Raw genomic sequence first — 72,089 nt, forward strand, 5'->3', positions numbered from 1 at the left:
TTTTTGAGAATTAAAGTAATAAAGATAACTGTAGTGAAATGGATCTAATAAGTGAAATGTTTTCCCACAATGATGAATAATAAAAGGAAAACAACTGAATGAGAAAGATACTTTTTAAAAAATTTATTATTTTTTTTTAAGATTTTATCCATTTATCAGAGGGGTGGGAGAGAGCAAGCACAGGCAGACAGAATGGCAGGCAGAGGCAGAGGGAGAAGCAGGCTCCCGGCCGAGCAAGGAGCCGGATGTGGGACTCGATCCCAGGACGCTGGGATCATGACCTGAGCCGAAGGCAGCTGCTCAACCAAGTGAGCCACCCAGGCGTCCCTAAAAAATTTATTTATCTGAAAGAGAGAGCTAGAGAGCACAGGAGAGAGAGCACCAGCAGGGGAATAGGCAGAGGGAGAAGCAGACTCCCTGCCAAGCAGGGAGTCTGATGTGGGACATGATCCCAGGACTCGATCCCAGGACTCTGGGATCACGATCCAAACCAAAGGCAGACACTTAACTAACTGAGCCACCCAGGCACCCCAAGAAAGATACTTGTAACTGATGTGTAGGAATGGAAATTTTAACACCAAATTATGTAAGCAAGGGAGATACTGGTTTATAAAGGCAGTAACTATTTTCTCATGGAAGCGTGGTCAAAGAATATGAACATACAGTTACGTAAGAAGAAATATATCAAATGTTATTGAAAAGTTAAACTTCCGGGGGTTCCTGGGTGACTCAGTCATTAAGTGTCTGCCTTCTGCTCAGGTCATGGTGCCAGGGTCCTGGGATCGAACCCCGCATGGGTTCAGTGGGGAGTCTGCTTCTCCCTCTACCACTCCCTCAGCGTGTGTTCCCTCTCTCTCTGTGTCTCTCTCTGTCAAATAAATAAATAAATCTTTAATTTAAAAACAAAACAAACAAACAAAAAATACCCACAAAAGTTAAGCTTCTAGAAGAATTTCAAATTGTGTGAATCAGAGCAATTATGTGGTGTCATCTTAACTATAATTAGTAAAAATAAATCAGTTGTTGACAGAGTTGTGTGAAAAAAAGCTATTTTTATACTTTGTTAATAGAATTCTAGTTGAAATTGGAAGGCATCTGAAAAACTACCATGGAGAAATTTCTAGGCAAATGGCTATCTGTTTGAGCAATAAATTAATATTCCCAATAGAAATGACACCTTAGCACCATATAGATATGTGGAAGTAAATACATAAAATAATGATACCTAAAACAAACAATTAATACAATTGAACAACATTGGTACCAGTCTTATAAAACTAATGAGTCGTTGAACACTACATCAAAAACTAATGATGTGCTACATGTTGACTAATTTAACATAATAAAAAGAAATAAAAATAAATTCATAGTATAAGCCACAGAGTTGGAAAGGACCCTGCTGCTAAATAAGAAATAATTTTTAAACAAGGGTTTCTCCTCTCATTTAAACATTTTGGTTTGGCTCTATACCATTTAACTAAAAAGTTAAAACAAAAAAATATGAAAATACATTTAAAAAGTTAAGAATGAATAAGACTCTCCCCTGGGGTTGTGCATTATTATTCTCAATTTTTAAAAAACATCTATACGGGACGCCTGGGTGGCTCAGTTGGTTAAGCAGCTGCCTTCGGCTCAGGTCATGATCCCAGCGTCCTGGGATCGAGTCCCACATTGGGCTCCTTGCTCCGCAGGGAGCCTGCTTCTCCCTCTGACTCTGCCTGCCACTCTGTCTGCCTGTGCTCGCTCTCGCTCTCTCTCTCTCTGACAAATAAATAAATAAAATCTAAAAAAAAAAAAAAATAAAAAACATCTATACATTGTGGCTTATTTATTGCTACTGACTGGATGTTTCTGCCCCACACCTCCAAATTAATATATTGAAACCTAATCCCCAATGTGATGGTGTTTGGAGGTAGGGCCTTTGGGAGGCGATTGGGTCATAAGGGCGGAGCCCACATAAATAGGACTAGGGTCCTTATAAAAGTCCCCAGAGAGGTCCTTTGTCCCTCATGCCATGTGAAGTTTTATTGAGAAGAGATATGAACCAGGAATCTGTCTCTTACCAGACAATGAATTTTGGTGCTTTGATCTTGAACTTCCCAGCTTTTAGAAGTGTGAGAAATAATTTTTTTTAATAAACTCCGTCTATGGTATTTCATTATAGCAGCCCAAATGGACTCAGACATTAACTGTTTGTAATTGTGATATCTTTGATCCTTTTATCTTTTTAAAAAATTTTATTATTATTTATTAAGAAATCTCTACACCCAACCTGAGGGTCAAACTCACAGCCCTGAGATGAAGAGTTGCACGTACTACCACTGATCCAGCCAGGTGCCCCTGATCCTTGTTTCTTGTGTCAACTCAAGTTGTAGACTTGGAATTAGATGTGTTCTTAGAGATTATCTAGTACAACCTAATTGTGAGAATGAGAACATTGAGGCACAGGGAGATTTGCTCAAAGTCACAGAACTTGTCAGTTGTGAATTAATTTTTAGATTATATACAAACATTACTTATTTTGTTATAATCAGATTTGTCATTCCTCCAAATGAACATGTGAATCATCAAACAAAGCAACTAAATGTCAGAAGTATTATTACCTCAATCCTGTTCATAATTAAAGAAATGAAAATCAAAATAATGAAATGCTGTGTATCACTTAAAAGGTTAGTAATAAATTAAAAATATATTATGGTGGAGCGCCTGGGTGGCTCAGTGGGTTAAAGCCTCTGCCTTCAGCTTAGGTCATGATCCCAGGGTCCTGGGATTGAGCCCCGCATCAGGCTCTCTGCTCGCCGGGGAGTCTGCTTCCACGTCTCTCTCTCTGCCTGCCTCTCTGCCTACTTGTGATCTCTGCCTGTTCAAATAAATAAATAAAATCTTTAAAAAAAAGAAATATATATATATACCTATATATACATATATATATAGGTATCTAGTGATGATGAGAGTTTGGGGAAATGGACATTGCCATATGGTGATGGAGGGAGTGTGAAATGATACAGTGATTTCTGGAGGATAGTTTGGCAATAGCCAAAAATCATTTAAATGCACTTTGCATCCAGTAATGCCACTGCTAGAAACATACCCTAGATGTATGCTTGCAAAAGTTCTTCAAATTGTGTTCAAAAAGATGTTCATTACAACATTATTATAGAGGAAAAAAAGAAATCATGAACACATTCATTAATTGGAAATTGGTCAAATAAATTGGGAATAGCCTTCAGATAGAATACTATACAGCCACTAAAAGTGAGATTGTGTATGTCACATTGGCAAAGATCTATAACATAAGTTAGAGGAAAAAAATCAAGGTATACAATCATGAATGGTCTCCTATATGTGTGGGATAGACACATACACAAACACACATGTATATATATATATATATATATATATATATATATATATATATACAAACACACACACACACACACACACACACACATATATATATATACACACACAAATTCTAAAATAAACCCACAAGAAGCCTTGAAGAGTAGTTACCTTTGGAGAGAGGAATATGGAGGAAGGAAAAGAGGGAAAGCTTTTACTTACTATCTTTTACTAATATGTACAGTATGGACTTACTACCTATTTACATCCATTAATGATATTTTAAAATTATCAGCAGACTTTACACAGATTGTAGAGTCATGGGTTAATATTTGTTTATGTATCTTGTCTCAACTTAGTCCTTTTCTATATATTTTCTTTAATTGCTTTGATAAAAAGAATAAACATTTAACTTTTATATGGAGTTACATCTGAACTAACCTGAAAAAACATCCCTAGAATTTAAAGGGAAAGAGGAAAGTTGCAAAGTGAAATTTTTCATTAAAAAAAAAAACCTGGGGAAGAATACATATCACATTATAACATTAGATGGGCAGAATTGGTGAAGCAGGACAAAAAACCTCTTTTTTAAAGTAAAAAAATCCTATAAGGTAAAAAAATTAAACAAAAAATATTGCCAAGGAGCCATAGGGGGCCTGTTTTACTTCCCTATGGCTGCTGTAACAAATTACCACAAACTTGGTGGCTTAAAGCAACACATGTTTATTACCTTAAAGCTCTGAGGCCAGAAGTACAAAATGGGTCTCACTGAGCTTAAATCAAGGTGCTGTCAAGGCTGTACTCGTCTTGGGCACTCCAGGAAAGAATCTGTGTTCTTGCTCTTTCTAGCTTCCAGAGGCTGCTTGCATTCCTGGACCCAGGCCATTTTCAGAGTGAACAATGCCAGTCCCATCGTTCTCACTTGGTATCATTCTGACACTCTTTTTTCCCATTTTTAATGACCTTTGTGATTACACTGGGCCCACCAAATAATCCAGGAAAATCTCCCTATCTTGGTGTCAACCCCCAACCTCAATTCCCATTTGCCATAGAAGGATACTTTTGTGAAGACTCCAGAGGTTAGGACACGGAACTTTGGGAACAACCATTATTCTGCCTAAGAATGTCAGGACACCAGCCACTTCCAGGACTACACAAGGATGGTCCCAACATGAGCCACAGAAGCTGGAAGGCTAGTAATTTATCTGGAGAGGCTGAATGTGGCTTTATAATCTCAGTCTAACCATACGTCTAGCAGAGCCTAAAGGAAAACCTGTTAAGACAGTTTCGTGCCTACATTGAACCTGGAAGCAAAGTCCTCTTTCGTCTTTTTCTTCTCTCCCCCAGTTAAAAATCTGCCAGCCCTATGTTCACACTGGCACTTCTGCTCTTTTGGGGAATCCATCTACCAAAACAACCACATCCCTAGGGTGAAAACAGGTCCATCTTCAGCACGTTTCCTGAGAAAGTTCTACCACTCACGAGAACCCCTGCTGAAATACCTTCCATCACTCTTCACAGACAGATGGTGTGAGTGAGGAACGCATACACAAAATCTTCTCTGGAGGTTTAGGTAGGAAAAGAAATGGAGAATACAACTTGACTTCAAATAGAAATCCCATGCAAAATTAAGAAGTAAAAGTTAATTTGAAGATAGTAAGAGAAATTACCTCTACAATGAAACAAGACCATACCAGTTAGGAATAACCATCTTTTCTAAGGTCTCAAGGGCATGTTTTTGTGAACAATTATATAATTCCCCCCTAAATTTAATCATTCCTTCTAATTTCATGGCATTAGTAGTATTCAACTCGGAATTTGAAGATGAGGTCAGAAAGAAAATCCCTATCTGAGAGGGAGCCAATGTGAATCAAGATGGGAGAAATTAATCATGAACAGATTCTACTTAGAGAAGTGGTATGGGTTGTGAGGGAAGAAAGTCAGCACTTAAGTACCTACCTTTGGGCTCCCAGCTCCAGAAGTTTTACTCTTTGAAGTGGAGACAAAATACTGATTAGTTGCATTTCAGAGGGATGGGCAAAGCTTCGAGGCTGAGGTGGCTGTCCTAAAGAAGAGAATCCTGGCTTGGCAAAGAACACAAGGAGAGTCTCCTGTTTGGGAAGCCACTTCCTATATTGGATCTACTTGCTATCCGCTAACCGTGGGGGCTCATCACAGTCTCTTAGTAAATATTCACTTGCTGACTGATGTGAGGCTTTTCTCGAGTGTAATGTTCTTTTTAATTTGATTTAAATGTGATATACATGAGAAACCAGGTGACAGCCTGTACAGTAGTTGATTCACAAAGAAATGATGTCAGGAGAGAGGGGATGAAGAGGGACTAGGGTGCACTAAGGTGTGGAAATATTGCATGGCTTTGGGCATGTTAATCTGGTGCCGGGCAACCGAGAAACACAATTCCTATGTCATTTTAAGGCAACATAAAGAGCTCCTTTTGTCTGCATGGGGCTCTTTATGTAATGTGGGTGTGTGTGTTGGGTTGGGGTGATGAACAAGGAACACGTGTGCCTTTCCCCAAGCGGGCCTACTAGAACATTCCTGTCACCCCTGCCTTCCTCTCTCTCATTTCCACCCTCTGTATGCACCATGTGGAAAGAAGGGAAGCAACAAAGCCCAACTCAAACTACACTCAGTAAAAAGCCAAGTATCCTTGTGCAGTTAGCATATGTTACTTAAATATGTTACTGTTGTGCTTGATTCAGCAGCACATAGATTAAAATGGGAAAGATACAGAGATTCGCATGGCCCCTGTGTAAGGATGATAGGCAAATTTGCAAACTGCTCCCTACTTTTGTATGTTAACTAACTAGAATTAAAATTAAAACTAGGGGTGCCTGGGTGGCTCAGTCGGTTAAGCATCTCCCTTCAGCTTCAGTCATGATCCCGGGGCCCTGGGATCGAGCCCCAGGTCGGGCTCCTTGCTCAGCAGGGAGTCTGCTTCTCCCTCTGCCTCTCCGCCTGGCTTGTACTTTTCCTTCTCTCTCTCTCTCAAATAAATAAATAAATCTTAAAAAAATAAAAACTTAAAAAAATGAGTATGTTGCTGGAGCTGATGACATATCCCCAAAAGGTTATGTAATCTGCTTGTGAAATGCACAACAAAGAAAGGTTATATCTTTATTGGCAATTGTAAGCCACACACCTCTGGTTTTTCCCCTGTACTCAGAGCAACTGTGTATCAACTTGTCCATCAACTTTGGAGTCCAGAACAAAGGGCACATGAACTAAAAGAGAGAAGAGTTTTATCCTGTTAAAGAATAAAAGAAGGTCAACTCTAGTGACTTCTCTAAGGCTTTATTTCCTGAGCTAAGGGCAAGGAAATATATTTAGCATTCAAAATTTAATGGTGCCATGCTTTGTTTTCTCTTTGCCAAATAAGGTTTAAGTCAAGACTTATCTTTCTTATCTGTGGATTCTTATTGTTGGAAATTTTGCATGTGTGCTATGCTTATCCTGACTATAGGTCAAAACTAGCTAAATGTCCTTCAGCAAGAAAGAACATGTTGAGAAATCACAAATCATTGCTGTGTCTACATTTCTACTATAAAAGTTAAATATTTTTTCTAAGTCAAAGATTATTATTTTCAATCACTTCTTTTAATGAAAGTCATTTAGTGAAGCTACTCCAAAGCTAGGAAAACATGAAAATTCTGTCTTTTTTTCTTATTCTATTATGCAGAAGCAATTAGAATTCAGTCCCTGCTCTAACTTGCAGAGACCCCTAACTTACTACAGAACTAGATTTTTTGGTGTATTTTGTCTTTGTTGGACAATATCTAATGGGTTTTTTAAAAAAGACCTTTTTCATTTATTTGAGAGAGAGAGAACATGAATTGTGGGCAGAGTCAGAGGGAGAGGGAGAAGCAGACTCCCTCCTCCAAGGAGCCCTGGGACATGGGGCTCACTCCTAGGACCCTGAAATCCTAACTTGAGCCACCCAGGTGCCCCATAGATTTGTTAATTATTCTTTGGAAATCAAGAGGTAGTTAAAGAAGACCAAGTTGGGGGGGGGATAATTACTCAGGTGAGGAAGTCTGTAGACTTAGTTTGAAGGCTGTAATTTATTAACTGCATAACTTTGGGCAATAGATTAATCTGAATCACCTCTCTGATCTGAATGATAGGAGTTACAGATGATTTGAAGGAACGGTAACTGTAAAGCCCTAATATGGAATACTTAGTATACTAGTATACTGATTAGGTCCTAAAAAGGACTCTGGAGTTAGACTGCTTGGGTTCAAATCCCAGCTCAAATGCCTAATGCACCATAAACAGCAGTAAGTTCCGAAACCTCTCTGTGCATCACTTCGCCATCTATAAAATGTAGACGAAAGTAGCACCTACCCACAGAGTTACAATGATTCAATGAGCTAGGATATAAAGAACACACAGAGAAGACTATGTAAAAGCTAGTTTTTATGCTGAGTGGTCTTCATATTGAAATTGGTTAATGATCATCCCATTAACAGAATAATTGGTCACATATCATGCTTGAATGTGACCATCAATAAGAAGAGAAAAACCTTACAGGATAACAACCTAAACTATATATACCCACAGAGCTTACTGTCTACACTCACTAATGTGACTTTCTTACTTCAAACTTTGTTGTTGTCACCTTAACTTGCTGTTTCAGCACACTCTTGCCCAAGAAGGTAATAGTTGCAAATGACTTTATTGCTCATTCTGGGAACTTCCTGAAAGACATATTACTCCCTGCCAGACTCTGAATTCCTTGTCTTAAAACCCTCACCTTGTTGGGGTGACCAGTCCTAAATCAAGACATCACCATCCTTACCTAATCCTAACCAAGACTTCCTCACCAAAAAGGCCTTCCTTAAGCCAGACTCGAATATCTCATAACATCCTGGCTTCACCTCCCCACCCCAAATTCTGTCAAGGTTGCTGTCTTTTACTGCAGTAAGAATAAGCTCAGCTTTGTATTATCAGCAATTCATCTCGGTGATATCTACAGAGAGCCCTGACATTCCACGTGGATTAGCAAACTGAAGTCTGGAACCAGAATGACAAGGGAGGAGTTGAAGTCAGAGCTCTGGCACTTGGACAAGTCACTAATTTTCAGGTGCGTCTTCTGGAAAAAGTATGTGTATAAAATATATATGCAAATGTATAGTGTGTACACAAGGGCTTATGTGGTAAAGAACACTTAATAAATGTTTCTTACGTTGCCCTTCCTTTGCTTTTTTTGGTTGCCTGCTGGGGAGGGGTAAACTGGCTAAATGACTATACTGTCTGCTCAAGCCATCACTTTCGGGTAAACTCTTGTGGGCCCCGAGTCAGCCACCATATGACTTCAGCCTGTGACGTGAAGACCATGGAGGATGGGGGTATTTGTTCCTGCCCGAGACACCATAGTTAGTTTTCTCTCTCTCTCTTCTTTTCTTTTTTTCTTTCTTTCTTTCTTCCTTCTTTCCTTCCTCTTTCCCTCCCTTTCTTCCTTCCTTAAGATTGGTTCATTTAGTTTAGAGAGTGAAAGAGAGCACACACACGAACAGGAGGAATAGAGGGAGAGGAAGAGAGAGAATCTCAAGCAGACTCTGCACTGAGCACAGAGACCAATGCAGGGCTTGGTCTCATGGCCCCAAGGTCGCAACCTAAGAGAAACTGGGAGATGGATGTTCAACCAACTACACCACCCTGATGCCCCATGATAGTTTTCTGAAGGGAAAGCAGGTGGGACCCAGAGCAAGTATTAAACTGGGTGGCTCAGTCTGTTGAGCATCTGCCTTTGGTTCAGGTCAAGATCCCAGAGCCCTGGGACTGAGACCCCGCATTGGGCTCCTAGCTCAGCAAGGAGTCTGCTTCTACCTCTGTTCCTCTCCCTGCCTGTGTGCTCGTGCACACATGCTTGTGCTCTCTCTCTCTCTCTCTCTAATAAATAAATCTTTAAAAAAATAAACTGTTTTTATCTGCAGAGAGATAGTAACTGATCCAAAATCCTGTGGCTGGAGGGCTGAGGAGGACCAGCACTCAGCTCCTTTGTTCCTCAGAACCTTGTGGGCTTGCGTGAGGTGTGCTATCAGGTCATCTCCAGGGTCTTCATCACTCTGTGCACTGCCTCCTTTCCTTCTCCTTTCTCACTTCCTGTGCCAGTTAGTGCTTCCTTGACTCTCAGGTCCAAATTTACCCTCTTCACCTGCGGGTGGGAAAATGGGTCAGGACCCTTGAAATTGTCTTCTACTAGCTGCACAGTGTTCAGTTCCGTAAGAGGTGTTTGAAGAGACACTGCCGGAGGACAGGATTTCCTACCAAGGTCCGATGTGTTTGCCCAGCAGGCTCATTTAGATGCTGGGCTTCACTAATGCTGCTTCTTCAGCATGCAAGTCCCACAGTGCACAGAAGCCGGCCCCATCTATTGTCCAGAAGTTTGCCTGGCACTCATCTTGAATGGTTTTACAGCAGGGTGCCTCTCTGAGGAGAGATTTTCCCCAGCAAGTTACCAGTGGGTTTCCGGCAACTTCTGCTGGCATGACACCACAACGACTTCTCTTTCATCCACTTAGTCATGACCCGGAATTCTCAAAAAGATCTGGATTTCAGCATTCAGGGAGGGGTATTTGAATTCCAGTTAACACACCGTGTTATATTAGTTTCAGGTGTACAACAAAGTGATGCAACACCTCCATACATCACCTGGTGCTCATCACAAGTGCTCTCCTTAATCCCCACCACCTGTTTCACCCATACCCGCCCCCACCTCCCCTCTGGTAACCATCAGTTTGTTCTCTAGAGTTAAGAGTCTGTTTCTTGGTTTGCTTCTTTCTTTTTTTCCCTTCACTCATTTGTTTTGCTTCTTAAAATCCACATATGAGTGAAATCCTGTGGAATTGTCATTACCTGACTTATTTTGCTTAGCATAATATTCTCTAGCTCCATTCACCTTCCTGCAAATGGCAATATTTTATTCTTTTCTACAGCTGGGGGGAATGGGCAAAGGAAGAGGGAGAGAGAGAATCTTAAGGAGGCTCCACACCTAGCCTGGAGCCCATAACAGGGCTCAATCTCAGGACCCTAAGATCACCACCTGAGCTGAAATCAAGAGTCAGACACTTAACTGATTGAACCACCCAGGCGCGTATCTTGCTTTCACATAAACTTATTTTCTTCTAAAGTTCTGTCTATAAGAGACAAAAGGCAAATGTATATAAGAGAAATTCATTTCTCCCTCTAATACATGTTTGACTTTTATTTATTGACAAGTAACACCCTTGTTTCATTACCTTAAAAAAAATTTGCCATCGCTCAGCCCCTATATACATTACAAAGCATGCCAGAGTTTCTGATAGTAACCGGTCACAATGATTGCAATCTCCTTCTTCAATAAAATGTGTATGTTTATTTATCTTTAAAATTTTAAGTTTAAAAAAACTTTAACTTCGAGGAACAAAACAGGTTGTGAACAAAATATACGTAGAAATAATTTATGAAAGGAGGAATAATTAGCATTTATTTCTAAAATTGCTTCCCCATCTGTACTAACCTCTCATTGACTGAAGTTATTTTTGCATTTTTAAAAAGATTTTATTTATTTATTTGACAGAGAAAGAGATCACAAGTAGGCAGGGAGGCAGGCAGAGAGAGAGAGAGAGGGAAGCAGGCTCCCTGCCGAGCAGAGAGCTTGATGCGGGGCTCAATCCCAGGACCCTGAGATCATGACCTGAGCTGAAGGCAGAGGCTTTAACCCACTGAGCCACCCAGGCACCCCTATTTTTGCATTCTTTTAACCCACAAGGCAGCTGCCCTTTGATCATGTTTCTCATTCTTTTTAATACTTCTAAGTCTTTTATACTGATGCCAAAGTATCAGATGTAACAGTGAGAATACAGCAAGATAGTGGCTCCTCTGTGGCTCAGTTGGCTGGGTGTTGGAATCTTGGTTTCACCTGAGGCCATGATCCTGGGGTCCTGGGATTGAGCCCTGGGTAGGGGCTCCCTGCTAGTGGGGAGTCTGCTTGTCTCCCTCTTCCTCTATCCCTCCCCCTGCTCATGCTCTCTCTAAAATAAGTAAGTTTTAAAAAATGGATACAGCAAGCTAATTTACTGTAGGATAAAATGTAATTAGTGAGCATAACTAATATACAATGAATTTCACATACTTGAAGAGTACATTCTGATGGCTTTTGAAAGATGTACACAGATCACCAATCAAGATAAAGAGTATTTCGGCACACCTGGGTGGCTCAGTTGGGTGAGCACCCCCCTTCGGCTTGGGTCATGATCCCGGAGTCCTGGGATAGACCCCAGATCAGACTTCCTGCTTGGCAGGGAGCCTGCTTCTCCCATCTCCCGCTCTTGCATGCGCTCACTCTCTATCTCTCCCTCTCAAATAAATAAAATCTTTTTTTATATAAAAGATTTTATTTATTTATTGGACAGAGAGAGAGAGAGAGAGAGATCACAAGTAGGCAGGTAGAGAGGCAGGCAGAGAGGAGAAGGAAGCAAGCTCCCCGCTGAGCAGAGAGCCCGATGCGGGGCTCGATCCCAGGACCCTGGGATCATGACTTGAGCCGAAGGCAGAGGCTTAACCCACTGAGCCACCCAGGTGCCCCATTAATAAATAAAATCTTAATAAAAAATGATAAAAAATATTCCATTCCCCCAAAGCGTCTTCATATCCCTTTCCCCAGGCAAGCACTGCTGTATTTTTTGTTGCTAGTGATTATTTTGCATATTTCAGAGTTTTATACAAGTGGAATCATGTAGTACATACTCATTTCTGTTTGTTTGTTTTTTAATACAGCAAAGGTATTTTGAAATTAATCCTTATTACTATATGTACCACTAGCCCATTCCTTTTTATTGTTTTTAAAAATATTTTATTTTTATGTCATCTCCACTTCCAATGTAGGGCTCAATCTCACAAGCCCAAGATCAAGAGTTGCATGCTCTACCCACTGAACCTGTCAGGCGCCCCTCCTTTTTATTGTTTAATAATATACCACAACATGATACATCACAATTTTTTAAGTTCATTCATTGATGGACATTTGGGATATTTCTAGTGTTTATAAAGCTGCTATGAACATTTATATCCAAATCTTCATGTAGATGTAGGCTTTTATTTTTCTTTCATTGGACAAGTAACTAAAAGAGGAATAACTGAATCATATGGCTGGCATATGTTTAATTATTTGATAAAGTGTTAACTTTTAAGTGATTGCACTGTTTTACATACACGGGAAGAGTTCCAGTTGCTCCACATCCTTGCCAAAACTTGGTGTGCAGTAGTAGCTTCTGATGATTTTAATTTGCATTTCCTTGAACTAATGATGTTGAACATCACCCATTTATCTTCTTTTATGAAGTATAGATTCAATTTTTTTGCCCATTTTTAAATTGGGTTGTTTTCATATTATTGAGATTTGAGAGATTTTTTAATGAAGATTTTATTCATTTGAGGGAGAGAGAGGGAGAAAGAGAGAGAGAGAGAGCACACACACAAGCTGGGGGGGAGGAGCAGAGGAAAAGGGAGAAGCAGGCTCTCTGCTGAGCAGGGAGCTCAATGTGAGACTCACTCCCAAGACCCTGGGATCATGACCTGAGCCGAAGGCAGATGTTTAACCCACTGAGCCTCTCAGGTGTCCTGAGATTTGAGAGTTCTTTACATATTCTAGATACTAGTCATTTATCAGATATGTGATTTACATCTATTCTCTCCCAATCTGAAGCTTGTCTTTTTATTCTCTTAATAATGTTTTTTTAAAGAACAGAAGTTCTTAATTTAATTGAAGTCCAACTTATCATTTCTTTAATGTATCATAGTTTGGGTCATATCTAAGAAAACAACACCTAATGTCACAGGTATTTTATTTCATGTTTTTCTAGAAGTTTTATAGTATAGGTTTTGCACTTTTGTTCCTGATCCATTTCTAGCTAATTTTTAGTACATGGCATGAGGTATAATGTTTGCTTTTTTGCATAATGATATCCAACTGTTCTAACAAAATTTGTTGAATAAACTAATCTTGCTGTGCTGTATTGCCATGGCACCTATGTAAAAAATCAACTTAGATGTAAAAAATCATCTAAGTAGGTATGGGGGTCTATTTATGGATTTCCTATCTTCATCAATTGATATGTTTATGAATCTTTATACCAATACCAACTGCAACTTTACAAGTCCTGAATTCAAGTAATAAAGGTCTCCAATTTTTCTCCTCTTTTTGCAAGTTGTTTTGAGTATTCTAGGTTATTTGTATTTTATTTTTTTTTTTTGAGAAAGAGAGTAAGCGAGAGAGAGAGAGAGAGAGAGACAGAGCACAAGTGGTGGAGAGAGGGAGAGGAGAGGGAGAAGACTCCCTAGTGAGCAGAGAGCCCTATGTGGGACTCGATCCCAGGACCCAGGATCATGACCTGAGCTGAAGGCAGAAGCTTAACCAATTGAACCACCCAGGTGTCCTGGTTACTTGTATTTTAATATAAATTTTAGAATTCTCTTGTTAAGTTTCACAAATTATAATGCTCGGATTTTAACTGGGTTGCTTTGAATTGATGTCTTTATAATATTAAGTCTTCTAAGCCAGGAATGTGGTATTATTTCTACTTTTATTTAGATCATATTTAATTTCTCTAAGCAGTGTTTGTTACATTTTCAGTCTGCAAGTATCACACATCTTTTGTCAGATTCTTTCATAGTTATTTTATATTTCTTGTGCCCCTGTAAAAGATATTTTTATAACTTCAGTTTCCAATTTTTCATTGCTACTATATAGAAATGTAATTATTTTCCGTACTGTTCTTATACTCTACAACTTACTGAACTCACTTATTAAAGTAACTTTTATGTTATTTCAGAAGATTTTTTTACATAGGAAAGTATATTATTTGTGAATAAAGACAGTTTTATTCTTCCCTTCCAATGTGGATGCCTTTTGCTTCTCTTACCTTCTTGCACTGGCTACAATGTCCAGTATAATTTTGAGCAGAATTGGTAAGGGGAAATATTCTTGCCTTGTTCCTGATGTTAGAGAGAAAGCATTCAGTCTTTCACCATTATGTATAAGGTTAGTTGCATTTTTTCATAGATGCCTTTTATGAGGTTATGAATGCTCCTTTCTATTCCTAGTTTGTTGAGAGTCTTTACTGATTACTTTTTTAAAAAAAGATTTTATTTATTTGAGAGAGAGAAAGCACGTGGCAAGAGTGGGTGGAGGGGCTGAGGGACAGGGAGAAGCAGATTCCCTGCTAAGCAGGTAACCAGATGTGGGGCTCAATCCCAGGACCCTGGGTTCATGACCTAAGCTGACATGAAATGCTTAACCTATTGAGCCACCCAGTTGTCCCTTAACTGATTACTTTTTTTTAAAAGATTTTATTTATTTATTTGACAGAGAGAGATTACAAGTAGGCAGAGAGGCAGGCAGAGAGAGAGAGGAGGAAGCAGGCTCCCTGCTGAGCAGAGAGCCCAATGCGGGACTCGATCCCAGGACCCTGAGATCATGACCTGAGCCGAAGGCAGCAGCTTAACCCACTGAGCCACCCAGGCACCCCAAATGATTACTTTTTAATATTAAACCAGCCTTGTATTCCTGGGTGAACCTAACTTGATCATGATTTATTATCCTTCTTATATATTACTGGATTCAATTTTCTATGGCAATCACAGGGCTTAACTATTACGTTTCCTGTTTTTGGTGATTATTGTCCTTCATTGCTTAATGACCAATGTTTTGAAAACTGTTGTTTCATAACTTTGTTCCTGTAAATCCAGACCCTATTACTCCATCTCAGCTAGAAACAGAAATCCAAATGATGGATTAACATAAACTCTAAAGGAATCATGGCAAAAATGATCTCTTTTAAGTCTGCAAATCAATCAAGGTGTATGTTTCCATACTAAGTCACAGCAGAGACTCAGGAACAGAATAAATGGAAATAAAAATCCAAGGCTCAGGAGACATCTTCAGGTTTGAGGAAGTTAGACTTTGATGGTGTTGTTAACACTTCTATTGGAAAAATAAATATCTAAGGAAAGTAGAAATAGCTTCTCTTCTGTTGGTATTATTTACATTTCTTTTTTTAATGTCATATTAGTCACCATACAGTACATCATTAGTTTTTGGTGTAATGTTCCACGGTTCGTTAGTTGCATATAACACCCAGTGCTCATCCCAACATGTGCCCTCAATATCCACCACCTGGCTACCCTATCCTCCCACCCCATCTCCCCTCTGAAACCCTCAGATTGTTTGTCGGGGTCCATAGTCTCTCATGGTTCATCTCCTTCTGTGATTTTTCCCCCTTCAGTTTTCCCTCCCTTTGCCTATTCTCCTCCGTGTTATTCCTTATGTTCCACTTATAAGTGAAACCACATGATAATTGTCTTTCTCTGCTTGACTTATTTCACTTAGCACAATCCCCTCCAGTCTATCCATGTCAAAGCAAATGGTGAGTACTCATCCTTTCTGATGGCTGAGTGATGTTCCATTGTATATATGGACCACATCTTCCTTATCCATTCATCTGTTGAAGGGCATCTCACCTCCTTCCACAGTTTGGCTATTGTGGACATTGCTGCTGTGAACATTGGGGTACATGTATTTCTTCTTTTCACTACATCTGTATCTTTGGGGTAAATACCCAGCAATGCAATTGCTAGGGTGTAGGGTAGCACCATTTTTAACATCTTGAGGAAGTCAAGGGTGGTATCGTATAGCTTAAAAGGCATTCAATATTCATGGAATTGCTCATTACAGAAATTCAACTTTTAAGATAAGTATACTTGTTACTGGTTTTTACATAAGCTCAAGAATAGTTCAACTTTGAGAATATATTCCAACTACTCCAATCTTTTTTTTTTTTGAAAAGTTAAAAATTCCTTGTTTTTTTATTGCTGGTACCACTACCACAATTTACAAGGCAATATACCTGATGTAATGAAAAGAAAAAGAAAAAGACAAAGCTACAACAGATAAAAGACCTCAGGAATGTACATCTAATTGCCACTACATTGCATTAAACAGTAGCTGCACTTTTTGCAAACTGTGGTTATGATAGCCCTGAACAAGAAGAGTTTCCTGTTTAAGCTGCAGTAACTTTTCTGACTATGGATCATCGTTCCTTTTGTGGCAGATATTTACAGTTCCTCTAATGCATTTGGGATGACTGTCTTAAAGTAACCTGAAGCTTTCCTGACAACTCCTCGCTCTCTCTCCTGCTAAGAACTGTAACCCTTTTCTTATGAAAAATTTTTAGAACCTTCTGCTACCATATGCACCACTTCCACCACCAGATCCATAACCACCACCATAGGGACTGCCTGGGCTTCTTCCACCAAAACTGCCCCCCTTCACAGGTCCGTAATTGAATTGCTGTTGTCCACTATAATTTCCAAAATCATTATAGTTCCCACCACCACCATAGTTACCACCTCCAAAATTTCCTCCTTCATTGTAACCACCATATCCTCCACCACCACCTCCATATCCACATCCTTGGTTTCCATATCCTGGTCCACTACCACCATAGCCTCCTCTACTACTATAACCAGGACCACCACCATAGTTGCCACTATTACCTCCAAATCCATTTTATCCACCAGCACCTCCTCCATAACTACCTCTGCTGCCAACATCTCCACCGCCATAGCCTCCTCTTCCACCAAAGTTTCCACCATGGCCAAAGTTACCACCACCTCCAAAGTTTTCTCCACAACCCATGAAGTTGCCAGATCCACCTCCACAACCTCTTTGTGATCCAGCAGACTGCAATTCTTGTTGAGAAAGCACCTTTTTCACTTCATAATTATGCCATTTTAATAGTGTGGTATTTCTGAACAACTATTTTATCAACTGTATCATGATGATGTATCAAAAGTTACAAAAGCAACTCCTCTCTTTTTTCCACTCTGTCTGTCTTCCATAACATTTATGGTTTCAATCTTGTCATACTTTTCAAAGTAGTCTCTCAAATTATATTCTTCTACATCTTCTTTAATACTACCAACAAAAATTTTCTTCACTGTTAGATGAGCACCGGGCTTTACAGAATCCTTGCTAGAAACAACTCTCTTTGGTTCCACTGCACGCCCATCAACCTTGTGTGGTTGATTGCTGCATCCACCTTTTCAACACAAGAGTAAGTCACAAAACCAAAACCCTTAGAACATTTTGTTTGGGGGTCTCTCATCACCACACAATCTGTAAGTGTACCCCATTTTTCAAAATGTTCTCTTAAACTACCATCTGTATTTTCAAAGCTCAAACCACCAATAAACAGTTTTTTCAACTGCTCTGGTTCCTTTGGATCATGGCCCTCCTCACCCTGGTGGCAGCAGTGATGGCTGGAGTTGGGCCAGGGCGACTGGGCAGTGGCTCTACCACCATTTTGAGACGGGGCTCACCTCTTTGAACTCAAGTTCAATATGGGACTGAGAGCCCAACTACTCCAATCTTTTTAAACTCCAAGGCAAAATTAAACCTCCCCGGCAAAAACTGTGGTTCCAGAAACATCTGATGTTTATAAACAGAAGCTTGTGTGTGAAGACCATCTCTCCCTAATTTGTTAGCAGTTCAATATTGCACTGACAGACTAACTGGAATGATCTATAAGCTAGAACTTAATTGTGTTGGCCAATGTAGCTACAGAATCACTCTCCTCGAGTATTCATTTTCTTTTCCGAAGGATTTGAATTTAATTTCACTTTTTAATGATGTATTCATTAATTCATATAATGGTGCTTTTAAAAAGGTCTTGAGATACGGTCTCAGGATCTACGTGGAAGGCTCAGGTCCAGCAGGAAGAAGACACAGCCACAATAGCTTCCTTTAGATACATTCTTCTTATCTCTGCAGTAACTCACTTTCCCCAAAGTGAACTGAGCTTCCTCTGAGAAGGTTGTATAAACCCTTTTCGCTTTCATCATACTTGACTGTTTTACTAGGCAAAGATCCAAGGGAAAGCTACCATCATAATTTTTTAAATTTACATTTAATCTCCTTTGAATAGAATGAAATCTCAGCCACTGGAGCACATTAATTAATATGGCACTTTATACACATGACAGTTGGAGATCTCCTGCTTCACATTTTCCATCAATGAGCTTTCCATTTTTCCAAAATGTAGTATTTATGAAGCAGCTAAATTTCTCTGCTCAAAAAACCATTAATAGAATGACAGCATACTTTAAAGAGGTATTTACAAGATTGCGTACTTTGAGCTATGGTTTCAGATTGACCTAAATTAAAATCTTGGCTTTATTACTTAACAGCTGTGTAAGTGCTTCAGTTTCCTCATTTGTTCAGTTTATTTTTTCCCTGAAGATTTATTTACCCATTTAAGAGAGAGAGAGAGAGCAAGGTGGTGGAAGGAGAGGGAGGGAGAGACAGAGATTCTCCAACAGACTCCCCACTGAGTGTGGAGTACTATGTAAGGCTTGACCCCACAACCTCAATGTCATGACCTGACCTCAAATCAAGAGTTAGTCACTCAACTGACTGAGCCACCTAGGCGCCATCCCCCCACCCATGCTTTTAGCTTAAATGCATTTTATTTGAAGATACCCTGACAAGCTTTTTTTTTTTCAAGATTTTATTTATTTATTTGACAGAGAGAGATCACAAGTAGGCAGAGAGGCAGGCAGAGAGAGAGGAGGAAGCAGGCTCCCTGCTGAGCTGAGAGCCCAATGCGGGGCTTGATCCCAGGACCCTTGGATCATGACCTGAGTCGAAGGCAGAGGCTTTAACCCACTGAGCCACCCAGGTGCCCCCTGACAAGTTTATTTTTTAATCTTTCTTTCTTTCTTTCTTTCTTTCTTTCTTTCTTTCTTTCTTTCTTTCTTTTATAAATCACTCCACTTGAGATAAATCAAGGTCAAAATAAATGAAGAGATCAAGATGACATCAGTTCCATTTGTCTAAGTCCTGGTGTCATGTGGATGAAGAGCAGCAGTCAGCGATGACAACAGGTGATACATCCAAAGTCATAGCCAAATTCATTAACATTTTTCCATTTCCACACCATTCTTAAAGAATATCCTGTGTGGGGTCCTGCCATCCTCAAAATAGTCCCACAGAGCAACCCTGCCCTCTCGGTCCATGTTTTCATCAGGAAAGAACTGGTAGTTTTTGCAGTTAGCAAGGATGTGCTTGATGTGTTCTGCAGCCCCTGTCATAAAAGGTTTTACTCTTTCTGGCTGCTGTTCTTCAAGTTTGCCTTTGACTGATTTGATGTAATCTTTGATGTGCTTCTTGTAGGCTTCTTTGGTGCAGCTGGTTTCCGTAAGTGATGGTTCAGGACAGTATCACCACCAGCGGTGACTGGGTTTTCTGTACCTTCACCCTCGGGGCCTCATGTGGAGACGTTTCCACCAATGTGCAAGTCATCAGTGTTGCCCTCTGTCCTCCTGACCATCCTCCCCTCCACCTCCAGGCACAGCCCCTGTGTCATCTCCCAGATCTTGTAGATGGTGGACAACATCTCATCCTAGCGGATGAGGTCCCAGGAGATGATCACGATGGTGGTTGGAGATAAAGGGTGATGGTGCTAGCTTAGCAGAGCCGGGAACTCTGAGCAGACGCGGTGCAGCCAGAGCAGTGCTTGCAAGAGGTTGTGGAGGGTGAAAAGAAAGCTCAGTTTCCTCATTCTTAAAAATGGTATATGAAAAAAAAAAAAGAAAAAAAATGGGATATGACTAGTATCTAACTCATGAGACCATAGAAATGAATAAATGGGTGCTCAGTTTTACAAGTTCATTCTATATTTTGAATACTAAACTTTTATTTGATATGTCATTTGCAAATATCTTCTCCCATTCAGTAGTTTGCTGGTTAGTTTTGTTGATTGTTTCCTTTGCCAAGCAAAAGCTTTTTATTTGATATAATCTCAATATTTTTGGGCTTTTGCTTTTGCTTTTGTTTTCCTTGCCTCAGGGGACCTATCTAGAAAAAAGTTGCTATAGCCAATGTCAGAGAAATTACTGTCTGTGTTCCCTTCTAGGATTTTTATAGTTTCAGGTCACACATTTAGGTCTTTAATCCATCTTGAGTTTATTTTGTGTATGGTGTAAGAAAGTGGTTCAGTTTCATTCTTTTGCATGTTGCTCTCCAGTTTTCCCAACACCATTTGTTGAGGATACTTTTTCCTGATACCACATTTTCTTTATCTGTGTCATCCAGTGATGGACATTTAGGTTGTTTCCATGTCTTGGCTATTGTAAATAATGTTACAGTGAACATGAAGGTACATCTATCTTTTCAAATTAGTGATTTTTTATTTTTTTTAATTTTTAAAAGATTTTATTTATTTGCCAGAGAGAGAGATCACAAGTAGACAGAGAGGCAGGTGGTGGTGGGGAGAACAGGCTCCCCGCTGAGCAGAGAGCCCAATGTGGGGCTCGATCCCAGGACCTTGAGATCATGACCTGAGCTGAAGGCAGAGGTTTAACCCACTGAGCCACCCAGGTGCTTTTTCAAAAAATGATTTTATTTATTTTTGTGAGAGAGAGAGGGAGCAGGAATAGTGGGGAGGGGCAGAGGGAGAAGCAGAGCGAGCTGGACACAGGGCTCTATTCCAGGACCCTGAGCCAGAGGCAGATGCTTAACTGAGCCATCCAGGGGCCTCTAAATTAGCACTTTTTAAAAAAAGATTTTATTCATTTATTTAACAGAGATCACAACTAGGCAGAGCAGCAGACAGAGAGAGGGGGAGAACAGGCTCCCTGCTGAGCAGAGAGCCTGATGCGGGGCTTGATCCCAGGACCCTTGGACCATGACCTTAGCTGAAGGCAGAGGCTTAACCCTCTGAGCCAACCAGGTGCCCCTAAATTAGCACTTTTTAAAAAAGATTTATTTATTTATTTTAGGGGGAAGAGACAGAAGGAGAGGGAGAGAGAGTCTTAAGCAGACTCCACACTGAACACAGAGCCTGATATGGGGCATGATCTCACAACTCTGAGATCACGACCTGAGCAGAAATCAAGAGTTGTATCCTTAATCCATTGCCACCGAGGCACCCCTGTTTTGTTTTGTTTTCAGACAAATACCTAGAAGTATAATTGCTGGACCCTGTGGTAGTTCTATTTTTAATTTTCTGGGGAAACTCCATACTGTTTTCCATAGTGGTTGTACCAACTTATATTTCAACCAACTGTGTACAAGGAGTCCCTTTTTCCCACATCATGGTCTATACTTGTTTTTTCATCCTTTTGATAATAGCCAGGTATGAGATGCTGTCTCTTTGTGGTTTAGATTTCCATTTTGAATAACCCTTCTTTACCGTAGAAATCACTTACTTCCTCACTGAGCCTATGAGGAGCCCAGAAAGATCTGTGTCACAAACTAGTATGTGATTGACATCCTTAAATTTTTTAGTGCACCAAAATTTACACAGAATATATTTACTTGAATGTGGCATTTACCCCCACAAGTATATGGGTCCAGAATTCTTCATGGGATTGGTGGCCTTTAAACTGTGTAGTATACTCAACTTTATATGCAGTAAATCTAATTTTATAAGGCCATCATTAACCTCCATACTGGCCATATAAAGAATCTTTCTAAGATTCATGGCAAAGACTGGAGTGTGGCTCTCAGTCCTTGAATAGCACAGTATATCCAAGTGTAAGTGAAATAAGTATAAATTGATATGGCCATCACTTACCCCCACCTTAACATATGACAAGGCCATAAATAACCAGGGACTTTGACTAGTACTTCTTCAGTTGTATAGTGTACCCAAATGTACAAGGATACATTTATTGTCATGCGACCATTATCTATCCCCACACTGAGCATATGAAGAGATTAGAAAGATCCATGGCATAGACTGGGATCACCACTTCTGTTTTGCAGTGTACTTAAAATATATACATTTAAAATACACATCTAATTTCATGTGGCCAACACAAACTTCCACACTGAATATATGATAGATCTAGAAAGATTCATGAGATAGATTATAATATTAATAGAATCCCTTAAACTGTGGAGTATGTTCACATTTACTTTTACGAGACTGTCACTAACTACACATTAACCACAGGAGGAGACCAGAAAGTTTCATGGTATACATAACATAAATGATACCAACTGAGTTGTGCACTGTAATTATCAGTATTTACCTCTATTTTGAGCATGTCAGGAATCAAGAAATAAACCTGGCATAGATTTTGATTTGAATGGCAACTTCTGGGTGTGCAGTACTCACAACTGAAGATGGAATAAGTCTTCGGTTATGGGGCCATTTTTACCTCCACAGTGAAGATATAAAGAGTCCAGAAAGGTCTCTGGATTGCTTCTCAGCCTTTTGGCTAAGATGAAGTGCAGAAAAATCTGTGGAACAGAACAGAATGTGAATGCCCCCCTTAAGTTGTGCAGTGCACCCAGCTATATACAGAATGCCTACTTTCACGTAGCCATCACTTACCTTCATGTTCAGTACATTAAAAATCAAGAATTTTAAATTAACTATAGACTGTACAGGGATTAGTACCCCTGGATCTGTAGTGTTTTCAACTATGTATAGACTAAGCATATTTTTATGTGTCATTCAGTAATTTGCATTCACAGATGAGTAGCTCTGAATCTTTTATGGTGTACACCATGGAAGAAAGAGCATCCCTTCAGTTATTAAGTGTAGTAAACTGTACATGGTATACCTCTTTCCAATATCTATCCATTCTTTCTTCTCTGAATCCCCAAGTTCAGATTCCCAGAGTTTTAGCCAGGTCAATAGACACCAAGATAAAGACAATAGTTCTCAGCCTCCATTGTAACTAAGTGCGGCTAGATAACTAAATTCTGGATCATGTGTTTAAGATATGGGAAACTCCCAGGAAGTGTCTGGCACTTCCTGGCAGAGAGAGAGAGAGGGAAGAAGGCTCCCTGTTGAGCAGAGAGCCTGATGTGGGACTCGATCCCAGGACCCTGAGATCACGACCTGAGCTGAAGGCAGAGGCTCAACCCACTGAGCCACCCAGATGCCCCCAGGAAGTGTCTTTAAAAGGAAGTAGACACTCTTCCTCCTCCCCTTTTCCTGCAAACTTGAATGAGAATGTGACAGTTGAGGCTAAGTCAGTCATTTTGGGACATGAGGCAGAAGCTATGTGTTGAGGATAATGGAGCAACAAACTGGAATGGGTTTGAACACTTAATGATTGTTGAGTCACTATACCAGCTCTGGACTGCTACTTTTGACTGCTGACTTGAAAGCTGACTTTCTTGGGACACCTGGATGGCTCAGTCCATTAAGCATCTGACTTCAGCTCAGGTCATGATCTTGGGGTCCTGCGATCCAGCCCTGAGTTGGGCTCCCTGTTCAATGCGGAATCTGCTTCTCACTTTCCCTCCATCCTTACCCCTACTCATGAGTGTTCTCTCACTTTCTCTCAAATAGATAAGTAAATAAAATCTTAAAAAAACAGAATGCTAACTTGCTTAAGCCATTAATTTAGGATATGAGTTACACAAGCATTCCAAATCCCGAGAGCAATGGTTTATTTTTGTGTCAATTTGGCTAGGCTACGGTGTCTAACTGTTTAACCAAATACTAACGAAGATGCTGCTGAAGGTATTTTTTAGATGAGGTTGACATTTAAATAACTAGACTTTGAGTAAAGTAGATTATTCTCCCTAATGTACGTGGGCCTCATCCAATCAGTTTAAGGTCTTAAGAGAAAAGACCACCTTGAGGAAGGAATGTTGTCTCCAGTTGGCCTTCCAACTTAAGACATTCATTTCTTTGTGGGATTTACAGCTTGTCAGCATGCCCTGCAGATTTAGAACCTTCTAGCTCCTGCAGCCATATGAGGAAACTGTTTGAAATCTCTCTAAGAAAGAAAGAAAGAAAGAAAGATCTATGTATCTATGTCTATGTCTATATATTTCTCTGAAGAAACCTAACTTATACACCAACTAATTCAGTTTCTAATTTATTTCAGTTTAGTATAGCCTGTTTTTACAGGATGATGGCAAATTTATAGACCACCAAATTTTTTTAATTATAATTTTTTATTATGTTAGTCACCATACAGTACATCATTAGTTTTCTTGATGTAGTGTTCCATGATTCTTTGTTTGCGTGTAACACCCAGTGCTCCATGCAATACATGTCCTCCTTAATACCCATCACCAGGTTCACCCATCCCCCCACCCCACCCCTCCGAAACCCTCAGTTTGTTTCCTGGGGTCCATAGACTGTCATGGTTTGTCTATCCCTCTGAATCCCCCTTCATTTTTCCCTTTATTCCCCTATGATCCTCTGCACTATTTCTTATGTTCCACGTATGAGTGAAACCATATAAAATTGTCTTTCTCTGACTTATTTCACTTAGCATAATCCCCTCCAGTTCCATCTATGTCAAAGCAAATGTTTGGTATTCATCCTTTCTGATGGCTGAGTAATATTCCATTATATCTATCGACCACATCTTTATCCATTCATCTGTTGAAGGGCATCTTGTCTCCTTCCATAGTTTGGCTATTGTGGACATTGCTGCTATGAACGTTGTGGTGCATATAGCTCTTCTTTTCACTACATATGCATTTTGGGGTAAATACCCAGTAGTGCAATTGTTGCATCATAAGGTAGCTCTATTTTTAACTTTTTGAGAAACGTCCATATTGTTTTCCAAAGTCGCTGTACCAACTTGCATTCCCACCAATAGTAGAAGAGGGTTCTCCTTTCATCAAAGCCTCTCCAACATTTGTTGTTTCTTGTCTTGTCAATTTTTGCCATTCTAACTGGTGTAGGGTGGTATCTCAATGTGGTTTTGATTTGCATTTCCCTGATGGCTAAGGCTATTGAACATTTTTTCATGTGTCTGTCAGCCATTTGTTTGTCTTCTTTGGAGAAGTGTCTGTTCATGTCTTCTTCCCATTTTTTGACTTCATTTCCTGTTTCTGGGATGTTAAGTTTGAGAAGTTCTTTATAGACCTTGGATGCCAGTCTTTTATCTATAGTGTCATTTGCAAATATCTTTTCCCTTTCTGTGGGTCGTCTCTTTGTTTTGCAACTGTTTCCTTTGTTCTGCAGAAGATTTTTTATCTTTTTTTAAAGGATTTTATTTATTTGTTTGACAAAGAGAGAGACAACAAGAACAGGAACACAAGCAGGGGGAGTAGGAGAGGGAAAGGCAGGCCTCCCATGGAGCAGGGAGCCTGACACAGAGCTCCATCCCAGGACCTGGAGATCAAAACCTGAGCCAAAGGCAGATGCCTAACGATTGAGCCACCCAGGCACCCCAGAAGCTTTTTATCTAGATGAAGTCCCAAAAGTTCATTTTCACTTTTGTTTCCCTTGCTTTTGGAGAAGTGTTTTGAAAGAAGTTGTTGTGGTTGATGTTGAAAAGGTTACTGCCTATGGTCTCCTCTAGGATTTTGTTGGATTCCTGCCTCACATTGAGATCATTGATCAATTTTTAGTTTATCTTTATGTAGAGTGTAAGAGAATGGCCAAGTTCCACTCTTCTGTATATAGCTATCCAATTTTTCCAGCAACACTTATTGAAGAGACTGTCTTTTTTCCCATTGGCTATTTTTTCCTTCTTTGTTGATTAGGTGACTATAAAGTTGAGGGTCCATTTCTGGGCTCTCTATTCTGTTCCATTGATCTATGTGTCTGGTTTTGTGCCAATACCATGCTGTCTTGGTGATCATAGCTTTGTAATAGAGCTTGAAATCAGGCAGCGTAATGCTCCCAGTTTTGTTTCTCTTTTTCAATATTCCCTTGGCTATTCAGGGTCTTTTCTAGTTCCATACAATTGGATTGTATATTCCAGCACTTTGAAAAATGCCACTGGCATTTTGATGAGAATGGCATTGAAAGTATAGAATGCTCTGGGAACACTGAATGTTGTAGAAACCAATAGTGTGACTTTTGAACAAGCCATTTTATAGCTCCAAAATTAGGCACAAATAGGTAATAATTAGGTAGTAATAACCTACATTTATCACAGAAGTGCTTTGAGAAAAAAAACAGTTGTGTTGTTCGGAAAACAAGTAAAGGAATTTATGGAAATCCTTTTAAGGTGAGTGGGTGGCTCAGATGTTTAAACAACCAACTCTTGATTTCAGCTCAGGTCATGATAACAGGGTTGTGAGACTGAACCCTGCATTGGGCTCTGCACTGAGCATAAAGCCTGCTTAAGATTCTCTCTCTCCCCCTCTTTCTCTGCCCCTCCCCGCTGTGCACATGCATAATCTTTCTGTCTTAAAAAAAAAAAGAAAAAGAAAATCCTCTTAAAAATTATAAAGTACTTAATAAATGTAAGACCACTATTTATTATATTATATTATATTATATTATATTATATTATATTATATTATATTTATTTGACAGAGATAGTGAGAGAGGAAACACAAGCAGGGGGAGTAGGTGAGGGAGAAGCAGGCTTCCAGCCGAGCAGGGAGCCCAATGCGGGGCTCAATCTCAGGATCCTGGGATCATTACCTGAACCAAAGGCAGACACCCAACGACTGAGCCACCCAGGTGCCCCAAGACCACTATTTTTGACATTGAAAACAAGTTACTTGTCAACTGTCAGGTAAAACAACTTATTAAGCAGCTACAAAAGCATATTTTGTAGCTTGTAAAGAGCAATTACTCTACTTTTAAGTGCTTCAATCAAATGTGGAAAAGTATGTTTGCAAAATTCCATTCATAACTGGGGTATTTTGTCTTGTTACAGGATCTAAGAGAACAGGGAATTGGTATACTGGGTGCTCATGCCCAGATGCCCACCATCACAATTTTAAGGGATTTGGAGGTCTTGTCAAAATTGTATACCAAGGTGCATGCCTTCTTCACTCTACCTGGATCTCGTCATCCAAAGTTCACTAGCTAGAGAAGCATCCCTTGTCCTTTACTTGAATTGGAGCCTATGTTTCAGGACTGCTCCTATGACTTCCCTTTGTTATAAACAACTACTGTAAAAAAAAAAAAAGAATTCTTCTCTTGTATGATGTATTCCACATACATAATTATCAATATTTGGAGTTTTGCAGGGCACCTGGGTGGCTCAGTCAATTGAGCATCAGCTCAGGTCATGATCTCAGCATTGTGGAATCAAACCCCACATTGGGCTCCATGCTCAGTGAGGAGTCTGCTTCTCTCCTTCTCCCTCTGCTCTTTCCCCATTATCTCTATTTCTTGCTCTAAAATAAATAAACAAATCTTTAAAAACATATTTGGAGTTTTACCTCACTGTCTTTGTTGCATCTCCAAACTCCTTTTATTACAGGGTTTTAATTACCTCTGTCTATTGGGATTCCAACCCTCCCTAACACAAACCATCTCCAAACATCCTTTTTGTTTGCCTTACTTGTTTCTGCTGCATAAATATCTTCATTGTTTTTATTAAGTCTTCCTTGCTGTGCACCCTTCCCACCTTAGAACTTATTATGCCTTCATCACACTAAATCTCTTATTCCCTGGAATATATCACCCTTTGGCAACCCTCTTGGGTCTATGTCTTTTTTCTTGCCTCTACATGTTTTGGATCACTGTAATATATTTCAAGAAGAATCTCTTTTACTGGAGAAATCTGAGTTTCACCTTTCTTAATCTTAGGTGTAATCTTAGGTCACTCTTGCTCTTCAGGCTGTTCTTGCCCTTGGACAAAGGTCAAAGCTACCTCTTGAAAAGCAGTATTCTGAACAAATTGGCAATAATTTTGAAAATTAAGTTTTTAAAAAAATAGGTAACAGACACACATGGTACAAAAGCAGGGAAAGTTCCCTAGGTACCCAATTCCTTTCTCCGCAGGTAATGAAAACAACTAGTTTCATCTGAATTCTTCCAGAGATATTCTTGCATTTAAAACCCACCCCCCCCCCAGTATTCATGATAAGTTGTGTTATACACAACTGATAAATTATTGAATACTACAACTGAGACGAATTATGTACTATAAGTTGGGTAAATAAATTTAAATTTAAAAAAAGAAAACACACACATACATAAGGTTGGAAGAATAAATATTGCTAAAAAGTCTATACTACCTAAAGCAATCTACACATTTAATGCAATCTCTATCAAAATACCAACAGTATTTTACACAGAACTATAACAAGGAAACCTAAAATTTATGTGTAACCACAAAAGTCCCCAATTAGCCAAAGCAATTCTGAAAAAAAAAAAAAACCACGAAGTTGGAGGCATCACAATTCTGGACTTCAAGTTATATTACAAAGCTGTAGTCATCAAAACAGTAGGGTACTGGCACCAACAGACACATAGATCCATGGAATGAAACAGAAAACCCACAAATAAACCCACAATTATGTGGTCAATTTATATTTGACAACATAGGAAAGAACATCCAATAGGGAAAAGACAGTCTCTTCAACAGATGGTGTTGGGAAAACTGGACAGCAACATGCAAAAGAAGGAAATTGGACAACTTTCCAACACCGCACACAAAAATAAACTCAAAGTGGATTAAAAACCTCATTATGAGATGTGAAATCATTAATGTCCTAGAGGAGAGCACATGTAGTAATGTCTCTGACATCACCCATAGCAACATTTCTCTACATATGCCTCTTGAGTCAAGGGAAATAAGAGCCAAAATAAATTATTAGGAAGACATCAAAATAAAAAGCTTCAGCACAGTGAAAGAAACAATCAGCAAAACTAAAAGGAAACCTAAAGAATGGAAGAACATATCTGCAAATGACATATCTAATCAAGGGTTGGTATCCCATAGCTATAAAAACTCAACACCCCAAAACTAAATAATCTAATTAAAAATGGGCAGAAGACCTGAACAGACATTTTTTCCAAATAAGACATCCATATGGTCAACAGACACATGAAAAGATGCTCATCATCACTGACCATCAAGGAGATGCAAATCAAAACTACAATGCTGTATCACTTTATACCTGTCAGAATGACTAAAATCAACAACACAAGAAACAACAGGTGTTGATGAGTATGTGGAGAAAAGGGAACCCTCTTGTGCTGTTGGTAGGAATGCAAACTGGTGCAACCACTCCGGAAAATAGTGTGACATTTCCTCAAGACATTAAAAATAGAATGACCCTACAATCCAGCAATTGCACTGCTAGGTATTTTCCCAAAGAACATAAAAATACTAATCCAAAGGGATACATGCACCCTGGTATTTATAGCAGCATTTTTTATAATAGCCAAATTATGGAAGCAACTCAAGTGTCCATCGACTGATGAATGGATAAAGAAGTTGTATATTTATACAATGGAATATTATTCAGCCACAAAAAAGGGAATAAAATCTTGCCATTTGCAATCACATGGATACAGCTAGAGAGTATAATTTTAAGTGAAGTAAGTCAGTGAAACAAGTATCATGACTTCACTCACATGTGGAATTTAAGAAACAAAAGAAATGAGCAAAGGAAAAAAGGAGAGAGAGAGAGACTGAGAGATAAATCAAGACTCAATATAGAGAACTGATGGTTGCCAGAGAGGAGGGGAAGGAGGGGATGTGTTAAATAGGTGAAAGGGATTAAAGAGTACTCTTATCATGATGAGCACTGGGTAATGTATAGAATTGATGAATCACTATATTATACACCTGAAACTAAGATAATAGTTTATGTTAACTATATTGGAATTAAAATTTAAAAAAAAAAAAACAGAGGGAGGGAGGGGGTATATTGCACACACATTATTCAAGTCTTGCTTTTCATTTAACAATGTATCTTGAAAAGTGTTTTATATTAGTGGACATACAATGCCTTCATTCTTTTTAAGTAATTGTATTACACTCCATTATATAGATGAATCATAATTTATCCTATTCCTTATTGGAAGACACTTGGGTAATTTCTAATTTCTTGCTATTATAAACAATGCTATAATTTTTTGAATATACCTACACCCTGATAATTGGATAAATTATAAATAAACCATAATTTATACAATTCTTCATTGGGAGACACTTAGGTAATTTCCAATCTCTTCCTAGTATAAAAAAAAATGCTACAATGGATATCCGTATATACACATTTCACACACATGTGAAGATACCTCTGATAAATACCGAAGACTAAAACTGCCTTGTTAGAGGGTCTGTGTGATTAAATTTTTTTAGGTATCTTTGAGCATTTGTCTAAAGGATAATGGAATCACCTGATTCCAATTTACATTGCTTGATTACAGTGAAATTGGGTATCTTCTCTTCCTAAATTTTACAAGAACTTCATGTCAGTTGTTTCATCTGATATCCAGATGTAGTCTTGCTGACTCTGAACAAAGACTCCAGTGTTCTAGAATATCATCCTGTCTTCAAAGTTCCCTTAAGGAAGTATGGAGAGGCTGGGTGCTCCTAGGCTGAAGAGTCCCTAGTGGTGAGACCCAGATGGTAGAGATCCACCATTGTTTCTGTCTTCTGGATTTCCTCTCTTTGGATTCACTGATGGTTATCTCAGTTTTTTTTTTTTTTTCCACCCAAGGACTATAGTATTTTCAGCCTGTTGTGGAAGGAAGCCATTAGAAATTCCTTCTATTGGGGCGCCTGGGTGGCTCAGTTGGTTAAAGCCTCTGCCTTCGGCTCAGGTCATGATCCCAGAGTCCTGGGATCGAGCCCCGCATCGGGCTCTCTGCTCAGCCAGGAGCCTGCTTCCTCCTCTCTCTTTGTCTGCCTCTCTGCCTACTTGTGATCTCTCTCTGTCAAACAAACAAACAAACAAATAAATAAATAAATAGAAATTCCTTCTATTCATCTTGGCTAGCCAGAGTTGATAGACTCTCTGTTTTGGTCAGTATAAGAAGCAGAACTACTAGATTTTTACACACACACAAATTGAGTATTACATATAATTAGAATATTATACATATATTATCTGTATGCTATATATGATATTGTATGTATTAAATATCTATTACAGGGATTTGACCTTATCCAACTTTGGGAGCTAGTTAAAAAAAAATCTACATAAGTCTGTTGTTCCTAAGGCTGTTAATGCGGGAGCTTGAGGGCTCAGGCAGGAAGTTGGGAAGGAAACAAACAAGAATGAGTTGGAACCTCTGAGGTTAAACTGGGACCTAGGAAGGTAGACTGGAATCCTTGTTATCTCTCATAGCCTTGAAGCCTCCAACCTTGATGAGGCGGGGTCCTGAAGGAGAAGCTGTAAACTTTTGTACAGAAATAATAATCACACTGTTGAATGGGGTCAGAGAAGCTAGGGGAGGAGGTGACAGAGGTTGGAAGAGTTACAGAGCCTGCTGCTGCCACATGCCAAGCAGGCAATCTCGCAGATCAATGACATGTGTGTGAGCTGCACCAGCACCTCATACCCCACTCCAACCTTCTGAATTCAAGAGAAAATGACTGTGATTCTCCTTCCATCTTGTGAACAATGTGAAGAATATCTCATAATTCCAGCCGTACTGGAACTCTGCAGGGAAGAGAGTTCTGGGAAATGTAGTTTCAGCTTACCTAAGTTGACACACTACAAATCCTCCACAACTCCCAAAGTAGCCTGGTCATTCAGGTTTATGCTCCCTGGATCAAATGGTCAAGCCTACTTAAGCAGCTGTTCCCACTGATTCTCATCTTGGGGATGTATCAATTTGTTTTTATCGTGTAACAAACCATGGCAACACTTCATGGTTTAAAACAACAAACTCTTACTTATGGTTTCTCCTGATTATGTGTGCCAGTGGGCAGTTGTTCTTCTGTCAGCAGACTGTGCTGGAGGCACAGTGGTCTCGGACATTGTTGCTTTCTGGTCGTGGTCTGCCTGTTTTGCATGTGACCTCCGCTGCCATGGTTTCTATCTGCTGTGCTAGGCATCATCTCATTACCTCAGATTGCACTGGCTCTGCCTTTTCTGATGAGCAAAGCCTTCCAGCACCTCTTCAGCCATCTTAAATGTACATCCAGCTATTCATTTTTTGAGTCTTGACTGGGGCCTCACATAAGCTCATTACCTGTCATCTCAAGGTCTTCCTCTTTAGTACTCTTGTGGAGATCTGTTGCCCACAGAGATACTGCAGGTTGGGACCTAGACCCCACCAAATATGGGGAGGTCTCCACTCCATGAGAATACTGCTGTTTGCATCAAGTGAACTCTCTTCGTGCTGTAACCCTCAAGGTATCAATATACCATCACATTTTCTGTAATCCCTGAAGTACCAAATTCAGGGGATTTTTACATGCAGAAGTGGGGAAAATGTCCATTCTCTCCCAGTCAACTTTTATCTCCTGGACACTGGCCCAGACCTGGGCTGCACCTCTGTACCAACATTTTCTTTCAAAACCACTGCCTCAGCTTCTTTCTATAGGCTATATTCTCAATGTTAAGTCTTGAGTTCAGGAGAAAGGAACCTGCAGTGGGGACAAACATCAGGCTATCCTTTTTCATTCCCTAATGGTATCCTTGTACAAATAGTTGTGCTGGTCATACCAGTTCATCAGGTAAGCCTGAACCCCAACCCAAGTGAAGGCTGGAGTCATGGCTCTGCAGGCCTGCTAGGCCCTTCCTGGTGAGGGTACCTACCCTATTTTCTTGACCCTTCCCTTTCTGTTTCTCTTCCATTCACTCTCCCCTTACGCCCCCACCTCCAGGTCTTTGTGCTCTAAATAAGTCAATTATTGGCTATTCCCTCAATGTGCATCAGTTTTCATATCTCCTTAATTTTACCCATGCTCTTTCTCCTTGGAATATTCTTTTACCAATTTCTACTTGAAGATTGCTTCTTTATTCTTCCTGAGTCAGCTCCCATGTTTATTCACCTGTCAAATTTTCCCCAAGGCTTTTGGCCATAACTAATTACTCCAGTAGCACCTTTTAAATAATTTCTCTACTCAAGTATTTATGGTATTCTGACTCAAAACTATTTATGACTCAACCTTGGCAAGTCTGTAACTGGGAAGTCAAATGCAAATAGTTGCTTGGTTGTAGGAGCTCTCTCCCAGCCTCAGCCACAAAGTTTAAGGTAAAAAAAAAAAACAAAAACAAAAAACAAAAAACAAAAACAAACAAAAAAACAACAACAACAAGATAGCAATGACTGAGTAGATAAGGAAGGAATAATGTAGAAGACAAGAGAGAGAGAGCACGTGGGAGCCACATGGCAGTGCCAAGGGTGAGCGCACGTACAAATGCCAAGTGTTACCTTGGTTCTAGGGGTGACATGTTATTTCAGAAGACTAAGAATGGGGTGTTTTGGAATCCTTGACTTCTTGGACAAGGTGCTTTGATGAAGGTACAGTCAATGGGAGGAGACACAGTTCTCGAAACCAGAACTTGTCCCAATCTAGGCAGTTGGCTGAAGGTATGGGTACACCAGGTATTAGGGATGTCCTAGGGGGTCTTGAAACAAGAGTAACCCGTGGGGGATCCCAAATCTTGGATTTCAGAGGTTTGATAATGTCTGGATAAACACAAAGCTGTGCCTTGTTGGTGTGTATTTATAATTAGAAATGAGGCACATGATTTTAATATGAAGGGGATAAATAATAGAAACTAGGTCAAGCCTTAAACTGGCAGCTATTAGAGAGATACACATGGAAATGTGTCTGATACCTTTCTGTTAACAGTCTTTCTCCCTGTCTTTTTTCTTGCACCTTGAATTTCTATGATTTCATCTTTTTTGTATGGCAATATTCCAATCATGTTTTTAGGAATTTGTTTCTTGGGGCAGCTGTAGGTTTACAACAAAATTAAGCAGAAGGTACAAAGATTTCTCATTACTCCCTGCCCCCATGCATGCTCATTTGATTTTCTACTTTATCATTTTTCTTTTTTTAAAAGATATTATTTATTTGACAGACAGAGAGAGAGAGCTACAGGGAGAGCACAAGCAGTGGGAATGGCAAGCAGAGGGAGAAACAGGCTTCCTACCAAGCAGGGAGCCTGACACAGGGCTTGATCCCAGGACCTGGAGATCATGATTCGAGTTGAAGGCAGATACCAATGACTGAGCCAGCCAGGCACCCCACTTTATTATTTCTCAATAAATAAATCATAGAAACTTCAAATAAGAAGAAAGGGTGGGGAAGAACACCTTTTCAAGATAATCACTGTTAATTTTTTCATAGCTATGCATCAAAATGGCATGATGGCCTTATGCAAACAAACCTCTTTCTTAATAATCTTGGCTGTACCATAACTGAGTGGAAAATACCTTGCCTCACACACTATAACTTTTCTAAAGGTTTATTCTCTTTATAGAAAAGATAACAGATACACATAATACAAGCTTCAAAAGTCACCAAAGGGTATATAGCTTTTCTATACCCTCCCACAGATAATATATGTATTTAGAAATATACCTATTTTTCCCCACAAATGGTAAGCATGCTCCAAACCTTACACAATATCATGCTTCTGTAACTTACACAAGATCTTGGAGATCTATCACATTTTAATTCACTAAAACTTTCAATGTTTTGGCTAGGTGGCAAGAACAAATAAAGTTGAAGCTATCTGTTTTTGGGTAAAGCTAAAACAATTAAACAAACTGAGAGAGGGGTGCCTGGGTAGCTCAGTTGGTTAAACCTCTGACTCTTGATTTTGGCCCAGGTCATTATCTCCGGGTTGTGAGATCAAGCCCCATGCCAGGCTCTGTGCTCAGCGTGGAGTCTGTTAATCTCTCTCCTTTTGCTCTTCCCTCCACAAGCATGCTCTCTCTCTCATGTAAATAAATAAACAACTTAGGAGAAGCTCATGTCTGTTGGATGATGCTGACAACTGCTAATACCAAGAGGCACAGAGGATGGGGGGAAAACAACTATGGAGTGGGTGGTAAGACCTGGGCAGGGGCTGGGGAATGGTGGGGAAGGAGTTACCCCTTTCTAGCTGGGAAGGGGGAGGCTGGGGAGAATGGGAGGGGCACTAGAGATAGGAAGGGAAAAAGAACTTTGGGGAGAAGAATGAGCAAGAACTACTGAAATCCTGAGAAACTGGTGGTTTTGTTCTACTATGTTTATGGAAAGGGAAAATTCCTACTTAGCTGCAACCCCCACTTTAAGCTTCATAGCGCATCTTCATGGCCTGTCTATTCCATTTGCTGTCCTAAGTTGGTTCCCATGCCTCTTGCTATCCTTTCTTCCAAAACAGGACCACCCTGATGTGAGGAGACTCTCCAGGCCCGTCTGTGGCTGTTTTGTGAGGCCCTGCTTGAACTGCCTTCTTTACCATGCTGGGACAAAGGCACAATGGTCCCAATGTCCCCTCTCCTGAGACTCTTTTCCTGTTCTCCCAGAGAGCCAAGACCCTCACTCAGTACACTTTGTAGCACAGAGCTAGAGCTTCCACTTTTCACAGACTCTGTTCTTTCCTGAGAGATGAGAAGACTTGGAGAATCAATGGCTGCTCCGTGTTTTCTAAGGGAGCCTGTCTTCTGCCAGCCCTCTAAGGGCCCAGGGTCTACTTTGCGTTAAAATTCTGGCGATGGGGCAGGGATTCCTGCTTATGCCCCACTGAAAGCCCTCCGGCTGCCACATGGACTGGTCTCTTTTATGAAAGTCTGGACTATTTTGTACCATACCTAAAACAGTGCTTAGGACAAGCTCTGTGTTCCAAAGATATAATGAATAGAATTAATGAGAAAAAATAAAGGAGTAGACAGAAATGTGGTTAGGTTTCCAGGCTAGGAAAGAACAACTCATTTCAGTTGAATGGAAGTGGAGTCGATGTGAAGAGAACTACAGATCAGAACCACTCGGTGTAGCAATACTTCTGGGATCAAGTTTTCTGACCCCTCCAGGCAGCTCTGAAATGGGAGAGTAGATCCTTCCAATTCCTAGCTTCAGATGAGGGACTGGAATTCTAGGGTTGGGGAGTAAAGACTCTAATGGGAGTGGGAAGGCTTTAGGGGGGATAAGGTTGTATTAGATTTGGAGCTGAGGGGCCAGAGTGGGCAGAAGGGAAGTGATAAGCCTGGGGAAGAAAAGTTCCTGCAGATTAGACAGTGTCTTTTATCTTTTCCTTTCTCCTCCATAGGACTAGGGAATTCCTGTGGGTGATAAGCAGAGACTGAAACCTCATGGGGAGGAAGGCGAGTAGAAGAAGGGGGAGGAAGAGCAGCAGTGGAAAAGTTGTTGGTTCTTAGTTACCAAACAAGATTTTGTCTTCCCTGCTTTCTTGCAGGTAGAGGCCTCCTACTCCAGGAAGCTTTCCTGCTTCCGCAGGCCCTTTCTGGCCTGTAGAGACTCTCCGCCTTGCCCTGCTTTGACTTGCGAAGACAAGAAGATTGGCAGAAGACCTGTTCCCGAGGTAGACATTTTCTTGAGCACATAGGGATGGAAGGAGCAAGCAGGGGGCAGCATTTGTACGCTTTTTCATAGATAAAAACAAATAATCTTTCTTTCTAGATGAGGGGGTTTCCCATTGGCTGGAGAAGTGGAGTTCCACTTTAGAAAAAAGAGCTCTGATCTTGGAAGTTAACACAGAAAGCCATTTTAGTGGATTGAGTAATAAGACTGCTGCCATTATTTTTAGAAAAAGGAAATAAACCCCAAGACAACTAATTCTTGAGGTGGTAAATGGTAAAGGAAATGGTTCTCTTGTTACACCCATGATTGTTCCAGTGCCCTGGTCTTCTCCAAGAACAGATGTGCTCTCCAACGGGTGTCTGTCATATGCTCAGTATGACAGAGACCACATCATTTTCCCATCTGCACACTGGGTCACCACATCCTGATCTTGAAAAGCTGAAATGTAAACTGAACTATGCTCCTTATAGGACTCGAAGTGATTTATGCGAATTAACTTCTTGCCTAAATTTCCAGACACTTAAGGTTTTTCTACACGTGCTTTTGCTTTGCCTTGAGGAAATGAAACATATAAACCAAGACCTTTTGATCACATGCTATTTTATATGCCAAGAGGTGAAAGTATTTGTTTCATAGATATAATTTTAGGTTTCTCAGTGTTTTTAATTAGAAGATGTTTTAGCAACATTCTTTTTTTAAGATTTATTTTAGAGAGAGAGAAAGAGACCATGAGAATAAGTTGGGGGGAGGCGGGGAGGGAGGGAATCTTCAAGCTGACACCTCATTGAGCATGAGCACAGAGCCTAACTCGGGGCTCAATCTCACCACCCTGAGATCATGACCTGAGCCAAAACCAAGAGTCAGATGCTTAACTGACAGAGCCAGCCAGGTGCCCCAACAAAAATGGTTCTGGAATTCAGTCTTCTTGGGTTAAAATCTTAGCTCCATAGTTATTAGCTCTGTGTCTCTGGAAAAGCTAAGGAACTTCCCTGGGCCTCTCTTTCCTCACATTTAAAATAAGGCTAATCTGGGCCCTGTTGGGAGGATGAAATAAGCTAATACATTTCAAATTTTGAGAATGGTTTTATTTATATTTTTTTCTGAAAACAGTTTTTCGTAAGTGTTCATTAAGTCTCATACCTGTCATTCAAGCCTAGAATAGTTCAATAGAAGGAACGGCAAGAGAACAAGCTTAAAATCACCAAGATCTAGATTTTCATCTAAATTCCTGGTCCTTGCTTCATCTAGAAAATTACTGAAACTTTTTGAGCTTCAATTTCCTTATTTGTGAAATGGGAATAATGTTATCTACTGTGTGAATGCTACTGTGTGGCTTAAACAAAATAAAGAAATAACAACATATGGTAGATATTCTAGATTCAGTGATGTAAATGTAAATGAATGTTCAACTTGCGCTACCCAAATCCCCTACTAACACTGCTCTCTGGTCTTCTAGGTCAGCAGTTCTCAAAGTACAGTCCCTAAGACACTTCCAGGGAGACCAGGAGGTAGAAACCATTTTTGTAATACTACTAAGAGGTTATCTGCCTTTTTCACTCTATTGACATTTGCATTGAATGTGCAAAGCAATAAAAAGGAATTCTGGCTACTTAGCACAAATCGAGGCGGGGCACCCTGCTCTATAAGTAGTCATTTTATTCTTCCCCACCACATGATCACAGATTTTTAAAAAAAAGTTGAATTCAAGAATGTCCTTGATGAAGCTGCACGAAAGATTAATTTTATTAAATCTTAACCCTTGAGTAGATTTTTAAAAATTACGTGGAATGAAACATGAAGTACACATGAAGCACCTTTGCTGCATATGGAAGGAGTATTGATTCCTCCAGGAAAAGTCTGTGAGTGAGCTGCAAGCTGAACTAGCAGCTTTTCTCATGAAACACCATTTTTACATGAAAGAACAATGGGGACAAACTATGGCTATTCATACTTGGAATTTTGGCAGACATTTTCTGGAAAATGAATAGGCTCTGTCACTTCGAGGAAAACAACTGATCGCATATGTTGTCTATGATAAAAATTCAAGTTTTTGAATGGAAAATAAAATTTTAGAAAATTTGACCCACCATTCTGATCTAGGAAGCTTCCTAATACTTAAAGTCTTTCAGTTGAGACTGTGATATTAATAAATGTGATTTTTTTTATCTTATTCAATATGAAATGTGCCAGCATTTGGAAAAGCTGCAAAACTCAGTGAATTCGTTTTTCAAATGACCAACACATATTACAAAATCATGCATGAGTAAAAGATACACTCAAATTGTAAGATACGCTAATGGATTTCAGTGGAACAGGGCATGAAAAGTTCACTGATACGGTTTCAGACTTCACATAACAAAAAACCTTCATGAAGTTAGAGCTTAGTGAATTTTGGTGTTGTGTCAAAGAAGGATCTCCACAATTATCTGAAAAGCCTGTTAAAATACTCTTTCCTTTTTCAACTGCTAATTTCTAAGAGGCTACATTTCCTTCATATACTTCAAGGTGAAGTCTTTCACCAAAACAACATAGTCTGATTAAAGGCAGAATCTAGCTGTCCTCTATAAGCCAACATTAAGGGGATGTACAAAATTGGAAAATGATTCTACTCCTCTCAATGTTTTTGGAAAACAAATTTTTCTTTAAAATGATGGTATTTATATTATATTACTACTTAATGAGTCTAGGCTTCTTTTTATTATCATCATTCTTAAATGAATACTTATTAAGAATTTTCCTTCATTTTAATTTCTATTGTGAGAAATATCAATATAATCCACCTAAGTGAAAGCTCTTTGACATCCGCACTCCTTTTTAGGTGTACAAAGGGATCCTGACACAAAAACATTTGATAACTACTGCTTTGGGCCATCATTTCTGAACACAAGAACAGCTGCACACTAGAATCACCAGAGAAACCTTTCAGATACACCAGTGCCTGGTCCTACCCCTGGATAAAATAAATCAGAAAACAGTTGGAAACTATTGCCCTAGTGCAGTGTTTTCCCAAACTTGTCTAAATATAAAATTCATCTGAGACTGTGGTTAAATGTACCAGTCCCAGGTCCCTTTCTAAATTTCATGAACCATATCTCTGGGGAAAGTGGCTGGGGAATCTGCCTGTTTTGTTAGAATCTCTGTTGATTTTATTTATTTATTTGAGTGCGAGAAAGAGCAGCACAAGCAGGGTGGCAGGCAGAGGGAGAGGGAGAGGGAGAGAAAGAGAATTTCAAACAGACTCCCTGCTGAGTATGGAGCCTGATGCAGGACTCCATCTCCAGACCCTGAGATCATAGCCTGTGCCAAAATCAAGAGTGAGATGCTTAACCAACTGACCCACCCAGGCGCCCCATCTCAAGTGGCTTTTTTTTTTTTTTAGATTTTATTTCTTTATTTGACAGAGATCACAAGTATGCAGAGAGGTGGGGCTCGATCCCAGCACCCTGGGATCATGACCTGAGCTGAAGGCAGAGGCTTTAACCCACTGAGCCACCCAAGTGCCCCTCAAGTGACACAACTTTGGAAAACATCCCACCATTCTCTTCCCACACTCCTCATTCTTGGTGGCAGGCTAGCTAAGGCCTTAGTTGTTAATAAGGGTCTTACTTGACTAAGTCCAACCTACGAAGTCTGGAGTACACACCTTCAAACTTCCCCTGGGAAATTACCTTCTAATGTGAGATGTTGCACGCAAAATGACTTTAGAATTTAAAGGTATAAAGACTGAGTAGTTAATTATTTGACAAGGTACTATTCTTGTATGGAGGGACTTTTCTCCCTGGTCACTTAAGTTTCACACAGTTCTGCGGGAAGTACTTCCTAATTCGGGTTGGGTGAGTACATTCTGCACACAGTGCTGACTCCTCAGCCTTAGTGTACAGAAGGGGAGCAGTGTCAGAGGACTGGCAAGAACCAGTTTTTCTTGATTTCATTGTTTTGTACCTGGGATAAAACCTTTGTCAAGAAAACAATTTCATTTCCTCATGAATTTTAAGGAGGCAAACAGATCAGGGGAGGGGTTCAAATGGATTACCTTGGAGCACGGCCTGGAGAGTGGTTTATGGGAATCACTGTGGAGAAGTGAAACTTGCCTCAAGAGAACACGTCTTCAAATTCCTACTTTTTATCTTTGAGTAAAACAGGAAGAAGGCACTGCCAGTACTGAATAGTAATTTCCTGTCTGTGCCATCAGAGTCATTCTTGTTCCTGGTCAGAGAGACATAGAAATCACTCCACTCCAAGTGAGTGAAGGTAGAAATTGAGCTTTGGTAGTTTTCATGTGCTAAATGACTAATGCCTGGCTCTCATAATAAATGTTCAGTAACAGTACTGATCACTTGTCTAGAGCTCAATGCCAAAAAGGTACAAAAATATTAATAATTCTATACAGACCATTTCTTTAATGTAACGTGTTCAGTGAAGCTCACACTGCAAATTGGCAAAAACCTCTAAGAAAAGCTTAGTACTGCCAGAAAAGAGAACCATAAGGCCGAAAACTGTATTTCTCTCTGAGGAGTGGAAATAAGGGGCCAGGGGAGTAGACTTTTTTTTATAGCTCTCTACTATTATGTATTTTTAACCGTGAGTAGCTAGTTTATAGACTTTTTAAAAATGACACATTGACATTTTGAATAACATAATCATACAAGTGGAACCCTTGAAAGAACCTTGGAGACTCCTCCCCTCCCTCATCCCCAACCCTCTGAGAAGGCCCACCTTCCTCTTCACTGGCCTTGGTTGGGATGCCGACAACTCTCTTCCATCAAGACTTACCATCTTTTGAATATGGGTTGGCCCTGTGATTTGCTTTGATCAGTGGGAGGTTCACAACTATGCCACAAGCAGAAGCTTAAAAAACACTGGTTCACTGGGGTCTGCACTTTGGTGCCCTTCTCATTATATAGCTTGTTGATGATGAGAGACAAAGGCCTATTTGTGCTCAGTGCCTTAACCAACCACTAGACATGTTGGCAAGGTCACCTGGGGTTGCCATCTGATCTCCTACTGACTGCAGACACATCAACAACCCCACCTAAGATAAGCCCAGCCTGGCCCAGATCTGAAGAAGCCTCTGATGGGACTGGGAACTAAATCAATGGTGGTTGATTTTTTATGTTTCAGAGTTTTGATATGGTTTGTTATATAGCAATTGGTTAACTGATACAGTCTTCAAACGATCAATGCTCTGCTCTAATCACATAGGTCCATTCAATCTCCACCACAAATCACTGTTCATGTACTTCTGTTCATACCATTTCCCTAAATGAGCTATCTCTAGTTTTTATTCAAGGGCTATCTCTCTTCTTTGAAGATATTCTCAATTCCTCTACTTCTCCATGATCAAGAGCATTCTTTTCTAAACTTTGGAAATGGGCTTTCTATCTATTAACTGTGCTACTGCTAGATTTTGATTTCTATGGGCAACATTTCCATAGTTAAATCAAGGGAGATTAATGAGAATTAAACAAAAGTAATTTTTCCCTTTCCAATTTTATTATTAAACTCAATTTTCCATACTTCTTTGATACTTGCACAACACTTAAAAATTTATGTTTTTATGTGTATGTCCAATTTCTGCCATTATCTTATTTTTTTCTGCCCTTTGTATTGTTGACTTCCAAAAGGGTAGAAATGCTTCCTTAACTCTCTCTTGAAGTGCTCTGTACAAGAACTTATATGTAACACATACACAGTAGTGCTCTTCTTTGGTGTCAGAAAAGCCCGAGTTCAAATTCCTGGGACTTACTAGTTGGGTGACTTTGGCAAAAGAATTAACTTTTGAAAACCAAACTTTTCTTATTTTAAAAAAATAATATTTACTTGACGGAGTTAATTTGAGGGTTAAAAGACATAAGTTAAATTTCCTTATTAGTATTGCACACACAGTGCTCACGCTATAGATAAAAACTTTGGGGAGCAATAAAGTCTCATCTTAAGAGGCAGAATGCAGGTGCCTTAAGACTGACTACCCAAAGTGGTGTCCTCTGCTGACAAACAGAAGGGTCAGGCCCTGCGAGATTGCTAGAGAGGTCAGGCCCTACCCCAGACCTATTGAATGTGGATTTTGACAAGATTCCTAGGTGATTTGTTGACATTTGAGGGGCGCCTGGGTTAAAGCCTCTGCCTTCGGCTCAGGTCATGATCTCAGGGTCCTGGGATCGGGCCCCCACATGGGGCTCTCTGCTCAGCGGGGAGCCTGCTTTCTCCTCTCTCTCTGCCTGCCTCTCTGCCTACTTGTGATCTCTGTTCTGTCAGATAAATGAATAAAATCTTTGAAAAAAAATTTGAGAAGCACTTCCTTAAAATACCTTAAAGTCAAGAGATCTGTACATTGATTTAACATGATATCTGGGCAATTAAGCACTTATAGCCACTGGATTAGATGCTCATCTAATCTCATTATTTGATGGGAATTTCTGATAATGAGCCCCCCAAAAAAAGCTTGGATCATCACCCACATCACAGTAGCTCTTCCAAGAGAGCTGAAGTAAAGGATTTCTTTTTTATCTAAACTTCAAAACCAATCAATTTATTCCTGTGAAATGGGAATGTAGAGAGACTTACAGGTTTAAAACTTGGCTTGAAAGTTTTGTTTTGTTTTGTTTTAGTTAGCCTCAAACATCTTTCTTTTCATCCCTAGGAGTTAGAGAGCAAGGGAAAGACTTAAAAAGAAGAGAAATTACTTTGTTGTTGTAAATGGTACCTATAAATAGAAGTTGCTTAAACAAAGCTAGTTCTTAAATCCATAATTTGACATAGGCATTACTTCAAATTTTACCCTACAAGGACAAGAACCAAAGGAGGGTTGGACGTGGCTAGTAGGAGATAGAGATGGGAAATTTCTACCCCAGAAGGCTTTCCACAAAGGGAGGAAATTGGGAGGCTTCAGGGCTCAACGGCACTATTTTCACTTCCCTGTTGCTCTGTGAACTGATGTTATTTGGACTGAAGTTCTAGTGTCTCCTCCAAAGGCCTCACGTGCTCCTGGGTGCCTTTATAAACATGAGTCAGTACAATGGTATGATAAAAATAGAATCAAATGGTGTTGCGTGTGGAGGGGGGAGCAGTTGGAACTTAGAACAAGCATGCCGAAGAGAATGTCAATTTTTAAACATCTGGAACATTCTCTGGGGTGTTAGAAATTTCTACTTATTTTCAGTTGTATAGTCCCCCTTGCTTCAGCTCTCTGCCCTTATTGTACAATCTGGTAGGACCAGAGCTCACAAAGATGAGGCACGTTTAACTTTTCTAGGCCAGCATCTAAGAGCTGTTCAGTCAGCTCTCATGAATAAACCTATGAACTTCTAACTGCTTGGGGACAGAAACTCAACTTTTCATTAGAAGCCTGGGTGTAGGGAATAATTTAACTGTTTAGAACCTTTGCCCTCCAGAGCCACTGTCCTCAGTCAGGTTGGGAGACAAAATGCATTTGGGTTTGAAGTTTTACTACACTCATTCTCTGTATTATAGTTCAGATTATCCTAAAATGCAGAGACAAAGGTGCTCAAGAGAATAGAATCCTTAACTTCTCTCAAAACCCAGTTTTTGCCTATTGGTTTAACATATCCTTCTTTTTCTTCTAATTCAGTCCCTCAGGGAGGCACATGTAGGAAGGGAAAGTAACAAATTCAACTTTCTCCTTTATTTCCTTTGATAGAAGTTTGAAAGGCAGAAAAAAAGGATAATGAGATACACTTGGGTTGAGGATTAAAAATGATGCATAAAAAATGAAATTCTCCACAGATTTGGCTAAGTCTTTGGCCTCTTGGTCTTAATAGAGATAAATGGTCAAGAGGCTAAAGCAGAGTTCATGCAAATACTCATCTGTGTGAGCAGCAAAGAAAAGGTAAACAAACATCAGTAAAATGGAAATTCTCAGTAACTCAACTAAAGGACTTTGTCTTCAAGACCAATTTATGGTAGAGGAAGTGAAGCATTATCCTGACTTGTGTCCCTGTGTCCCAAGACCAGAACATTATATTGGGGAGAGAGGTAAGACATTAATAGAGGAAAATAATAAAACTAGGGAAGAGGGGCAGAGTTGTGTATAAATGGGTAAAAAGGAGCAAGAACTTGTAGCCAAACTATTGAATACTTCTGGGGTCACTTATTTTAGAGTAAATGAGAGGGATTTGAGTTTTGGTTTTAAGAACGTTTTGCTAGGTTGTTAAGGCAGAGAACATCAAGTCATAGCAAAGACTAACAATTAGAAAGCAGAAACCAAAATAGTTCATGGGGTTGCTAATTCCTTAGGCATTCAGGTACTTGCCTTGTTACCTTTCATTAATGCCAATTACCGGGTAATAGCCAATGAGGATGAGCTATTCTCTACACTACACGTGGACTTCAAATGAAACCTATGGGATGAAATTCAATTTACCATTTTAATTTATATCACATTTCAATTTTGAATCATTTTTCAACTGAAAGAATTCCAAAATGCTTTAGAAACTTTACAAATGCGGTAATCATATTATTTGATGCCAAAATGAAAATCTCTCTCAAGTGGAAAATGGGAGTTATTCAAGAGCAAACAGTACACATTATAATCAATTATATCCTAAATAACAAAATCTCTAGTGCACAACAAACCATTACAGCTTCATAGGAATTCAGAATGTTGTACTTAATAAAGCAATTACAATCTGTCATTCCGTCCTCAAGATAAACAGAGCTTATGTTATGGATTTCTTTATTATACATTAGACTTACTGAAGTATAAACCAAGAATTTTTAAATGTCATATTCATTTTACTCCATGGAATATGTAACATGTTCTAAAACTCTACCATGTTTGTGTTAATTTTTAGAGAATATCAATTAAGATTAATCTTCTATGGAGGGATGCATGAAAACTTTCTATATAAAACTATAATTGGGGGCGCCTGGGTGGCTCAGTAGGTTGAGCTGCTGCTTTCAGCTCGGGTCATGATCTCAGGGTCCTGGGATTGAGTCCCACATCGGGCTCTCTGCTTGGCAGGGAGCCTGCTTCCCTCTCTCTCTCTCTCTCTCTGCCTACTTGTGGTCTCTCTCTGTCAAATAAATAAATAAAATCTAAAAACAAAACAAAAAAAACTATAATTGTGTCTGCAGGAAAGCGTAATTCTAAAAATAACTAAGAAAAACTGTAAGAATTAATATGGGAAAACAGGATTGTTTTTTCAAGATGCTATGAATTATAAGTAGCTATGAAAGAAGCTTATTCTTGGGACACCTGGGTGGCTCAGTTGGTTAAGCAGCTGCCTTCGGCTCAGGTCATGATCCCAGGGTCCTGGGATCGAGTCCCACATCGGGCTCCTTGCTCAGCAGGGAGCTTGCTTCTCCCTCTGCCTCTGCCTGCCTCTTTGTCTGCCTGTGCTCGCTTGCTCTCTTTCCCTCTGTCTCTGACAAATAAATAAATAAAATCTTTAAAAAAAAAAAAGCTTATTTTTTACCATACGTACGTGTGTCATGTGGACACGAGGGCTTCTGTTTTGTTCGCTTCTCCTAGAGGCACAGCTCAAATTGATTTATAAACTACTTTGGTCTATTGAGGTGAGTTGGCAGGTACTGGTGGAATTAGAAAGAATTTCAAAGCACTTGTGTAATGCTATCAGATAGGTACAGATGTAAATTTGGTGGCCAAAGATTCAAGATTTGACGGGGCGCCTGGGTGGCTCAGTTGGTTGGACGACTGCCTTCGGCTCAGGTCATGATCCTGGAGTCCCGGGATCGAGTCCCACATCGGGCTCCCAGCTCCATGGGGAGTCTGCTTCTCCCTCTGACCTTCTCCTCGCTCATGTTCTCTCTCACTGTCTCTCTCTCAAATAGATAAATAAAAAATCTTTAAAAAAAAAAAAGATTCAAGATTTGACCACATTTATGTGAAACAGTGAAATATCCACAACTGAGAATCTGGAGATCATAGGAGAGACATCTTGAGGACTGGTGCAGATTCACAGATTATCCAGAGAAGATAGTGGCAGGTATGCCAAGGGCTGAGTTCACCAAGAGAAGATACTGGGGGACAGAGGAGGAGTGGGGAGGAGAAGCAAGAATTTCAGTTCTAGGAAATGGAAGGTTGATAGGAAACCAATGAAAGTTCTTAGAAAGGAGAAAGTGGGGGAGGTAGGAGAATGAGGAACAGTGTGCAATGACACAAAATCCACTGGGTGGTCGTGGTAAGGAAACCTTCCTAAAGGAGCGGTTCTACCAATAAAGAACTGGGTACATGTATTACTGGAACATTCTATAGACATTGAAAGTCTGTGTAGCTGTTAAAAAGAATGAGGTCAATCTACACATATGGACATAGAAAAATTCACACACAAAAAGGTAAGGGACAAAATTGCCTCTGTAGTATCCAATCACTGGTATACAAAAATCTTCAGAATGATACATAAAAGAGTGACAATCCTAATTGCCTCTGGGGAGGACATCTGAGAACTGAAGATCAAATGGAAAGAGAGGTTGAATTTTCATTGCATACCTTTTGGTACCATTTATACTTTTACCACATACATGAACCTTTAAAAACAAACCACTAAAAAAGAAAAGTGAAAAAAAAAAAAGAAGAAGAAAAGTGAGGGACACCTGGCTGGCTCGTTGCTGAGTGTTTGCCTTCGGCTCAGGTCACGATCCCAGGGTCCTGGGATTGAGTCCCACATCAGGCTCCCTGGTCAGCAGGAAGCCTGCTTTTCCCTCTCCCACTCCCCCTGCTTGTGTTCCCTCTCTTGCTGTATCTCTGGCAAATAAATAATTTTTTTTTTTTAAAAAGAAGAAAAGTGATTTGTGAACCGTGCCAAATTCTATAGAAACATCTATTCTATAGAGACCAAGATAGAGATCATTAGACTTGTTTAAGGGGCCTCGGTAACTTTGAGAAAATAGGTTCAGTTCAGTCATTTGATAGTGAGACAGAGAAAAATGTATTGTATGTGGCTGGAGAACATAATTCAGGAAGACAAAGAATATGTCTTGGAAGTGCTGAAGTTTCAAAGATTAGCCTTATGAACTGATCAGGTGTGTGTTTGTGCATAAATAAACCGACATACACACACATATCCACCTTTCTCTGGTCAGGGGAAAAGCAATAATAGATTTTACTGGTAACTGGCAATTGGCAAGTATGATGTGACACAATGACCAACAGCTGAGGAATGAGAGTGATGGTAAGAGCACTGGGAGATGAGTGTAGGGTAGAGGAGACCTATTGAGAACTAGGGGTGAGCTAAGTGCGGATGAAATCATAATGGAAATAGCTTGGAGGAACTTTCGACACCAGGAGAGGTAATTGAATAACAGGAAAAAATATCCTGTTAGAGGCACAGAAATCAAGGCAGTAACTCTTTATCTAGCATCCAATAGAATGGCAGGAAATCATATTGTAAGATTTTAGTTACATGGGATATAATTCTACCTTATTATAGCCAGTAAAGAGAAAGTAGTTTAAAGCCAATTTCATAAGCTCGGGTCTTCTTAAAAGAGAAATGGTAAAGCAAACTGACATGGTGCCAACTTGAAAAAAAAATTTTTTGTAAGTAGGCTCTACACCTAACGCAGGGCTTGAAACCCATGACCCCAAGTGATCAGGAGTTACACGCACTACCTACTGAGCCAGCCAGACGCCTCAACAGGGAGCTAACTTTGATGACAGAAAATATTTTCTGCACAGGATGATTTCCATAAAATGCACAACTTGAGACAAAAACAAAGAGTGTGATACAAATTCTGTATATTCTATTTGAAACAAATGATAAACTTGAGTTAACGTAACCTAGAGCAGATGGAATCCCCCCAAATAGCCATTGTGTGGTAGTATCAGGTGAGCTCTTTGGGAACCCATCAGAAAGTGTTTCTGGAAATAGATGTGACCCATTCTAGAATATCCTCTGTCTATCTGGTTAGGATTGAAACTATACTCAAAACAATACAAAAATAAAACAATATTTGGCCCTCAAGTTATGACAACTTCTTTCTCACAACCAAGCTCTTAATGGTTAGATTCAACACTAATTCATATTATGGCTCACATGTGGGAACCTGCCTTTCCAACTGGATCTAAGTTATGTCCCATGAAATAATGCAGAAAATACCCAGACACATTAACATACATAAAATACCAGCACACTTTTAAAGATAAAACTTTTTAAATCAAGTCATAAATCAAAGGTAAACAAAACAGGGGTGCCTGGGTGGCTCAGTGGGTTAAGCCTCTGCCTTCGGCTTAGGTCATGATCTCAGGGTCCTGGGATAGAGCCCCAAATTGAGCTCTCTGCTTAGTGGGGAGCCTGCTTCCCTCTCACTCTCTGCCTGCCTCTCTGCCTACTTGTCTGTCAAATAAATAAACTCTTAAAAAAAAAAGGTAAACGAAACAAACCCATTAAGTGGACATATTCATGGTTTAGAAAGGGAAGTGGGTGGGGGATGGGGTAATTGGGTGATGGGCATTAAGGAGGGCACTAGAAGTAATGAGCACTGGATGTTATATAAGACTGATGAATCACTACATTCTACCTCTGAAACTAATAATATACTATATGTTAATTAAATTGAATTTAAATTAAAAAAATTTTTTTTAATTTTTTATTTTTTATAAACATATAGGGTATGTGCTTTGGTGAGTGCTGTGAAGTGTGTAAACCTGGTGATTCACAGACCTGTACCCCTGGGGATAAATATTTTTTTTTAAAGATTTTATTTATTTATTTGAAGAGAGAGATCACAAGTAGGCAGAGAGGTAGGCAGAGAGAGAAGGGGAAGCAGGCTCCCCGCTGAGCAGAGAGCCTGATGCAGGGCTCGATCCCAGGACACTGAGATCATGACCTGAGCCGAAGGCAGCGGCTTAATCCACTGAGCCACCCAGGCGCCCCATAAATAAAAAAATTTAAAAAGACAATTGCTTCTTCCTAGTTTCTTCCATCTCCTTAGAGAAATAGTCTATGTGTAAGCAAACATATATATGTGTTTGCTTACATACCCTTTTAGAGATACAAATTGGAGCCTATTATATGTTTTTGCTGAACAATGTATCTTGGAGATCATTTCTTATGATTCCATGTAAAGCCATATCCCTCTAATAACTGTGTAGTACTCTACACAGCTCTACATTTTTTTTTAGCTCATGTCCTCTTTATGCATATTTTTCCAGTTGTTTCCTTACTTAATGCTGCAACAAATACATTTTCACATGTTTTTGTGCACTGATATAAATATGTGACATATGTGAATTTATACATATAAAGTTGTTGGGTCAGAGAATATGATTATTTAAAGTTTTGGAGGAAAAAAGTCAACAGATATTGGGAAATGGCCCTCTGGAAATGTCTACAATCTCATTACTAACATAGAAGAGTGCCTGTTTCTCCACAACTTTGCCCACTCAGGGTGTTATCACATGTTTTTTTTGTTTGTTTGTTTGTTTTTTGGTTTTTTTTTTTTTTACCTTGGTTAATTTGAGAGAGAAAATGGTTTTCATTTGCATTTTTAAAATTTGTGAGTACAAATCTGAGACTATTTCTCCAAAATTATAGATCATCGATGAGACAGAGTTTTCTAAATGCTATCTGACGCTGGCTCTCTTTTGGTGAAGGGATCCCAGAGAATTTACTGTTAGAGGAGTAAACTTAGGTTGATAGAGTTCTTATATAAAGTGTGGCAATGGACTATTTTAACAAGAGACAGTTTCATAGATAGGTTTCATTTTTCAAAAAAGGGGAAGAAACACCATTCTGTGGCTCAGTGTGGGTTTGTCAGTTATTGCCTCCCCCCCTTCCTGGGACTTCCCACTGTTCTTGAGCACAAATCAGACTCAAGCAAACACAACTCTTTCCATGGGATCAGTTATAAGAAGAATGGCCAGGCAATGAACAGCTGAGTTTCTTGGTCTTACCAGCATAAGGCTTGCTCACATTTCTGAAGAAAGCCCTGGCTGGCTCATTCGTCTCTATATGGTTGATCACTGTTTCTTCAGGACCAAAGGAGCAGAGTGTTCAGCGAAGGTAAGAGAAAGGTGGCAACGGGCCCTCTCAGTGCTACCCCTTGGGTCATCTCTCTTGTCACCCTTTTAGGCAAATTTCATGAGAAGCCAGATGCAATGGTAACATCTCAGATGTCTTTCTAGTTGACCAAATCAGTGGTGAGTGGGAGTTGAAGCAAGCATTCCAGGGAGCCAGATGAGAAACGGCAATTAAGTCGGACACTTGCTTCTCTGAGCTCCCCAGTGTCTCCTTTTGGGCATTTCTGAAAGACTTTTTTGACCTAACCATTTGGACGGGTGGGATCCAGGACTGGTTGTGAGATCGATGCTGTCCCCGTGCAGTAATTGCGGCACAGATTTAGCTTCTATGTTTTGAAAAGAAAGGCCTAAAACCTGACCACAGGTTTTGCAGGGACAGCACAATTCTAGAATTGAGTTACAGTGATGGGGGTTTTGAGATGAGTCCCATTACAGTAAGTTCCAATTGGCCTTGACTTTCAATTATTCATTCCGAGAGCTTGAGATAAGGGTTTTCCGGAGTGGCAGGGCAGACTCAAAGTGAATGTGATCTCCGGTGCCATTGCTTTTTGAATTGCCATCTGGCTGATTGGGGGCAAGTCTACCTGTGGGTATTAGACACTGCATGCCCAGGCCGGCTCTTGTCTGAATTCTCTGGAGATCTGCTCAAACATCCGTTTTCTGGCAGACATCCGTCTGTACTTTAATATAGACCTGACTTGGCCAGGATATTCAGACTGATATTTTTGGAACATTTCTTTTGTAGGTCAGTGTAGTAACAGTGTGTTTCGGAGCTTGAGACGCTTCCTGTTGGAGTGCAGAATATTTTCTTTTTCTTCTTTTAAAGATTTTACTTATTTATTTGATAGAGACAGAGTGACAGACAGCATGAGAGAGGAGAAGGTCAGAGGGAGAAGCAGACTCCCCGCTGAGCAGGGAGCCCAGTGTGGTACTTGATCTCAGGACTCCGGGATCATGACCTGAACAGAAGGCAGTTGCTTAACCAACTGAACCACCCGAGGGCTCAGGAGAGTATTTTCAGTTCACATTAGAGTGGTCATGTAGGGGATATACAAAGCTAGGGCACTAATCCTATTAGCTCACAGCACAGTGGGGTTTCAATAGCAGTTTCAAGGTACTGAAACATTTCTAATCACATACCTAATGATTATCTCAGATATAGAAGATACTGTCTCTCTAAGCTCTTCACAAATATGACAGAATGTAAATTTCTTCATTCACTAAACAGAGTTATTTTCCTCCCAGTTCTTGTTTTGCCAAGTTTCAAACCTATATTAAAATGGAAAAAATAGTACAATGAACACCCAAATTTCCATCATGGAGATGAATCAGTTACAGCATGATGTCATACTGACTTTCTATCTTGTTCTCTCTTCACACACACACACACAAATATAGACACAGTTTCTTTGGTGAGTTTAGGACACATGTCACCCCCAGATTCTTGAGCATTTATCTCCTAAGGAAAAGGGCAGTATTCTACATAATTAGAGTGTTAAGGAAATTTAATATCAATATGTTACTATTACCTAATATATGATCCATATTTAAATTTCTCCAATTATCCATATGTTCTTCACAATTTGATTTCTCAGTTTAGAACCCCAGCAAGTATATTGTAACTGCATTTTGTTGATAGGACCACGATTATAATGGGGATAATTAACAATAAAATGAACAACGAATGATTAACAATTAGAACACCAGAAATGTAACATCAGTCCATACCAATACTATTATGATCGATTTTCTTATTTTTCTATTCCTCTCATTTTGTGTCAAATTCAAAAAAGTGATCATAAGCTTTAATTTTTTCATTTGCGAGAGGGCAAGACCGAATATGAAGAAAATCCAAACTATGACCGAAATATATTAACACAATTTCTGCATCGAAATTTACAGTTTTTGTAATAAGGAAATTCACAGATCCAGATAACACCCTTGGGAGTCGCTGTTAGCTTTTGTCTGAACTGAACAGAAAGTTTACTTGCTGATGTTAATATGGTAAACAGAGGCCTTTTGCCTTTTATTTTCTTAGCCATCAAATTACACTTTCAGAAATCAAGAATCACTTTATGTTTGATAGAAGAGATAATCCCAAACCATATCTTTTGTAGTAAGAATTGATATACGGATGAATGATACTTTAGAGCATTCGCTGACAGATCCTACCCAAGACGAAGTAAGAGGAATATAAGGCAGGGTAGACAGTGAAGGGAATGTTCATTTCTAGCTCTAGAAAACGTACTTTCAAAGGCAACAGTAAGGAAACCGCAGAAGCTTTGTTTAGATGGAGAGATCCTTCCTAAAGAGATCTTGCTTTGGGTAAATTTCTTATATCACTTGCTGAAAAATATGTAACATAGATTTACTTCTTATGATGAAAAAAAAAAGTAATGCACATTATGAACACAATAAAATTCAAGGTTTTCAGCAATAACCTTCTGGTAGTTTAGTCACAAGACCCAGAAATCAAGATCTTAGACAAACAAACAAACAAAAGTGAAGACTGGAATTATGGGATGTAGGGTTTAGATTAGAGGGAAAAAAGATGAAGAGATGGAGTATTTTGAGGATTGGGAGGGCATTAAGAATATATCTCTGATAGGTCACCTACACATAATCTTCACAAGACAGTGCTTCATCCTTGAACCAGGATAAATCTGCTCATCTGATTGGCAAATTACAAAATAAGAATGTGTTGAAGAATGTCAGTGGAAAACAGTTAATTTCCTGTGTTGCTGGTGAGGGAATTGACCCAAGCTCCTGGAAAGGCAGTTTTCAAGGGTTGTGAGGTTGTAATTCACTTTCTTCAAATCTGGCCTAAGGAAAGGCTCATGGAGGTATATGCAGGGATGCCACACAGTAAAAAGGCAAGAAAAACCTAAATGTCCACTTTGAGAAGCCTAAGATGTACCTGTAGACATATCATTTTGTGACTGTTAAAAGGCAGATCTCGGCGCACCTGGGTGGTTCTGTTAAGTGTTCACCTTGAGCTCAGGTCACCATCCCAGGGTCCTGGGATCGAGCCCCACTTTGGGCTCCCTGCTCAGTGGGGAGTCTGCTTCTCCCTCTCACGCAGCCCTTCCTTGTGTTCCCTCTTTGTGTCTCGGTCTGTCAAATAAATAAATAAAATCTTTAAAAAAAAGGCAGATCTTTTTAAGCAGACAAGCTGACAACAGGTGGGAACCAAACTGCACCCCACCTAGGCAGGCCCAGGATCTTCTCCAAAACGTTGAACAGACTTTGCTTGCCTTTATTTCCTAGGAGCCAGCCCCTGATGCTTCTTTCATGTAGCTCTGGATTGTTCTTTGTACCCCTGGCTCAACCCAGCCCTCAGACCTATCACTCCCAGTTTCCACCAGTCCCAATCTTCTCGCTTTCCTTTTGTTATTGCTGATTACTCCTTCATTCAAAGGAGCTTTACCCAATGATTCATCTCACTGACTTCTTTAAGGTCGCCGCTGATTTTGCTCAAAGTTCTTGCAATCCTGAAAAATACCTTGGTGATAGGGACAGAATAAGCCAGACCTCTCATTCTGGGATAAGGATGCTTAGTGGATGTCCAGGAGCTCAGAACTGTGGCTAGAGGAACCGTGAAGGGTCAAACAGGGGTTGGATAGCAAAGCAGGGATCTTGGGACAAATAAAAATGCACGAAGGCCTGGGATGGGCATGAGGTGTGGAGAATAGGCAGCAATCGGGCAAGGCTGGGTCCCCAGTCTTGTGGTAACAGGCAGAAAGGAGGTTGGGAAGACAGATAAAGACCATGTATCAACAGGGCCTCACGGGGACTGGATCTTGGAGGTCACGGGGTGCTATGGGTAGTTAAACAGTACATCTCTAACATCACTCTGTGGTTGTAACATTAAGGGTGCAAGATGATGTCAGGCCATAGCCAGTGGGAGAGGTTAGGGAAAATGTTCCCATGGTAAGTTTAAAAGACCAGAGAGGATGAATTACTGGAATACCTCAAAGACATACTGGCATCGATACACAACTGGGACATGGGTGAAGTCCTCTGGGTTATTCCTCTGTGGGGGAGAACACGGGCTGTCTTTTTGGAGCTTTTCTTTCTGCACTTCCCTGTATTTTCCTTCCTTTATTCTCAAGTGCTGTTGTTAGTAAACGGACTCCGGGTGGACACACTTCTAAAGGACTCATTGCTGGTCATGACTGCTTGATTTTAACTGCTCTCAACATGGCAGGGTGGGATATATTTTAACAACAGACCACATGCTTTGGGGTTCATCCATTTGGACTTGAATCTTGCCTCTAGCACTTAGTTGCTTTGTGTCCTTGGGAAGGTCATAGGTTCAATCTCAACCTCGGCTTTCTGGCTTGGAAAATCCAAATTGTGGTAATAGCTAACATGTAGTGTTATTGAGAAATGAAGCATAATGCATGGAAAGAAACCGACACAACTATGATTATTATTATGCTCTATCCTGCTACTGCATCTGCCTTTTGATGTAGGTCAAGGGTAGGCAAACCATGGCCCATGAATCAAATTGGCTCCTTGCCCATTTTTCTAAATAAAGCTTTATTGGAGCAGGGCCACATCCATTTGTTTACATATGGTCTATGGCTTTTTTCCTGTGATGAGGCACAGGAAGTAGTAGAAGAGACTTAAAATATTAAGTATTTGGTCTTATAAAAAAAAGTTTGCTGATCCCTAACTTAGGTTTTTCCAAATGTTCCCTGTTAGAGAGGTCTTAATCTATGTCTGTTTTGTTTGGGTATAAATGGAAAGTATTTCCATGTACAGAGTAGAACAAGAGTTTTCTGAGAAATGATATCAATGCTACTGAAGAAGGAAGAATTCACATTGCCATTTCTTCTGAAATCCAAGTCAATGGTTTAACAAGCTTCTGCACTTTAGCACATATTTCTAAGATGTGAATTTGCATATAAGGTTACTTTTGGTATTCCCCTGTCTGGTAATGATTAACATAGACTAAATTCACCTGGAACATCTCATCTGCAAATGTCCTTGGATGTCTTTTTCTTCACACTCAGTTATGGGCAATTCTAAATATACCTATATATCTTCTCTAGGATGAGAAACAAAAATTCAAGTGATCTTGGAACAATTAAAATAATCCACTGGGTTACATTTCTGGGTCTCAGATGAAATTTACTCTAATACATGTCTTAATATTTGTTTGAAGTATACCTTTGATAATATCTGTTAAGAGATTAATGTCAAGAATTTCACAAATAATCACTGAAATTTTTTTAAATGCTAATAGTTAAACTCAAATAATATTTCTCTATTTTTAAATTTTAGGATGTCAGACTATACAGCATTGCTTTCACTCTACTGGTATATTAAAAGGTTTTATGAATATTAAGTGGGTTAATATATAATTTTTGTTTATACATTTCAACCAATATTCCTCTCCATAGCTTTAGAGTAGGCTTTCAAAAGCTGCTTTAGCATACTCTCTGCTGCCCTCTGCAGCTAATTTTCAGAAACTGCTTTTGATTCTGAGTAACCCACTCAACACTGATTATAACTCACACAATATTAAAGTTTGAGGGGACTCGACCGATGATTTAATCCTACATTTTTCATTTACAGATCAGAAGTTGAGTCTCTGAGGAGTTAAGTGACATGTGAGTGTGGGCTCTGTTTTGTGACTGCCAGTGTTTGAATATCTGGTGGCTTTGGACATAGTAATTTTGACTTCTATGTAATAAGCATAATAATAATAACTCCATCTTAGAGTCTTTGTGGGGATCCAGGGATCTAGTACGTAAAAAGCACTGAAAATAGGATGTGGGCTGTAGCTAGCACTGATGTGAGGTATTTCATTGGCTTGTTGTTAACAAGACTAAAACCACAGCTCGTGACAGGGTCAGAACCAGAAGTCTGGTCTCCTGATGACTAGTTCAAGAATTTTTTTTTTTTTTTGCCATAGTCCTATACAATGAAACTTTACCTCTGAAAGTAGATTTTAAGAGTATTTTAAGAGTTGTCCAAGTTATTTGAAGTTCTTGTAGTCTTTACAAAGCTATCGATACTACTGCTCTGGCTGTGACTCATTACTCCTTGGGCTGTGCAAGGCAGGCTCCCCACCAAAATGACTACCAACACTCAGAAGCTCCTTGAGCTTCCATTATAAATTCCCACTGCACACACCTGGAACATGATTTCACTGTGGACTGTAAGTGGCCTCCTAAAAGGCTCCCTGCCTGCATCTCCAATGTACAATTAGAGACTTGCACTTAGAAAGGTCATCTCGTGTGAGACTCAGGTGGAACTCAACTAAACCTGTTAGCTCCTTTTCCAGCTTTCTCTTGATCTCCCATTTTCTTCAGTGCTGGTGCCATTTCCCCAGCAGGCCCAGACTTGGTTATTTTTGGCTCTTCTCCTTCATTTCCATGTGCATGAGTCTCAGTCCCTCAAGTTCATTTCTTCGCTTCCTCTTCTGAGACCTCCCTCCCTGATTCTTGTCCTAATCCCCTCATCTGGGGATGAACCCAGCACTCTCTGCATGGGCTTAGTTACCTTCTAGAGCTTTGTATGGCCAGCAAGGTACACTGCACATCCTCAGCCTCACATGACTCGACTTGCTTCCCCAAATGCTCTTCCCGCCAAGCAATCTTTTCCTTTAGCCATAAGCATACCTCTCCCTAGAAATTAGGACCTATTTTCTGCTGTTCCATCATTGGACTTACCGCTTTCTGTCTTAGTGGCCTGCACTGGGCCCCACACATCAAAAGAATAGGGTTCTTGTTCCACCAGAATCAAGTTACCAACAAAGCTCTCGGCTGATAATGGTGCAAAAGACCCATTATTCCAAACCAAATCCTAGACCTTCCTCCATCATTGTTTTGGAGGAAGTGGGGATGATCTATAGTGCTCATAAATATCATTCACATAAAATGAAAGAAGACCCATTAGGGCTGATTATTTGGTATAAAAAGAAACAGGACACATAGTGGGAGATTTGGGATAGGGCTGAATGGGAACAAGGGCTAATAAAGAAGGACTGTGAAATTTTAGTAAAACCCTTAGGTGATCATGACTGTGCAAAATAGACACTTGTACCCCACCCAGACTGGTGTCTGTTACTGACAACAGGAGAATGACAACTCAAGTCTCTTCACTTCTGTTGACTTCTCTCTCTGTAAGAATTCTTCCTCTTTCTCATGCCTTGAGAAATCCTTCTTGTTTTTTAGAGCCAAATAAAAGTTTACCTTATACAGTGATTTTTCTGTCTCTTCTTCACCCTTGGAATATGTTCTATCTTTGGGGCGCCTCAGTGACTCAGTTGGTCAAGCTTCTGACTCTTGATTTCATTTCAGGTCATGATATCAGGGTTGTGAGGTCAAGCCCCAGGTTCAGCTCTGTGCTGGGCATGAAGCTTGTTAAGACTCTCTCTCTCCCTCTGTCCCTCCCCTCACACAGCACCCCCAACCCCAACACATCTGCTTCCCCACCCTGCCTGCACACTCTTTCTCTCAAAAATTAAAAAAAAAAAGTGTTTTATCTTTAACCACAAACTCAGCTGTATAGGAAGGGCCAGCCTCTTCCCCCCTCAACCCCTTAGTTACTTCAAAAATAGTAAGTTTCTACTTTCATTAAGAAATGAATCCAAGTTGTACATGAACATAATTTGGGTCAAATTATCCTAAGAGGTTTGTTAGGCAAAACAGCAGTCCTTGCCCCTCTTTTCCAAAAGAAATTACTTTTATCTCCTTTTTATTAAATAATTACTTAGTATTTACTGCCAACTTTTGTATTTTCTCTTTGGGGCCTCATTTATTGCTTTGTCATCAATCAAATAATGATTTCGTTTCTTTTTTCCCCTCCCCGGCTTCTATCAAATACATACACCAAGTACTAAGTCCGTGTTCCTTTTTCTACACCAGTTGGCCACCCAGTCTCGACATGGAGGCAAATGCCTGACAATTTTTATTGCTATTACATGACTCTACGTGATCAAGTACTATTCTTGTCTCCTCACTTTGTCATCCTGTGACTACACCTCAAATTTGGTTAGATCAGTTTTCACCACTTTATATATTATTGTGACTATCCAAACTATGTCCAACTCAGCAATGTAGTAGACCATATCTTTTTTTTTTTTTTTTTGCTGCACAACTTTTATAAGCTAGAGATTATAAATCCCTAGATCTGTGGAGTGTGATATGACAGCCAAATGTGGCAATTTAAATGAAAGGAAACTGTCACACTAGCTATGTTTCCTGCCCTCACTAGTCCTATGTGGCTCTTGGCTATCGTGTTGGACAACACAGATATTTCACATATCCATCACCCGAGAAATCTGTATTAGATGGCACTTTCATCACATCAGACCCACCTAAGAGACCACACTATTAACACATAGCTTTTAAAAATTTCCTTGAACCACTCACATAGGGATTCTAGACTTCCCTACACAGTAATGGAAAAAAAAAATGAACAGGAAGTGTCATATAATCTTGGTTAAAAAATAGCTAAAGTGTCTCAGATTAGGGTCCCATGGACCGTCAACAAATAGCTCAGAGTTTATGTCCTTGTTTCACTAGCTTTTGAGAACCCCTCTCCAACACTCCTTGAAAGGAGTACAGAGATGAATTAATCAGATGTGGCTCTGAATGACAGATCACCTGGTATACATTAAATTACAATTACATTGCCTGTCTTGAGTATTTTAAAGTTTTATGTTATCACCGTCAGTATCTTCTAATCCCATGCTGTCCCATAGAGTGCCATGTGGGGTTTTAAATGAATTTAAATAAAATTCAAATAAGTTTCATTAGCTGCATTTCAAGGGCTTGCTAACCACATGTAGCTATTGCTTAACATTTTGGACAGAAAGAGATCATTGCATCATTTCAGAAAGTTCTGTTGCACTGGTTGAAATTTTTCACTTGCTTTGCTCTTCCTAATTCACCGCCAAGTCCATAGTCAATTACATAAATCTTACTTCAGAGTGCTCAGACTTATGAAGTCTCCAGAAGGCTTCTGATCTATTTCAAGCAGCCAAGTTGCCTTTCGAGCCTCTAACTCCTTTCAGTAGAGCACATCTTCCACTGACTTCCTGGGAGATGAGCTATTTGAGACTTGTGAATTAAAAAAATATCTATTTTATCCTTATACTCAATTGATGATTAGGTTATTAAATCCTAGGTTGATTATAAATTTCAACCAAAAATTTTTAGACATTGTTACATAATGTTCTTTCTTCTTGTGTTGCTTTGGAGAAGTCTAAACGTTCTGGTTCTTGTATTCTTTTTTTCTCTCTGAAAAATGTATAAAGTTTTCTCTTTTTCCCAAGCAATTGGTTTACAGTAACAAGAGGGGACCTATAGGAAAAGTGGGCATTTACCCAGTATTCTGGAAACCTGTCCTCCAGTTCTGGGAAATACTCTTTGTTTAAATTTCTCCCCTATATTCTCTGTCTTCTTTCTGAGACTTCTGTTGCTCAGATAATGAATCTCCTGGACTGGTTTTCTTTTTTTTTTTTTTTTTCTTTTTTTTTTTTTTAGATTTTATTTATTTATCAGAGGTGGGGGGAGAGAGCAAGCACAGGCAGACAAAGTGGCAGCAGAGGCAGAGGGAGAAGCAGGCTCCCTGCTGAGCAAGGAGCCCGATGTGGGATTCGATCCCAGGACGCTGGGATCATGACCTGAGCCGAAGGCAGCTGCTTAACCAACTGAGCCACCCAGGCGTCCCTGGACTGGTTTTCTTATTTTATCTTTACCATTTTTCATCCTGTATTTTTGTTCTACTTTCAAACTGGGAGTTTGCCTCAACTTTACTTTGCAATCTATCTATTGAGCTTTAAAATTCACTAACATTTTTAATTTCTAAGGACTTGAGAATTTTTTATTGCATCCTACTTTTAATTAAAGATTGTTTCATCCACTCTGTCCCCTTGAGAATATAGACAGTAGCTCACATCCCTTCTGCCCAGAATTGGCTCTTGTATTTTTCCGCAGTTCTTATTAAGAGTCAGTTTTCTCATCTCCAAAGACATTAACCCTTGGTCTCCTGCTTTCTGGCTTCTGAAATGTTATTGCACTTGTCTCCTGTTCTCAATTTTCTTATGAATATTAAGATTAAAAATTGATCAGGAGTTTTTCAGTCACTGCAGGGCTCCTTCCTCACTGGGTTCTCCCCTCAATGCAAGTTTGCTCGCACACTTGTGCGTATGAGAGAAGGGGACAATGCTTGGTGGTCAATGTGTCATTGTATGGGGATCCATGGAAACTTATTCATCCAGTACCTGGAGAACAGTTTATAAATATGTCTGCAATTATCCCACCACTAACCTAGGTCTGCTCCAGGCCTGGAGGCTCTGGGTGTATGAGCCGACTTGATGAGGCAGCCTCATTCCTGTCCATCGAAGCAATCCATGTGGCCGGTTCTCATCCTCCCACACCATGCTGAGCAGGAGAGAATTTTCCTCGACTTGCTGCTTCCTCATATTTTCTGTGGGAGGTAGGGCGCAGACCTCTCTATCTGGCTTCCCAAAGCTAGCTGGAGTCACAGCACTTCTACTGGTGGGGAATTATATCCAGTAGTCTCATGTGGATGCGTAAATACCATGCCGTACATCTGTTAGGGCTCTGGAGTCTCAAGTTTAAAAGTTCAAGTTATATTTTCTCAAAAGCTCTTTTTCTTTTTTTTTTTTTAAGATAATTTATTCGACAGACAGAGATTACAATTAGAGAGGCAGGCAGAGAGAGGGGGAAGCAGGCTCCCCGCTGAGCAGAGAGCCCAATGCGGGCTTAATCCCAGGACCCTGGAATCATGACATGAGCCAAAGGCAGGGGCTTTAACCCACTGAGCTACCCAGGTGCCCTAAAAGCCCTTTTTCTGAAACTGGATTCTGCCAAGAATTCTAGAAGACCATTTATGAACTCAGAAGTAAAAAGCCTCATTTTTGTTCTGGTTTCTCAGATGGTATTCTGAGACCTTGATGGCTGAAGTCCCTAGGGGCAGCTGGGGTGGGGCGGAGGGGGCGAGTTGGGAACGAGTTGTATCACTATTACAGCTGTGGGATAAGGTGCATTGCTTTGTCAATTACCTGCTTCTCATGGATCTAAGAGCTGCCTTTCCATCTTGATGTTCAGTTTGAGGGAAGAACTACACTTAGAAAGTTTTCTCAGGAAACAGTTTCATTATCCTCCTACGTGTGTCTGGCACACAAGAATCACCTCACAGATTTGTTGAAGACCTTTAATTTTGTGTCTTTATGGTATGGAATAATGAGTAGAATATAGTAATTACTTAAATAATTGATTAATTTACTGACTCTATCTCCCAGTAGTTCTAAAAAAGAAAAATCAACACTGAAAAAGTAACTTATATAATTAAAACAAGTATACTGTTTTTTTTTTCTGTTTATAATATTATCCTTATACAATTAAAAAAATCACTTGGGGAGTAACAATATAGATGCTAAAATGTAAAAATAGGACCCTTCTGTTTATATAACATTATTTCCTAATTTGACTTTTTTTAATTGTTTGTTTGTTTTGTATTTTAATATTTGAGACAGAGCACAAGTAGTGGGAAAGGCAGGCAGAGGGAGAGGGAGAAGCAGACTCTCCACTGAGCAAGGAGTTCTATCCCAGGACGCTGGGATACTAACCTGAGCCGAAGGCTGGCGTTCGGCCAACTGAGCCATGCAGGCGTCCCCTCATTTGACTTTTCAATTTCAGGCTCAAGTTAATAGATGTGTCTGAAAAGCCTGGCCCTCAAAGCCAATGAGGAACAGTTACCTTTTCTGTTGTCTGGAGTCCCACTGCCAGGAATACCACACGGTTCTGTTTTTAGAAAACGCAGCTGCTCTTTTTCCAGCCTGTTCCAGCCACTCTAGACTCCAGGGACACCTGCTGAGGGGGCAGAGGGGAGGCAGGTGGAGCCAAAGTCCCAGATCCAGAAAGCTCCTTGCTAACTAGGGGAGAGGTAAACATATCAGCTGGGCGCAGAGACATTTCCAGGATGTCATACAGTGAGAAGCAGGCAGGATAGAGCAGGGAACCCCTCCTGCTGCAGAAATAGTGAGGCTCCGTGGGCCTTTGTGATGGGTTTGTAGTGAATTCTTTTCCTTCCTGCCATAGTTGATTACTTAATTCCAGCTATTAACAGCTATATTTTGAGTCCCTTCAAAATGCAAACACTTGTGCCAGTTCCCAGGGAGCAATACAAAGATGAGTAAGACACAGTTCTTACTTTCAGTAAAATTTATTGTAAGTTTCTGCATTCCACCCCCTCTCCCCATAACCCACTAGTTATTTCCCCAATTTCCAACTTCTCAGTCAGTCCCCATTTTCTCTCGAACAGAAAGCAAACACTGCTGCCTGACACCCAAGGCCCTCCAAGACCCAATTACAGTCTTTTCTAGCCCCTTCCACTTATACTCAGTATCCTGGCACACGGCCAAAAGGCCATGCCAACATATTCTCTTTTAACTCTGTATGGCTGAAACTTCCAGTGTTCACAATTTAGCTAAAATGTCACCTTCCCTAGGACATATTCTGTGACTTCTCTGCCTTTGCCCCAGGCTATATTAGTGGCTCCTCTTCCGTACTTTCTTGGTACTCATCACTGTTCCAATCCTCCGTGATGTAATATTGTAATTGTCTGCACCCAGCTTTTCTCCCATAGTAGAACCTTCTTGAAAGACTCAACTATTTCTCTTTGTCTTTTTATTTCTACCATAGGCCATAGTCCTGGTATACAGCAGACACATAATTAAAGGCTTGGTGGATAAATGTTATCACCTTTTTTTAAAATATTTTATTTATTTATTTGACAGACAGATCATAAGTAGGCAGAGAGGCAGGAAGAGAGAGAGGAGGAAGCAGGCTCCCTGCTAAGCAGAGAGCCCGATGCGGGACTCTATCCCAGCACCCTGAAATCATGACCTGAGCCGAAGGCAGCGGCTTAACCCACTGAGCCACCCAGGCACCCTGTTATCACCTTTTTTGTCCTCTATTTTAAATTTTTTAAAAAGTTTAATTTGGGGAGGCCTGGGTGGCTCAGTCTGTTAAGCACCTACCTTCAGCTCAGGTTATGATGCCCAGTCCTGGGATTGAGTCCCATATTGGGCTCCTTGCTCAGCAGGAAGTCTGCTTCTACCTCTGTCTGCTGCTCTCCCTGCTTGTGCTCTCTCTTTGACAAATAAATAAAATCTTAAAAATAATTTAATTTGCAGGGGTGGGGGAGGGAGTGAGGGAGCACAGAGGGAGAAGCAGACTCCCTGCTGAATAGAGAGTCCAATGTGGGGCTTGATTCCAGGACCCTGAAATCATGACCTGAGCCAAAGACAGAGACACTTAACCCATTGAGCCACCCAGGTGCCCCTCTTTATTTTTGCTACCATCAACTGCTCATTTTCTATTGTTGTATGGATTTTTTTATTAACATGTAATGTATCATTAGCCCCAGGAGTATAGGTCTGTGAATCATCAGGCTTACACACTTCACAGCACTCACCATAGCACATACCCTCCCCAATGTCCATAACCCAATCACCCTCTCCTATCCCCCTCCCCGTGGCAACTGTTTGTTTTGTGAGATTAAGAGTCTCTTATGGTTTCTCTCCCTACTGATCCCATCTTGTTTCATTTATCCCTATCCTACCCCCCAAACCCCTACGTTGTTTCTCAACTTCCTCATATGGGAGGGAGATCAGGGAGAGCATATGAAAATTGTCTTTCTCTGATTGACTTATTTCGCTCAGCCTAATACCCTATAGTTCCATCTACATGGTCACAAATGGCAAGATTTCATTTCTTTTGATGGCTGCATAGTATTCCAGTGTATATATTTACCACATCTTCTTTATCCATTCATCTGTTGATGGACATCTAGGTTCTTTCCATAGTTTGTCTATTGTGGACATTGCTGCTATAAACATTCAGGTGCATGTGCCCCTTCGGATCACTACATTTGAATCTTTAGGGTAGATTACCAGTAGTGCAATTGCTGGGTGGTACGGTAGCTCCATTTTCCACTTTTTGAAGAACCTCCATGCTGTTTTCCAGAGTGGCTGCACCAGCTTGCATTCCCACTAACAGTATAGGAGAAGAAGTTGCTACAGCTGAGGTCGAAGAGGTTGCTGCCTGTGTTCTCCTCAAGGATTTTGATGGATTCCTTTCTCACACTGAGGTCTTTTTTTTAATATATTTTATTTATTTATTTGAGAGAGAATGAGTGAGAGAGAGCATGAGAGAGGAGAAGGTCAGAGGGAGAAGCAGACTCCCCAAGGAGCTGGGAGCACGATGTGGGACTTAATCCTGGAAGTCCAGGATCATGACCTGAGCTGAAGGCAGCTGCTCAACCAACTGAGCCGCCCAGGTGCCCTCAAATTGAGGTCTTTCATCCACTTTGAGTCTATTTTTGTGTGTGATGTAAGGAAATGGTCCAGTTTCATTTCTGCATGTGGCTGTCCAATTTTCCCAACACAATTTGTTGAAGAGACTGTCTTTTTTCCATTGGACATTCTTTCCTGCTTTGTCAAAGATTAGTTGACCATAGAGTTGAGGGTCTATTTATGGGCTTTCTATTCTGTTCCATTGATCTATGTGTCTGTTTTTGTGCCAGTACCATACTGCCTTGATGATAACAGCTTTCTAATAGAGCTTGAAGTCCGGAATTTTGATGCCACCAACTCTGGCTTTCTTTTTCAACATTCCTCTGGCTCTTCAGGGTCTTTTCTGGTTCCCTATAAATTTTAGGATTATTTGTTCCATTTCCTTGAAAAAAAGTGATGATATTTTGATAGGGATTGCATTAAACATGTAGATTTCTTTAGATAACATAGACATTTTTACAATATTTGTTCTTCCAATCCATGAGCATGGAATATTTTTCCATTTCTTTGTGTCTTCCTCCATTTCTTTCATGAGTGCCTTACAGTCTTCTGAGTACAGATTCTTTGCCTCTTTGGTTGGGTTTATTCCTAGGTATCTTATGGTTCTGGGTGCAATTGTAAATGGGATTGACTCCGTAATTTCTCTTTCTTCTGTCTTGTTGTTGGTATATAGAAATGCAACTGATTTCTGTGCATTGATTTTATATCCTGACATTTTACGGAATTCCTGTGTCAGTTCTAGCAGATTTGGAGTGGAGTCCTTTGGGTTTTCCACATAAAGTATCACATTGTCTGCAAAGAGTGAGAGTTTGACTTCTTCTTTGCCGATCTGGATGCCTTTAATTTCCTTTTGTTGTCTGATTGCTGAGGCTAGGACTTCTATTACTATGTTGAATTGCATTAGTGATAATGGACATCCCTGCCATGTTCAACTGCTCATTTTTACCATTCCAGTCTTCATTTCCTCCATTATTACTTATCAACTCTCTTTCTAGAATGCTGTCCGAAGGGTATCTCAGTGGACTTGCCTACCAGAAGGACATCCACTGGAGCTGTTCATCTTATAATGAGCAGGTGGCTGAGGAAAGGGAAGAAGAGACGAAATCTGCTACTCATTCCTACTGCTCTGTGGATGAAACCCAAGTGCGAAGTCGGTATGTGAGCTGCAAATCCTCGGACAAGTTTATTTCTTCAGTGCATTCAAGAGAGAGCCAACACAGTAGAAATCAGAGAGTCACAATGCTGCAGACGAACCCCAATCCTGTGTTTGAAAGTCCCAACGTGGCTGCAGTTGAAATATGTAGAGACTCCAGCCGAGAGACCTACTTGGTTCCACCCTCCTGCCAGAGTATTTGCAAGAATTACAATGACTTACATATTGCAGGGGACCAGGTGATGGCTATTAATTCAGTGACAACAGATTTTCCCCCTCAGAGCAGTTTTGAATACGGCCCCTTGCTGAAGTCATCGGAGATTCATTTGCCCATGGAGGATTCCATTTCCCCCCAGCCCAGCTACTTTCCCCAGAAACCTATCCAGCGGTACTCATCCTACTGGAGAATAACCAGCATCAAAGAGAAAAGCAGCCTGCAAATGCAGAAGCCCATGTCAAATGCAGTGTTGAATGAGTACCTGGAGCAGAAGGTGGTTGAGTTATATAAACAGTACATCATGGACACTGAGTTTCATGACAGTTCTCCCACCCAGATCCTGGCGTCTGAACTCATCATGACAAGTGTGGATCAAATCAGTCTCCAAGTATCTAGAGAGAAGAATCTGGAGACCTCCAAAGCCAAGGACATAGTCATTAACTGTCTATTACAGTTGGTATCAAGTGAAATCAGCACGCCTAGTCTCCATATTTCTCAGTATAGCAATGTCAATCCATAGAGAGGATGCTGCTCTCTCAAATACTTTGAGCGTTTACTTTCTTCATTGATTCTGAGAATGTGCAGGAGGTGGCTATGAAGGGGAGTCCAGAGTTAGAGAAGTAAAAGTTGGATGGAAGTCAAGTGTGAATTCAGAGGAAACCTTACCATTACACACGATGAAGGCATGTGGAAAGAGGAGTCATAAGGACTAATTTCAAAGCTAAGGTTGTACAGCAACAAAGCAAAAAATAAAAATGACCCAAAAAGAAAAGGTATGATTTAAAGGAGTACAGAAGTTTAAAAAGAAGCCAAGCCAAATAAGAACATAGACATGGGAAAACAAAAAGCTGAATGTTTCAGGGTCAAGAATTAATGTTTGTTGAGTAAATAAATTCCTTGAGAAGAATGGACTGTAGAAGGGTGCTGTGTTTGGGTAGAAAGACCAGTTCCCATAGTTGTGAAATTCTATTTCTTTTCTCTATTCTTTATCAGATCATTAAATATTCTTTATAAACATTCATACACTAGCAAATTGCAATTGTGTTTTTTTGAATGATTACTTAGCTACATCTACTCTAACCTCCTAGTTCTGTTTACTAGTGAAGACGAAGTTTTCTAAATGAATAATATCATATGGTGAATTTTTCTTTTTTTTTTTTAAGATCATATTTTTAAGTCATCTCTCTACCCAGTTAGGGGCTTGAACTTACAACTCTGAGATTAAGACTCTCGTGCTCTGCTGACTGAGCCAGCCAGGCACCCCTCACATCATGATTAAAATCATTCCTTTTATTTTGCTATATATTATTTTCTTGGTGGTGCTAAGTTCCTAAAGAAGTTATGAATGCTAATTTCCCTCCTTTTCATTTTTTTTCTCCACTTTCTCTTGACCCTTGTGGAACCAGGAAGGGGTCTCCTGCATCCTCTGAACAAGGTTACAAGCTCTAGGGTCCCATCATAGCCAATTCTGTCAACTCATATGCACTAGAATGGTAGCTTCATGAACACCTCACTGCTCTACCCCATTCTTCTAGCTTAAAAGATGGCAAAACATGGCACACTGGCCTTATCTAGCCTGCTGCTTATTTTTAAGATTATGATAAAACGGACATGTAACATTACATTAGTTTCAGGTGTATACCATGAGTCACTGTATCTATGGCAAAATGATCACAATAAGTCTAGTTATATCCTTTTTGAACCCCACTGAGCTCAGAATTTCTTCTACCATTCAAAAATGGGAAAAACCAAGTATTTGACAGGTGAAATTAAGATACTCAAATTCAGTGTCCATAAAATCAGGCTTTACTTCAGCCACATCCATTCATTTATGTGCTGTCAATGTTTGCTTTCACACACAAATGGCAGGTTGAATGAATGCGGCAGAGAACTAATGGGCCACCAGGGCCTGAAGCACTATCCTCTTACAGAGAGAGGATGCCAACCATGCTCCCCATGGGAAAGTCTGGGGAGGTAGCTTCCTGGGGAGTGAGGAAACAGAACAGGTTTCCAGAGACCTCCGGCCATCTCAGGGAGCTCTGGAGCGGGCATAGCCCTTCAAAATGGTTCCACATTGCAATTAGAGGGTTGGCTGTGATTCTCCAGCTCGACCAGAAGGGGGCATAACTTGAGCTGATACAGTTGTGTCCAGGGCACTACTCTCCAAGTGGAAGCAGTGGCTGGGGGACGGATGGCCTCATACAGAAGCAGTGATCCAGGTGGAGCAAAGCACCATCTTCTACCTTTCTCAGTATTTATTTTTACAAGTTAATGTTTTACAACTTGTAATATTGAGTAAGGAAACCTGGTTTTGAAATGATTAATCAGATATTTTATTGTTTTAAATTTATAGAAATAATAGCTACTCTTTATTAATGGCTTGGTATGTGTCTGGCACCATGTTAAGTATTTTGCACAAGTTATTTTGCAGGATTCTCATCACCTATGAGAGCAAATGCCTATTATCCCTTTTTTTGTCCCCAGACATGAGGTCACTTGGCTGGGGTGGGGGGGGCGAGTAGTTAAATAACCTGTGGGAGGGGAAAGAGTGGGTGGTGAACCTGGATTCCAATTCAGTTCTGTTGAAATTCAAAGTCCTGGTCCTTAAGTACGACCACCTGCTCTCCTGTTGACCACCATGCTTTTTCCTCATTAAAGACTGGATTTCCTCTCTGAAGGAAAAGAACTCAGTCACTTCACCACTACGTTTTCTTCATTGTTTTGCTGGATAATATTTGCAGATCTTCACCCCCACCCAAGAACACAAGCTTTGATTTGTTCGTTTCTCCAGGTCTTAAACACTATTTATACATAGTAGGAACCCAGCTAATGTATGTCACATGGATATATTTGGCTGTGTTTGATACTGCATCTGGTGGTCGAAGTGAAAAACCATCAGTATGAAAACCAGTAATTCTGATTAGAATCAAATGCTATTGCGAGTTCCTCCTCAAGGAGAAAAATAACTGAATAAATGAACTTAATTTAACATGTTAGCATAATAAAGTACATTATAATAAAATATCATGAATATTTTTCTTTAAACTTATTCACTAAGAAATAACTCATTACAAAAGAGAGTGGTTTCTCTTTTCCAGTGAGCCTTACTTTAATGCTATTTTGGGTGTTTGGAGCACTGTGCATGAAGCATAGGGAAGACACGTGTGTGCATGCACACACACACAGGGGAGTAGGCCCTGTTCTCTGCCAGCTTACTTGATTGTTGGGGAGGCCTAGCAAATAGCTAGGTGACAAGTGACAAAGTCCCTTATTAGGCAGCAACTTGGCAAAGTGGCACAAACAGAAACACAGTCATCAATGATTTCAGCTCAAGTATGACATGGGCTAAAAGTAGGTGGGTTAGGAGATGGTGGACAGTTGGGGAGCCCAGGGCAGATGCCAAAGAAAGTGATGGTTTAATTGACTTTTGAAGAGCAAGATAGGATTTGGGTAGACAGATAGGGGAGGGGTTTCATGCAAAGACGTCAGTGTGATGCCACAGGGAGTTCTGAGTCCATGGCTACACTGGGAGCTGCATGAATGCACGCACAGCAGTATGTTAGTTTGCTATGGCTAATGTACCAAATGGACACAAAATTAGGGACTTAAAATAGGACACACTTATTATCTTAGGGTCATGGAGGTCAAAAGTCCAGAATTATTCCCAATGAACTAAAATCGAGGTGTTGGTAAGGCTGCGTTCCTTCTGGACGTTAGAGGGGAGAAATGGCTTGCTTACCCTTTACAGCTTCTAGAAGCTACCCACACACAACTGGAGCTCCTGGCTGTGCATCAAAGACACCGCCGCCATCAACAGGACTTTGCCTACTCTGCCCTCCTCCTCCTCATTTCCCTTTTATGAGGGCCCTTATGATCCTATTAGGCCCACCTGGATAATTGAGGCTAATGTGCTCATCTCAAGATTCTTCAAGTAATCACATCTGCTAAGTTCCTTTTGCCTCGTATAGGAACATTCACAGGTTCCAGGAATCAAGATATGAATATTTGCCAGGGTAAGGTGGGGGGCGTGGGCAGGATTCTGCCTACCACAGAAGGACCATTTTTTTTACCCTCTTGCTTTTCAGAAATTTATCTTTCTTATTAATTTTTATTCAAGATAAATAAGTCCATGTTTGCTTATATGTAAAATAGTTGGTTTCCTTTACTGCCTGCTGTCATCCCGTATTTGTCCATATACATTAATCCATTTTTTTCTCATGGTCATTTTAGACATCCTTTTCTGGATTCTAATTCTATTTTTATCTTTCTTTTAACATGTTTCTTTTATTCATTATAAACATGGTATCAGCTCATTCTAGAAAATTTGAATAACAGGAAAGCAGAAAGTTGAAGTCCTCCATCTACAAATATTCAGGTAACGTTTTGAATGGATTTATTTCTGGGCTTTTCTCCATGTACTTTTTATAAATGGAAGTATGATTAACATACAGTGTTATATTAGTTTTAAGTATATGATATAATGAATCAACACTTCCATACAATGCTCAGTGCTCATCGAGATTCCATGTATTTTTTTTTGTTTTTCATTTCTCTGTTCACTGATCACATTATCTTTGAATAAAATATTGTATCTATGTTTGTTTCACTGACACTGTAACAGAGGTAGAAGTTCTAAAACTAGTGGATTCGTAATGTTTGCCTGGGGACAATCTGTTAGTTTCTCTTCCTTCCTCATACACTATTTGATAATGTCCAGTATTTTGTGGACATTTTTGTCTGTTGTAGAACATTGGGCCAATAGACTCAGGAAATTGTATTAACAGTAAGGTCTCTCTCTGAGTTTTTTTTTGGGGGGGGTCAGAGAGAGAGAGAGAGAGCACAGGCAGACAGAGTGGCAGGAAGAGGCAGAGGGAGAGGGAGAAGCAGGCTTCCTCCTGAGCAAGGAGCCCGATGTGGGACTCGATCCCAGGACGCTGGGATCATGACCTGAGCCGAAGGCAGCCGCCCAACCAACTGAGCCACCCAGGCGTCCCACTCTCTCTGAGTTTTAACTGTTAACCTAAAGTTTGACATTCAAGAAATATGATTTAGATTATTTGCCTTTTTATATTGTACTTGTCCATTCTGAAAATCACCCGCCAGACTTTCATTTACTCACTTTAAATTCAAAGAAGTCCAACTAATATTTATTCAGCAAGAACTATTATACGAACATGAGGTTGACACAGTCCCTGTTTAAAGAGCTTATTTACACGGTGCAAAATCTAGCAAGCAATGCACACTACTGTGGTAAGACATGGGCAATGACTACTTAAGATATGTTGAATAATTTTCCTTTCAATTTATTCCAATTCAACATCTGTGGTACTTGCCCATATCTTGCTTTATTGATTTTCTTACTTTTTCACCCTCAGCCCCTATTAGAGGGCTATGACTAGAACCTTCTCTACTAAGCACAGTGAGAAGCAGGAAAGGGGTAAGGATAGGGTACCTTCAGTATGGACTTGAGTAATCAAGTCTGGCTTTGACCTTGATTTGGTCTTAATCTCAGTTGGTATGATGTCTGGCTAAGGCACATTTTGTACTGAAACCTCTCCCCTCCTTCTCACAGCACTTATTTCTGTCTTCCGGTGCCCAATGTCTTGCTGGGAACGGCTCCAATGGTGAAAAGAAAGACTCTCAGGTAGAGATTCTCTCAACATCTCATTAGAGACCTTCAGGGAATACTTGTTAAAGTTGTTTTTATGATTGGGGCACCTGGGTGGCTCAGTGGGTTAAAGCCTCTGCCTTCAGCTCAGGTCATGATCCCAGGGTCCTGGGATGGAGCCCCAAATCCGGCTCCCTGCTCAGCAGGGAGCCTACTCCCTCCCACTCCCCCTGCCTGCCTCTC

The 72,089-nt window shown here is 40.1% G+C and overlaps 1 protein-coding gene, 1 long non-coding RNA gene and 2 pseudogenes across 5 annotated transcripts; 2 read left to right on the plus strand and 2 right to left on the minus strand.

Moving 5' to 3' along the window:
• The first annotated feature begins 8,095 nt into the window (after positions 1 to 8,095).
• LOC309856574 lies at positions 8,096 to 38,978 on the plus strand. 2 transcript variants are annotated; one of them, XR_014307288.1, is made up of 3 exons: positions 8,096 to 8,446; positions 36,404 to 36,529; positions 37,985 to 38,978. It is a non-coding gene; the product is annotated as an uncharacterized lncRNA (long non-coding RNA). The 2 variants fall into 2 exon arrangements; XR_014307289.1 differs by lacking the exon at positions 37,985 to 38,978 and adding an exon at positions 37,639 to 37,888.
• On the minus strand, positions 16,106 to 17,591 carry LOC309855863 (heterogeneous nuclear ribonucleoprotein A3 pseudogene; annotated as a pseudogene). Its single transcript has one exon. The product of its transcript is annotated as a heterogeneous nuclear ribonucleoprotein A3 pseudogene (transcript).
• Positions 19,173 to 19,799, minus strand: LOC309856573 (translationally-controlled tumor protein pseudogene; annotated as a pseudogene). The gene has a single exon. The product of its transcript is annotated as a translationally-controlled tumor protein pseudogene (transcript).
• Positions 38,979 to 50,220: 11,242 nt separating the features above from the next.
• TASL (TLR adaptor interacting with endolysosomal SLC15A4) lies at positions 50,221 to 67,271 on the plus strand. The gene is made up of 2 exons (XM_082717931.1): positions 50,221 to 50,507; positions 65,864 to 67,271. Exon 2 carries the CDS (start codon positions 65,865 to 65,867, stop codon positions 66,756 to 66,758), a length of 894 nt encoding a protein of 297 aa, XP_082574057.1. The 5' UTR covers positions 50,221 to 50,507; position 65,864; the 3' UTR covers positions 66,759 to 67,271.
• The last annotated feature ends 4,818 nt before the right edge of the window (positions 67,272 to 72,089 follow it).

Source organism: Mustela nivalis, assembly GCF_964662115.1.
Source record: "Mustela nivalis genome assembly, chromosome: X".
In the NCBI taxonomy this organism is placed as follows: domain Eukaryota; kingdom Metazoa; phylum Chordata; class Mammalia; order Carnivora; family Mustelidae; genus Mustela; species Mustela nivalis.

Coding starts and splice junctions, on each gene's coding strand:
- TASL (XM_082717931.1), top strand. CDS start 65,865: ATGCTGTCCGAAGGGTATCTCAGTGGACTTGCCTACCAGAAGGACATC.